At 35.8% G+C, this 72,089-nt stretch overlaps 1 protein-coding gene, 2 long non-coding RNA genes and 1 other non-coding gene across 4 annotated transcripts; 1 reads left to right on the top strand and 3 right to left on the bottom strand.

Annotated features, from left to right (window-relative positions):
* Positions 1-22,132: 22,132 nt before the first annotated feature.
* Positions 22,133-23,893, bottom strand: LOC118655245. The gene is made up of 3 exons (XR_004967235.1): positions 23,884-23,893; positions 22,938-22,979; positions 22,133-22,205 (listed from the first exon to the last, which is right to left on the bottom strand). It is a non-coding gene; the product is annotated as an uncharacterized LOC118655245 (long non-coding RNA).
* Positions 23,894-23,898: 5 nt separating this feature from the next.
* On the bottom strand, positions 23,899-28,438 carry LOC118655190 (beta-casein-like; the record flags this gene model as incomplete). The annotated part of the gene is made up of 6 exons (XM_036306754.1): positions 28,388-28,438; positions 27,559-27,585; positions 27,266-27,292; positions 26,201-26,224; positions 25,721-25,765; positions 23,899-24,411 (listed from the first exon to the last, which is right to left on the bottom strand). Coding segments are annotated over exons 1-6 (687 nt in total), but the record flags the coding sequence as incomplete, so codon positions are not given.
* A 10,488-nt stretch (positions 28,439-38,926) lies between these two features.
* On the top strand, positions 38,927-46,081 carry LOC118652810. Its single transcript, XR_004966710.1, has 6 exons — positions 38,927-38,971; positions 41,151-41,215; positions 41,849-41,875; positions 41,954-41,980; positions 42,995-43,107; positions 45,660-46,081. It is a non-coding gene; the product is annotated as an uncharacterized LOC118652810 (long non-coding RNA).
* A 3,518-nt stretch (positions 46,082-49,599) lies between these two features.
* LOC118662183 lies at positions 49,600-49,733 on the bottom strand. Its single transcript, XR_004969612.1, has one exon. It is a non-coding gene; the product is annotated as a small nucleolar RNA SNORA48 (small nucleolar RNA).
* Positions 49,734-72,089: the final 22,356 nt, after the last annotated feature.

Genomic DNA, 72,089 nt, shown 5'->3' on the forward strand with positions numbered 1-72,089 from the left:
TTCTAGTAGTATATGTTCCCAAACAATTCCTATAATATCTTGACTCTACATGCCAATTCTATACCTACCTGGTAAATAAAGTTTTCCCAGCAATTATTCCTATTCCCTTACAATAATTTAAATATATTTGCTTTAATGACTGTGGTATGTTTAATAAAATTGGAAGAGTTATTTAATTCAGAAAGGAGATTTTTAAGTTGTGTTTAATTGTTTTAAATTTACTGAACTCAAAAAGATAGAGACATTGATATGATTTTCCACTTATTTATGCATTTATTGCTTTATTCTTGTATGTGCCCTAACCAAGGATAGAACCGTCAACTTTGGCATATTAGGACAACACTCTAACCAACTGAGCTACCCAGTCAGAGCCTGAAAATTGATCTGTTAATATAACCTGTTAACTAGCCTTGTATTAAAAAAATATTAATCGCCATTATTACATTTTCTTGAACTCATTAAGCTTATGTGATCATTATAATTTTTACCAAATCTTTATAAGCACTTTTACTATTTTCCCATAAGTTTTTAAAATAAAGTCAGCACTACATAAATACTTTTATTTCAAATACTATATTTTAAAAATTATTTTCTTCATATGTATATGTATATATACCAAATATGTATATATACCAAGCTTAAAATAAAGCAAAAAAAGGACATATCAAACTTATATCTTAAATTCTTACCTTTCTTCAAAGTGGAGAACAAGAAGTGAAGAAAGAGCTTAGTGAATGATGGTCTGTCTGCTTTTGTGGCTACTTATATACTGTATTTAATGGTATGCTAATTTTATTGTTTGAAAAAAATCAATAGTGAGTTTCAATTCCAAGAAATTGAGATGATTAGAATATAATTTCTGCCTAATATCTGTCCCCAGAAATGCCCAGGAGCATTTTAACAAGGGAGCAATTCACATCTGATAAAGGAAATCAGTCCAGGAAATGCAATTATCTAATAACTAAAGACAATCCTTAGAGGACAGTGACCTCTGGCTCAGAGGCCAAGTAATGAGACATAGGTTTCTAGCACTTGGTGGTTCGTCAAGATCTCAGCTGTGGGGAAACGTTATATGAGAACGAGTGGAACGCAGGGCTTCACAAAGGCCACAATTTCATGCTAATCGGAGCAGTTGTTAGTGCTTTATGCCACTTTGGGGGAAAAATGACAAGATAAGTCCATGATGGTAGCTTCGTTGTGTAAGTCAAATTACTCGCTCCAGTGACACTTAATCTGGGGATAAAACATCATTTCTTAAAACCATTACCTTGTACATAAGAGGAATAAGCCTCCCTCTGTAAAGAAACAGCCAAGAAAAGGAATCGGGTAGGCTGGTATAAACAAAAAGAGGAGAAGATGAATAAACATGATATATACTTTGAAATATAGGGTAGAAAAATTGAAATTAAATGATCTTATTTTCCCAACGGATGTGAATGATTGAGTTTTCAACTGAAAGTGAGACAAGTGGTAATGAGTTTGTGATATTTAAAAGAGGGAACATTTTTGGTTACTGTGAAAATAAAAATGAATGAAGATTTCCTCAGCAGTAATGCCTAATGAGAGTAGAAATCAGCTTGTTTTCTTTACCCAAGTTGATTTATGCCAAGAAGGTTGCATTACAATATCAAAAGATCAAGGGAATGTTGGGGTAAGGACAGGGAATTGAATGTGTTTGTACTAAAATTTCTAATCATGAAGTGGAAAGAGGAGATGGAAGTAGTTCAGTAATAAACCAGAACTCTCATATGGGCTTGAAGATAGAAAAGAAAAAAAAAGGAAAAAGCAAGTCCTAATAAAAGTGAGCAATGTTAAGAAATACAGATTACAGTTTTTGACCAGCTGGGAATTTCAGCATCAGAAAGAACAGACTTTCTGGCCCCGGCTGGTATGTCTCAATGGTTAGAGCTTTGGCCCACACACTGAAATATCCCAAGTTCAATTCCTGGTCAAGGTTCATACCTACGTTGTGGGTTCGATCCCAGTGCCTACTTGGTGTGCGTGCAGCAGGAAACTACGCAATGTGTCTCTCTCACATTCATGTTTCTTTGTTTCTCTTTTTCTCTTCTTTCCTTCCACTCAAAAAAAAGACCAAAAAAAAAAGAAAGCCAAAAAGAGACTTTCAGAACGATGACTAGATCCAAAGATATTCAAATATGCAGTATTGAAGATAGGCTAATATGAAGGTTGTTGAAGGTCAATAGTTAAATATATTCCATTTTAATATCTTTGTTTGCCAGAATTTTGCTAGTCCCCAAGAATGCAACAACAATAAAAAAGACAAAATTCTTGTCCCTAAGGACATCAAAACCTTTAGGATAAATTAATATGAAGCTGACTTGTTATGAAATAAAACAAAAATTTTAAAAATACATATTTTGTCTATTTTTATTGATTTCAGAGAGGAAGTGAGAGGGAGAGAGAGGTAGAAACATGAATGATTAAAGAGAATCATTGATTGGCTGCCTCTTGCATGCCCCCTACTGGTGATCAAGCCAGCAATCCGGGCATATGCCCTTGACTGGAATCTAACCTGGGACCCTTCAGTCCGCAGGCTGATGCTCTATCCACTGAGCCAAATCAGCTAGGGTTTTAACAAACATTTTAATAAAGCTATAATAAGGTGCAATACACACAAGGGAAATGCCTAATTTATGTTAGCTGATGAATAGGAGAAACAAAGAGGATCTTCTTGGAGACAGAAGTCATGAGTAGGATCTTGAAGCCAGATGAAGGGCTTGATTTGAGGAGGAGAGAGAATTTTAGGCTAAAAAGAAATAAAGGAATAGGATCTTGGATATCAGAAACAAGTAAAGACAACTAAATCAAATCATGAATCGGGGTCATAAAATACAATGAAGGGAGTCTGGAGATGAGAACAGAGAATGAAAAAGAGGTCAGATAACAACGAGCAAAGCATGCTGTTCTCCTTATAAGCAAGAATTATATTCTGAAAAGGAGACATAGATATTCCTATATTTAATACTTTAAACAATAAAGGATTTTTTAAAAAAAATTATTCTGGAGATGATGCGATTTGCTGATGGGTTTTAGGACAGAGTTACATCTAGATAATACCTACTTGTAAAAAATAATTGATAATGCTACAAATTTATTAAATTGAGACTTCTCAGGTTTGAGCTCATATCTTTTGCAGTGAGTGAATGTTCATCAGCTAATGTTTATGGAAGGACAGAAGATTAGAAAAAGGAGAAATATGTAATACTTTAAACATAAAGAATTTTTTAAAAAAAGAATAAAGAATCTGGAGACCAGGGAGGAAAAGGGTCTTTCCCAAAGTCCGCAATAATGTCTGAAGCAGGCTTCAAAAGTACTTAATATGTGCCTATTTACAAAAGCAGTCTTCAAGTTTTTGTTCAATTAAGTTCATAAACATAATTGGTTGATTGTGTTTTACACTGCTCAATTTTACACTGTTCTCTTTTTCTGTTCACTGTGTTTAGAAGGTAATACATTCAGGACTTAAGCACAGGTATACGCCCTTTTAAAGCAAGTAAATAAAGTATTTGCATACTTAATAATTTTCCTTTGTAATATAACTAGCGTTTATATCATGCTTGATATTTGAGGGAGGGGAACACTGCTAATTGTCACTATATTGCTTAGAAAACCTAAGTCAATGTCTATTGTCTGTTTCAACTATTCAGCTAATATTTATTCTTGGACCATGTTCATACTGAGCAAAGCAGAAGGCATGAAAAGAAATGATGAAACAATCCTTGTCATAAGTCCTATTGGAAAGAGCCATGTCTGCTCTCAGTTGCCATTGTCACTGGCAAAAATTTGCATGATTTCTAAGAAAAGAAATACAAAAGCATTCATTCCCTACCTATTCAACATTTCCTTTTCATTTTCTCAGCAAAATGATTTACATATTGTACAATATATGCAGCATTTCTTCATGACACCTTTTCACCAATTTTGAATTACATTAATCAGTACTTATTGAGTCTGTTGGGCCAGAATGTATGTAAAACCTGGATCAAGAAAATCACTAACAATACTCCAGAGAAAAATGCTTGTCTAAGAAAAAATTGAAAATCCAGAAGTTTAACATCAGTGTCACTGTCTAGGTAAGCTTCAGAACATAATGACAAGTAGGTAGCAAAGTGCCATGTAGGCAACCCAAGATTTCCCAATACATAACTTGAGTTGCCATTTTGTAAGGTAAAATAAGAATTTTATCCATTGAAATTTTATATGACAACCCTCATTGAGAAGCAAGAAATAATCAAAGCAAGATGCTCTAAGACTACTTGTCATAAACAGAATGTGCTAATCCAAAGCTCTTTCCATACTGGGTGACAGATCTGAAATGCTCAGGCATGAGGTTTGGGTGAAGCGTAAAGGTGAAGCCATATACCAGTAAATAACAATCTCAAGAAAGAAAGCAGATAGGAAACCAGGATAAAGAGTATATTACAGGGACCAAAAATGATTTAAAAAAAATGAGAACTGTAAGATACACTAAATATTATCCATATGGTGTTTTGAAAATTTTTTTAGAGATGGGGAAACTGAAGATGTGAGAATTTGCATTATTTGCTCAGGACACTACAACTGTTTAGAGATAAGGCTGGTACTAAAATCCTCTGTTTCCTGAGTAATATTTGAGATACTGTTTAATAACTGCCAAAACATTTCAGGGGGGGAAGAAAGTAAAATGAAAAAATATTGTGAATTTGCATAATGATCCAGGTTTTTGTACAGTATAACATATAATTGTTACCTCTGACAAATTATTAGATAAAAATAGATATTTCTGCATTATGTATATAGAGTATTTCAATTATTCCAATGAGATTGTTCAAATATAATAAAAACATCTTATATTTAAAACACAGCTATTAAAATTTATCAATAAAGTTAGTCAAGAATCAAAGAATAAGAAACCTATATCGTTCCCATTAGCATGTCAAGTTTTCTTTTGTATTAAATGTTTATTTAAAATTTTTATTAAATATATTGGTTATAACATTATGTAGGTTTCAAATACACAACTCTATACATCATCTTGTATATTGTATTGTGTGTCCACCTCAACATCAAGTCTCCTTCTGACACAATTTATCCCCCATTTACCTTCTACCTACCCCACCCTGGTAATTTTTCTGGTAATCACAATACTGCTATCTGTGTTTATGTGTGTGTGGCTTTTTTGCTTAATCCCTTCATCTTTTTCACCTAGCCCCCCAACACCCTCAACAAGACACCTGACAGTCTTTTCTCTGTATCTATGAGTCCATTTCTATTTTGTTTGCTTATTTATTTATTGGATTCCATATATATTTTTATTTGTAATTAAATTGCTCTTGCTATTTCTCCTGCTTGGGATTTTGATCTTCCATGCTCATCCCCATACTCAATTTATATGTTCTTAAATGTCATTCTAACAGAGAAGATATTCTGGACTCTCATATTTAAAATGTCATCTGTGCCCTTGCCTGTTACTTTTTTAGAGCACATATCACCACCTGAGATATATGTAGCATTTTTTAATTTCTGGTTTTCTATTCCCAATTATAATGTAAGCTCCAGGAGAGCGGAGGTTTTGTCTCTTTTGTTCTCTGCTATGTCCTCAGCATGCAGAGAAGTGCTTGAGAGCCAGACACTCAATAAATACATCATTCAATAAATATTTGCTGAATGAAAGTCATTGGGGAAACCACTAATAGAGGGTCTTAGATCATTTATGGCTTGTTTTGTTTTTGTTTTTGCTTACCTATTGCTGTGGAGTTAAATTAGGGGTTATCTTCAGGCTTCTATGGGCTTATTGAAAATATGAGGATCCTGGAGAAGGTTGAGAATAGGAACGGTGGCTAATGAACCAGGGAAAAATCAGAGAAATGTTAGAATTGTTCAAAAATATAGAATAGGAAATATGATGAAATAGATTAGAATTGGTTGACCTCATAGAAACTCTCATATAAAGTTGAATCAGTATTAGCCAAACTGGGAAAAGGAATTGGTTAAAGGAAAGATTATGGCATCTTAGTCTATCAGTTTAAAAAATTGGAATAAACACTATACACAAAAGATTATATTTCAAAGTTATTTCTCTATGATCCAAAATGATGGTGGAGTTAGGTACAAGCTACACTCACCTCTTCCCAGCTCCAAACTGAAATTACAACTAGCTTATAGAACAATCATCCTGAATAACCAACTGAAGACTAGCTGAAAAGAAGTCCTATAACCAAGGATTTACAGAAATCACATTGAGATTGATAGGAAGTGTGGAGATGTGAAAAGGGTTGGCTCCTTTCCCACAGACAGTCGCCAAGGTTCTGGAGGGATATCTTAGCTGAGGGTGGGGTTGAGGAAGAGATTCCCACTGGAAAGCCTCAGTCTAAAACCCAAGCCAGGCTCTCTAGCCAGGAGCACCAGAGCCATGAAGAGGCACCCACATAACATCTGCCTGTGAAAGATGCAGGTTTTCTGTCAGCCAGGGAGAGATGGGGGTTTGCAAGAGACACAGGTACCATCTTAAAGGACCAGTGCACACAATTTTATTTGCAGTCACTCATCCAGGGCTACAGTAGAGGGAGGGCAAAGTGGGCTAGTCCCTTGAGGAGAGACTGGGATTTGTGGCTGTGGGTAGAGAGCTTAAGGGACAGCTGCCAGAATCTCTGTGCTGAGCCATTCTCCCATACCACAAATGCCAACTTTCTTGGGTTGACCTGTTCACGCCTGGGATTGAAGCAATGATACCTTCTTTACTTTGACCGTACAGAAACCTCCAGCCCCTCAACCTTTCCACATATGTTTATTTTCTCTGCTCACTTCCAATTTTATTTCAGTTTTTAAAAATCGAGGATGTCAAGTTTATCACTTAGTACATACTCGCAATAACTCAAATGACTTCTGTGAAACTGTGGCTTTAAATAGCCCTACTTGTTTAAATCTGAATCCTAGAAATACCTTAAATTTACTCACACTGTTGTCCTACCAAGGACTTTCAAATCTATAAGGAAAAAAAGGTTTCATTTAGGTTTCCTATACATAGACTACAACGCTACTCACAAAATATTTTTCTTGTTTTTGGCTACACACCTCTAATTCTTTTCCTTCAACAAACTATTCAAAAATAGCACTAATTTTTGAAGCATATAACTCATCACACTCATTAGTCAATTACAGAAAAAAAATCACCTACTTTGTAGAGAAAATTGTGTCTATTTGGCATAACTGCCTTCAAATTGCCACCTCACTCTTCTGTAAATTGACTAATGTCTGATCAGATCTCTAACTTTCTCCCTCCAGTCATAAAGTTTTAGATGAAACATAATTTCTTAAGATGTTTTATCACTGTGATTTGGTTTTCATTTCCTGAATCATCCTGAGTGAATTTATTTAATTAGGATTCTCTTTCCAATGAACATTTTGACGATGCATAAATACTATATTTGCCTGGCTGGTGTTGCTCAGTGGTTGACACTCGACCCAGGAACCATGAGATCACTGTTCGACTCCTGGTCTAGGACACATGCCCAGGTTGCAGGCTTGATCCCCAGTGGGGGGCATGCAGAAGGTAGCTGAATAATGATTCTCATCATTGATGTTTCTATCTCTTTCTCCCTCTTCCTTTCTCTCTCTGAAATCAATAAAAACATTTTTTAAAAATTGTACTTTATACTTAAATATATTTTTATTGATGTCAGAGAGACAGGGAGAGGAAGAGAGAGATAGAAACATCCCAGGCATGTGCCCTTTACTGGAATAGAACCCAAGACCCTTCAGTCCACAGGCCAATGCTCTATCAACTGAGCCAAACCACTAGGGCTAATGTTTATATTTAAACCATTTCTATCTGAGATACAATTTATATATTTTCTGCTTTAATCCAGGGCCCACTTTATTATATCTATTCTAGATAAGAAGATTGTAGTTCATGGAGGTTAAGCACTCTGCAAGGTCATTGCCACATTTGTTCATTATACTTCCTTCCTGAATTTTCACCTTCTTGGCTTCCACAATTCAAAATTGCCTGGAAATCATCATCTCTTCTGCTGTTCTTTCCATTCTAGGAAATCTTCATGGACTTCTCAAATTTTCTTTCACATTTCCTTGTTGTTATCAAAGGGTTCTGGCCTTTGCCCACTTCTCTTTTGATTCTACAGCAATATAACACAAACTGGTTTTTAGTTAAATAAACTGCATGTGTTTTGTCATAGACTGTAGAACATACGTTCATTGCAGGAGAAGTAAAGGAGGGAGAGGAGAAAGAGAAGAAAAGTGTAGAAAAGTGGGGGGCGGGTGAGAAAAAAGAGGAAGGAAAAAAAGAGGATAAGAATAAGAAAAGGGAAATTCAGCACAAATATCATCATAAATACTCATTCAGAGATTGCATCTTTATGCCACCAACTTTATGCCACACTTGTGCTATAGCAGCCACTCTTTATTGTTTTTTCCCTTGTATTAAAGTCACTGACATTTTCAAACATTATGGTGCTTGGTTGTAGTTTATATGATACCTGTTTTATTTAATTATAAAATAACAGGACAAGTTCTGGTCCATCAATATTCTAAAATGGCCTACTGTTCATGGAGGATGAATCCATAAGTAACACACAAGGCTAGTCCTATGTGTAAAGTCCACTGTTCTTGTTCCCTTCTTTCACACATAATCCCCACACTTCCTTTCACCTTGAAGCAGAAAATGGTGTGTGGAACAATGCCCACATATAAGGGCCCCTGCCTAAAATATGGGTGAGTTAGGTTAACTGTAGGTTATTACCTAGATTTTTTTTAGTATTTTTCCTCATGTCATAGTTTGGTAGTGTCTTTGGATCGCCAGTTTATACTTTCTTCAGTAGGTTGTGAATATCATAGGTCCATTAATATAGTACCTAGTACAGAAATTTCTGTAGAAATGAATGAAGGGGAAAAGAATGTGAGGCAAATAAGCAAGAGAGAGGGAGGAAAAAAGAGAAAGGAAAGAAGAAAATCATTTGACAGTCCCCAAACAAATAAAGCAAGATGTATTTTTTTTAAAATCATACTTATTTTTATACTTACTGAGCCTTGTATGACTTTTATCCATTGAGAATATACTAGACAATGGATTTGTTTTGAACTGAGAATTGGCTAAATATCTACAAGGAGTAGAAATCAATAAAATAAAGATTACAAATTATTTAAATTGAATTGGACTTTATTTGCTTTAATAAAACATTAATAATGTTTTGTTTGCCACCTAGAAAATAACAATATCTAATGCTGTTGTTTGAATATAGCATAGAAGATTCACCTAACAAATATTATCTTAAAAATTGAAACCTTAAATTCTATTTATAGGGTCAGGTCTACAGAAACATAATGCACTTATGAGTTGATTATGTGGTTTCTCAAAATTTATTGTAAACAAGGAATCACCTAGAGATATTGATAACATTAGATTGCTGCTGCACCTCTTGGATTCTGATTCAACATGCCTGGAAAGAAGGCCTATAAATTCCCTTTTGCAACAAGTTCTCCAGTGAATGCTGACTGTGATGGTCACATGAGCCACATTTTGAGTAACAATGGACTTGGACACCAAATATACCTAAAGCTTAAAACTGACTTTCTGTGTATTCAGTTCTGAGTATATTACTTTATGCAACCAGTTGCAAAGAGCTAAATTTTTATACAAATTTACCTGGGGACTTCATGAAAATTATTTTTTCCTCCTATCTAGGAAGAATCATGCTAAAACATCACTTACAGTAGGAACGTGAGCCCCTAGAGACTCAAAGAAAGTAAATTCAATACCAAAACATATGGATCCAGTTACTATGTGAGACATAGAGGACTGACCTCTATGGTCATTGGAATTTAATACTAAGATTTGTTTTATTATCTTATACTCAATAGGTTACTGCATTTTGAATATACTTTAGGACTTAAAATATTCCAAAGTCAGTAGAATAGAGGTACATTGTAATAATTTGTAGGAGACACATTTGAAATAAATGGTGACTCCAATTTGATTATTATAAGAGTTGCCACCATATATTAAAAAACCAGTAAAATTTTGATAAAATAGTATCATTTTGGACATGGAGTTTTTCCATCTTAGACATGCATTTGTTCAAATAGAGCAGGTGGTGTTCCACAAAAACACTTTTACCATTTCAATTCATTTCCACGCTTACTTTACTGTAGCACACATTTCTCTGAGGCTTGTTCATGTATAACTAGACAAACACTGGGATTAACACATGATGGGCACAATTATTTCCTGGCCACTCTGCTTCATAATCTCCTATTGTAAACTTTAAGTCTATTTTTAGTATCTTTGGGGACAGATTTGGGCCATTATTTTTAGTTCAATATTTATCATCTTATAGTTGACATGATTTAGAAAAACAAATGGAGGATTTCAGGGTATATAAATACACCAGTCTTCTAGAAAGGCACACCATCTCTTAGGACTTCACAGTATCAGTTTCTTGAACTCTTGCGACTCATCTTGGGTAAAAGGTAATATATTTATGAAAAATGTAATATGATGTCTTATTCTGATTTTTGTTTGGCAGAGTAAATTGTAAACTATTTTTAAAATATACATTATTTATTGGTAATTTCCCACAAATAAATGATTGAAAGAAGTAATGATCCTATGTCAGAGTTGGAAGTTGAGGACAGGATCACAATGACCCTAAATTTACAGCAAGCATTGTATCAAAAGAATAATATAGAATGAAGGGGAGGTATGCTCATGTTCTCCATAGATGGAATATCCTAGATGTCTTTTTATTTCCTTGACTCAATTTATAACAACCACTGTGTTAATATTTAGTTTTACCTTTAACTTAAAGGTTAAGATTATCTTTTATAAGAAAAATGATCTCTTGAGTAGCATAAGTTTAATATTTTTCACATGTGTATATTATTTCAAAGGTTTAATTAACCACCACCAAAGTTACTATATTACTATCACTAATTCATTTTCCATTACATTTTCATTGTTTTTTTTTTATCGTAAAACTAGTTTCTGATTTTCTGCCTAATAGCACTATATATATAATAGACTATTTTGTTTTATTGATTCATTTTATGTAATATATTTTTATTTCATTGTGATTTGGTTGAAATTTATACTATATCAAATTTTTATCATTGTGTTCTTTGGATACTATTTCTTCAAAAATCCTAAATTATCTATCTGGGTATCTATCTATAATTAGTTTCTTTGAATTTTTCTCTAATTCCCTACTTTCAATAAAATTTGAAATATGAACAATACTCAAAGCTGCATTTTTATTTGTATTATCACATGACTAAATGTTTGGTAAGTAGTAAAGGATAAAAAAAAAAAAACTGCATCAAGAAACATAATTTTCTTAGTTTTTCCAATGATACAGTCTTAAGTTTAAACCAATGAGGCAAAATCAGCATATAAGGAACAAGAGAAATACCATCAGTCACAAATTATGCTTCAGATGTCTGGGATTTAGAATTATTAGACAGAATAGTTTCTTCTATTATCAGAAAAAAAATGTTATTTTATTGTTCTATCAAAAGTGAGGGCCAAAAATGATCAGTGGGAAAAAATGTTTACTCACTATTTACCTTATAGTTTGTAATATATTTTTGTTTAGAAGTCTATAACTGAGAAATAAATAATTGGATTTATTTCCCATACAACAGTAACAGAAATGAGTTCACTTGTATATATTGGATTACAGAAAACCTATCAGAGTCCCAGATTAAAGTACTTTTGTTGAATAATATTTTTTGGAGAATAAATCATTTTTACCAATCCAACTTCTCAATTTATCTATAATTATTTTCCCTGAAACTCCTTTAATTTGACTTTTCTTTGTCCATTATCATAAATTTTCTAATACTATGGTAATACCACCTCCACAATTCTCAAGCCAGAAACCTGTCTGATTTTTTCTACCTCTATTATAAAAACTGTTTCTGTTGCTTGAATTCTAACATCTAAACATTTCTTTAAACCTTACCTTAATTATTAGACTATATGTCATTATGTAAGGGCCCTATAATGTCACAACAATCTAAATGATCAGCCTGTTTCCATTTTTGCTCTTCTTACCTGGTGAACTATTCCATTTTTTATGTGTTATCCTCTCTCTCATTTTGTTTCTCCAAATCTCTCTTTGCTTATTCTATATACACAAGCTTTACCTTTTCTTTACTTTAATACTACTACCTTCCCTCTCTTGGTCCGTTTAAGATGCCCATTTTGTCTGTTTTTACGATACTACTAGAACCCTGGTGAATGCAATTCATGCACTTGAGGGGATCCCTCAGCCAGCCTGCACCCTCTCACAGTTGGGAGCCCTTGGGGGATGTCTGACTGATGGCTTAGGCCCGCTCTCCACACTGCCACAGAGGTGGGATAAGATCCCGCCACAGCCACTATGTTCGCCAGCTGTGAGCCTGGCTTCTGGCTGAGCAGCGTTCCCCCTGTGGGAGCAGACTGACCACCAGGGGGCAGCTCCTGCATTGAGCATCTGCCTTCTGGTAGTCAGTGCACATCATAGCAACCAGTTATCCTGCAGTTAAGTCAATTTGCATATTAGCCTTTTATCATATAGGATATTATTTGTATACCACAGTACTTATCTTTACATATCAATGTTCTCTATTAGTCTCTAAGTTCCATGATATCAGGCAACATGTTTTAATTCTCTTTGTAAATCCAATCTGTCTCCCAAAGCTGTGGCTCCTACTTTGATCAATAAGTGATTTGCAAGTGCAGGAATGATCTGTTATGTATGCTTTCACAGGACTCAGACAAATATGAGGATCTTTGTCTTCGCCTTTATCATGGCTCTTATGGTTGCCTTGACTGTAAGTATATCAGAAAATTTTGAAGAATATGTTCTCAGGATTTAGTCAAAGATTGTCTCTTGTTTCTTGTGTTGTGGACCAAAGTTGCATTGCCCGAACCTGGTTTTGTATGGACATTTTCCTTAAATTAGCCTACATCATTACATTAAGGACTTAGAATAAATCTCAAGTACACACAGACAGACACTAAGCCCACACAGAAGTGGAAATGCAAAAATAAATAAATAACAATCCAAGAAGAACAGAGAAAACCATAATCATATCACCAGTCTGTACCTGTACAATCAATATGTAAATGTACATAGTTTTCCAACAACTTCGAACCTACATGGTCTTGAGCTAACCCACATTTTAACTTTTCATTTTCACTCTCCTGGTCACAGTGATTCTTCCTTATCACACAAAAGAAATTTGGTCCTGAGTGAGAAGATATTGAAATGTAATGAATTAATTATAGCCTAAGCCTAGACTTCATTCTGTCACTAACATGAAACAGCCAACTTTGTGATCAGTTACCTAAGGCTTTGCCTCCATCTTGTTTAATCATAACTGTGGAAGCCAAGAGCATTTGACATTCAATCTAGAATTATACAATTGAGATGATCATTCTTTTCTTTTTTTTTTCAAGAGTGCTGATTCTTCATCTCATGAGGTAAGACACATTCATGTACTGAGAAACTTGGTAATTAAACATGGATAACAATTTTAACTTGTTCTTTATTTTAACAGAAACATCGTTATTATAAAAAGAAACACCATGTAAGTATTGCCCAGATAATGTGGTATAGTAAAACACATTCCCTTGTCTGAGTATTTATTCTATTAGAAGAATCAACCCTTATCTCTGAAACATATCTATATAATGAATGCCTGATGTGGACATTGAGTTTATTTATTTATGATATACTGCTAAAGGACCAAAGCTTATGTACTGGTAGCATTTACATAGAACATATAATGCTACCCTGAAGAAGCCAACTGTTTTTGCAGAATGTAAGCATCATTGTTTGGTAAGTAATTGCCTTGGCCTAAAGAATAGTTGAATAGTAACCCTTTGAGTGCCAACCAATATCCTAGGAACTATGACAAAATGCCAAGGCATTTTTGCTGATTTTACAGCAGTTTAGGAAAAAAAATATGAATTTCAAGTAAATGAAGTTACATATTCAAAAACTTAAGGAAACCTTTAATACATTTGTCTTCATCTTTGAAATATATTGTTTGCTGATTATATTATAAAATACTAGTAGAAAAAAATTTTGAACAAAACATATAATGTTAAAATAGAGGGACACCCTTCTCCAATATCTTTCACAAAATCGTCATCTTCACAGCAAGAATTGACATATTTAGCAATATCATTATCACTAATAAAAGCAGACTTTCGAAGCTTTAGGGCTACAAAATCTGAGTAAACTTCATAAAATCGTAGTACCTGTAAAAAATGAGGCAGATAAATGCCAGGGGTCAATTTTGGAACTACAAACATTCGGCATCATAAGTAATCTGCACTTAGGTGCCATCTGCCAATAAAGAGTGAACTACTAGCATCTAATAGTGACACTGCAGGAGGAGCGCGATCGCGCTCCCGGCACTTTTGGCAAAAGACAGGAGGAGCGCGATTGCGCTCCCCGGAATCCTAGGGGTTAAAATATATTAAATATAATATATCCACAATGGAGCATAGAGGCTGCTAATGCACAGGTGATGTGGTAAGTTTTCACCTTTTGATTCTTGTGGAAGGTGATGAAGTCATTAAGTTAAGTTAAATGGATCTGTTAAATAAGATAAGAAAGGTCATTTATTCAGGATTTTTTAATGAAATAGTCTTAATATCTCAAATTATTGTCATGTCATATAAATATGTCTCAGAAATTGTAATGAATATATTAAATAGATTAATTTTAACATGGCACCAAATTAAAAGATAAATGGGAGATAAAAAATATTGAATTTAGCAGGAATGAAATTAGAGAAAGTAGGAGTTTGAAGAAACAGTAAGGTCATTATAAGTCAAGAATGAGACATAGCAATTCCACCTAACCTGGAAACAGCAAATTCCTTCTCTCTGGAAAACTCAAGGATGGACAAAGCAGGAATTTGGAAGTAATACTTTAAGGAATATTTAAATTTCTGAAGTGGTTGGCTCCATGTGTATTATAAAACAATAAAATTGTCAACAAGCAGTATAACTGTAAATGTTGTTCTATTTTTCTCTTAAATATTTTTCTTATAAAAAAGTGTAAAACTATCTAAAATTCTGAAAAATCAAACATCTAGGTGATCTATGTGTTCCTACCAATTTAACAAATTAAGTTTCTAATGGAAATTATTGTGAAATATTTACAGTCATTGTCTCAATTCTCTGCATTTTATCTTTTCAGGGAAGGTATTACCCATATGGGCAGTATCCACCAGCATATCCATATCCATATCCATATCCATATGAAGGAAAGTAATAATCACAGGACAGATGACAGAGGTAAGCCACATCCAGTTACATTTTTTGTTCTCCAGAAACTTCATTGAGTTAAAACAAGAATAAATAAAATAAAGCCATCAAACCAAAAGCAGACCGGTTTGAGCAGTTTAGCTAGGTGTAGCTTTCCTAAAGTGCATTTATTCCTCTAAATGCTTCTAAAAGAAAAGTTCTGTGCTGGTGTGGTTAGAGGTGGGCTTTTAGGATGGGAACCCTGGTGATTGTATCCTGGTTGGGACAACTACCAGTTTCATGACCTTGAACTATTTCTAATCTTTTTTAAACTTCAATTTTCTCATGGAAAAACAGGTATTATAATATGTACCCACTTCATAGAATTGGTGAGACTATTGAAGGACATATTCCATCAATGCCTGTGATTAAAGTTGCATATGATTGTGACTATACCATGCCCAGCATTAAATCTGTGCTTCATATTGTTTAAAGGTGACCTTCCAAAATGTAATCTTTGAAGCAGGCACACAAACTCCATCTGGGCAATTGTTAGAAAGTTAGAGTGTGAAGTCCCACCCAGACCTATTCAATCAGAATCTGAATTTTAATAAGGTCCCTATTTGATTCATAACATAATAAAGTTAGAGAAACTTTGCCTTGAGCCTCTGATGAGCAATTGGGATAGGGACCAGTGTTCTGATAATTCTAACAAGGAGATAAGGACATATTACAAACTTATTTTTTAAAAGTCAATTTTATATGAAATAACATTAAGTATTACAAATTCCATGAAAAATTAAATATTACACTATAAAATGGAGCAGTTCTGCAATTTAAAGTTAAAATAATTCTGACAAATTTCAGTTATTTTTAAATGTACATAGATAATTTATTCATATTGGAGTCCAATATGAATAAATTACCTATGTACATTTAACATAGGGCAAAGAGTTTGAACTTACTCCCTTAGGCATTACAAATCTACACTAATAAAAGACAAACATGCAAATTGACTGTACCTTCACTATGCCTTAAGCCACACCCACCAGCCAATCAGAGCAACTATATGCAAATTAACCCAACCAAGATGGCAGCCGGCAGCCACGGAGCTGGAGCAAGCAGGAGGCTTGGTTGCCCCAATGTTGGAGGAAGCCAAGCTTCCTGATTGCTGCGGCCCGGCTCTGAACTCCACTCAAGCAACAAAGTTTCAATTATAGAAGATAAATAAGCCCCAGATACCTGCTCTCAGCCGACCATGGCCACGGAGCTGGAGTGAGCAGGAGGTGTGGGTTGCCCCTGGAGATGGAGGAAGCAAAGCTTCCCTCCCGCCTGCCCTGGCCGGCTCTGAGCTCCTCTCAAGGCTACAAAGTTTCAATTATAGAAGGAAAATAAATCCCAGAATAAGAAAAAAAGGAGAGGCTGGGAGCTACTGTCGCTGGAGGGATTTGGCCAGCCTGAAAACGGCCCTCAGCCCCTCACCCAGACTGGCCAGGCACCCCAGTGATGACCCCCCACCCTAAAGGGGGTGTAGCCAGCCTGAAAACAGCCATCATCCCTTTACCCAGGCTGGCCTGGCACCCCAGCAGGACCCCTACCCTGATCCAGGACACTCTTCAGGGCAAACCAGCCAGCCCCCACCCATGCACCAGGCCTCTATCATATATAATAAAAGGATAATATGCAATTTGACCCTAACAGCAGAATGATTGGGAATGGCTGGTCACTATGACACACACTGACCACCAGAGGGCAGATGCTCAATGCAGGAGCTGTCCCCTGCTGGTCAGTGCACTCCCACAGGGGGAGCTCTGTTCAGCCACAAGCCAGGCTGATGGCTGCCAGCACAGTGGTGATGGCGGGAGCCTCTCCCGCCTCCTCAGCAGCACTAAGGATGTCCGACTGCAGCTTAGGCCTGCTCCCTACTGGTAAGTGGACATCCCCAGAGGGCTGCCGGGCTGCCAGAGGGATGTCTGACTGCCAGCTTGGGCCCAATCCCCCAGGGAGCAGGCCTAAGCCAGCAGGTGGACATCCACCAAGGGGTCCCAGACTGCAAGAGGGCATAGGTCAAGCTGAGAGACCCCACTGAGTGCACACATTTTTGTGCACTGAGCCTCTAGTAGCTAAATATAATTGATATCCTTTTAATATATATTAAAAATACTATTTGAGAGACAAATATGGATGAAATATGTTCACTATATTTAAGAGACGGGGCAGGCAAACTGAGATAAGCTGGTGATAGACTTAAAAGAAATAGGACAAGGGACTCTAAGAAAAACAATCAATAAATTTCATGATGGATTGAATGCAAAATGAAACCAGAGAAGGGGATAAAAAAGAAATAGATGCAAGTTCTGGGTCCTGAATTAGCACATAAAAGTGCTTAGCAATATGCCTTTCAGAAAAGAAACAATGCTCTCCTATTGTCTCTGTTGTTTGGGGTGAGAAAGTTGTTTTGTTTGTTTCGGGGAATTTTGTTTTGTTCCTCTGTTTTGCTTGATTTATGTAGAGGAGGTTAAAGAAGATAATTTGGCTACATTAATTTTGAAAGTGAATAGCATTCAAATTCAAAAGCCACTTCTTAAAACACTGAAATGCATAAAAGGAAAAATCATAGCTAGGTGCATATAATTAGTTTGGCCAGGAAATTTAAAGACATGGAAATAAGGAATTTTATAGAAGAAGTGAAAGAAATAATTGGAAATAAATACTGTTCCTTGTGATACTATTCTATGAAACAGGGGTGCAGCTGAAATTTGTATTTAGTCATCAAGTATTTGTGGACCACAGTGAGCATGCAGTGAGATAGCACTGGGAATATAAATACCTTTAAGCCAAAGTCTCTGCAGTGGACAGCTTATTGTCTAGTCATGAAGATGGATATAAAGCCAGTCATCATAAGTCAGAATATCATTTGACAAAGCAGGGATGTGACTGGATGTGTTATTGAGGCCTATTGCACAAGCCGCAGTATGGCCAGGAGGGTGAGGGGAGTATTGACAGACCATAAACAAGTTCACAGGGAAACTAGCACAGTAATTTAAGTTGGGAAATAAAAGCTAGAATTAAGGAAGAAGTAGTAGAGATAGCAGTAATTTATTCTAAATTGGAATCTGATGATACTTCAGAATAATTTTAGTAAAGCTTTTTCATCTGAATAATTTTCACCAAGGCATGGATTTGGGTCAAGCAACCTTTGTGACATCAACTAAAAACTTATCCAAACTTGGACAAGGCCTGGGGAGAATACTCAAATCTCATAAATATGCAAGTTTCACAATATTAAACAGAAAAGCGCCCCCCCCCCCCCGCCGCCATAGGGTAGAGAGGTAAGCAAAGATTAAGGGGAAGGTGAGACACCATGGGGAAATGACCAGTAGGAAAAAGTGTCCACTGTTGTCAGCCGACTCTCAGGATAAGCAATGGAGCATGTTCCATTTTGTAGTGCTTGTTCAAGCTTTAGGACCAGTGGAATTTAGGGGCTTAAAGCAGCCTGACTATCACTTGGTTGAGACTAAGCATGGCGTAATATAAGTGCAATTGTGTACAACTGATCAGACACAAATGAATAGATCTGCATATAATTCAAAAACAGGATAGCATAATGGAATTAGCAATGACTTAGTCTGTAGTTTAATAAAGAGCCTTTTCTCTTGTATCTACAGGCTTGGTGAGAAGTCTTCTTTGCTCTCTCCTCATGACGATTCTTCTTACTCAAAAATCCTTTGACACATCTAGCAACATATTATCAGCCTGCTTACAATAAATACATCCAACGTGCTTCAGAAAGCATATTTTATCAAACAATTCAAAAAGTAGAGTATTATTTGTATTCTCTCAGGCATTAGGTTGGAATTTTTTAAAAAAACTCAAACTATAAATAATGTGCCTGTGTACAAATTCCAGCTTTCAAAACAACAACAACAAAAAAAGGGAAAAGTCAATCAACTAATGTTACATGAACAACACATACCTGAGATCAATAGTTGTAACACCGTAGTAATCATATAACACAATGATCAATAGTTGTAACATAGTAGTAATGATATAATGATATTCTGGACTATTTGATTTTTTTCTATTTGCTCTCTGTGTTAAATGTCATAAAATTAAAAAACACTTTCCATGCATAATAAATTGATCTATGAAGCATGTGTCAAATATCCGATTGTATTAATTTCCTAGCACTGCCAAAACAAAATACCACAACTGGTAGCTAAGAAGCAACAGCAGAGCCTTGCTCTTTGTGACAGCTCTAGGAAATAATTTATCTTTGCCTTTTCCTAGTTTCTGGCATTTATTGGCAATCCTGACATTCCCTGGTTTGTAAATGCATCACTGCAATCTCTTCCTCTGTTGACTCAAAGCCGTTTTCTCCCTCTTTGTCTCTTCTTATAAAGACAACAGTCATATTAAACTAAGGACACACAAGCTTATTCCTAGATAACCTTGCCTTAACTAATTAAATCTGCAATTACCAATATTTCCAAATAAGCTCAATTTCTGAGATATGGTTTTTTGTCTTTGTTGTTTATCCTCACCTAAGGATATTTTCCCACTGATTTTTAGAGAGAGTAGAAGGGAGAGAGACACAGAGACAGAAACATCAATATAAGAGAGACACACATCAATTGATCAATTGGTTGCCACACACACCCCGAACATGTCCTGGAATTAAACCTGCAAAGAAGGAATGTGTGCTTGACAGGAATCAAATCCAGGATTCTTCAGCCCACTGGCTAAGGCTCTATTCACTGAGCCAATCCTGCTAAGGATGGGGAATGAGGGGGGACATGAGGGTGCGTTAGAAGAGGTCAATGGGGGAAAAAGAGAACATATGTAGCACTTCCAATAATAATATATTCTTAAAATTAAAAAAGAAAGTGAAAGAAATTCATTGCAGTTTTATTTTCATATATATTTAATTTTTAAGAAATGGTTTGTATTAAAATTGGAAAAAAAATTTTGAGGTATGGGGAGATAGGACTTCAACATATCTTTGGGGAGGGACACAATTGGACATATAGCACCCATATCTATTTTTATTCTCATTTTTTACAGCTATCCTATGCCAACACCCATTAAATTTTTCAGACTGCCAATATTTTTAACTAAAAGCTATACAGTATTATTTTATAATCTTCTGGGACAATGATTATGGAAGAAATCAGGTCATGACATAACTGGAGGGCTATTCAAAGGGCAAGAAAATCATCTAGGCAATCTCATTTTATATATTTTAAATATATTTTTATTAATTTCAGAGAGGAAAGGAGAGGGAGAGAGAGAGAGAAACATTGATGAGAGAGGATCATTGATCAGTTGCCTCCTGCATGCCCCACACTGGGGATCTACCCTGCAACCAGGGCCTATGTCCTGACCAGGAATCGAACCATGACCTCCTGGTTCATACATCGACACTCAACCACTGAACCACGCCAGTCAGGAAGCAATCTCATTTTAATTGTGAAATGTTCTGTACTAAAAGAAAATCTAATCCATGAAGTTTACCTAAAATCACTAGAGTACTAAGCAAAATATTGCCTTTAGTCATATTTGAACGGGAAGCTATTTCACTTTTAGCAGGTAGCTGGAAAAAAAATCTCAGCTATATAGAAGGGAGATTTCAAATAAATGGCTAGTGAGTTGAGAGAGAAACCAAGGGTTTGACAGCCTTAGGATTTCAAATGAAGAGAGAAGTATGATATTTCAAAAAAGAAGGGATGATCAAGCCTACCAAATAGCACTAAGAGGATGGTAATATGAGCACAGTTTAGCAAGATGAAAGTTGTTGTTGACCTTGGAAAACAAGTGGTTTCAGTAAGGATATGATTTGATGGGAACAAGTTGAGGACAGTATGTTTGGTTTGTACTTTTGATCCTAAAGGTTAGGAAAACATTGCGAATGTAGCAAAGAGGGAATAAGTACTAGAGATGAATCTTTGTGTAAACTCAAACGGATGGAGTTGAGTGTGCAGTGCAGGAGTTGGTAGAGAAATAATTCATCACAATGAAACAATTACTCCACTGTCAGTGACAATGAATATCAGAGCTTTCTTGTAAGTTTTTGGTTCTTGGGCATTACTGGCAAAAATCACATAACCCACCTCTTACTGATTGTGGTATTGGCTCTGGCTGCTCTGATAAGTCAAGTAACAACAAGGGACACTAATCATATACTGTGCAGTCCACTAATCACATTCAAACTTCAATAAAACCCTTTGAATTGGCTCCTATAGATGTAGAAAATGAAGCTCCAGAAAAATCAAGTAACTTTCAAGGCACAACTTAGCTGCTATGTTGCAGAGCTGTGAATCTGATTTTACATTTGAATCTTTTTTTTCTAGGGTAACCATAGAATTTGACATCTGATGCTGGGTACTTAGAAGGCGTAAAGCACAGGTGTAATGATTTAACTGGTATTATAGATGTAAATGAAGTCTTTTTAGATCAAACAGCATATGATTACCTTTTCCCTCTACTTTTTGATATCTTTTAATATTCAATTCACAGCATTCCATTTAATTTTAATCTTTCATGGCTATTTTTAATGATAGAAATAATCTAAAGTTAATATTAAAAAACAATTAAGTTTGAAAGATTATAATAAAGACAGGAAAAAATAATATGCATAAAGGATTAATTTATTGAAATGACTGTTTAGGAAATACTAATAATACGTACAATTCCAGAAAATATTTGAATACATATTATTGATAGGGTTATGGTATTTCCAACTCAAAACTGAAACTTTTGATACACTTTTAATTAAAATATGGAAAAGAGAGGTTATGAGTCCAATTCAAATTAAGATAAATGTTACATAATACTAAAATAAAAAAGAAATACATTTTTTCATGTAGAATAATTTACACATTATTACTTTTTTTGATTGCATGATACAAAGATTGAAAAGATGCCACATTTCCAGTTGCAGTCAATTCTATGGAATAGAAAACAAACATACAAAGAATTAGTTATGTTTTATGATATAACCATACATCTCTCTCCATTTATAATTTTGGGATGACTAATTCATTAGAGGAACTTTATTACCAATGTACCATGTTGTGCCCTATCTTGCATATAAGTCTCCTAAGACCAAGTAGCATCTCACTTGAAATTTTTTTAGTGAACTATCTACTTTAACATAATAAGTAAAAAATTGGTATCTTAAGAATCTCAAAGTTATATTCTCTCCTCTTTTTAAACCTCAGACTGAGACTAAATAAGTTTATTTTGACCCACGAGTTAAAAGATAATATGTAAATTTTAAATATGATTTAAAAAATCATTAAATTTTAAGAAGCCTAAGATAGAAATGAGAATTCAAGTTCATCTTTTTAAAAGCTCATGAATATTTACATAAATGTAGAAGAAGCTGTTTTCAGTTTTCTCTAAAATTATGATAATCGAGCATAAGGACATAGGCACCTAAAAACAAACCATTCAAATCTGTCATAACACAACTATCATTAATGAAATAAAACATACACAACTCCAGGAGATTACATAATAGTCAACTATGTTGATGTCCCTGACACACTGATAATTAATAAATAATTTTTTATATTTATGGAGTCTGTCACTACCTTGGTCTTATTCACAACAATGTAATGTAAGAATGTATTAACTATAAGAATAATCAATCTAATCTCCATTTCCCCAAGCTTACCAAAAGTGAGACTCAAACATTAACATTGAAATCCTCTTAAACCTTAAAAGAGAGAGAGAGAGAGATAAATATACAATTGAATTTTTGGCAGTAATACTTCTAAAAATTCAGTGGTTGTGGGAGTGGATGAAAAATGAAAGAGGGTAAGGGGGAATAAATGGTGATGGAAAATTAAATTAAATTAGACACAAAAATTAACCAATAAATAAAAATTTGGCGAGTAATAAAATAAGCATATCAATTGTTTGCCCTCACATGTACAAATGTCACAAACAGGATGTGCATTAAAGCATGTAGAGAATAGATGTACACAAGAATATAATTAAACTCATTTCAACATTCAGATTCCCAAATTGAATTCTGAATTTAGTATGTTTTAATCCTCTATATCTATGTTCTCTAGACATCAAATAAATCAGAGTCTTTGAAATAATTTCTTCTAAATACTCAGTATCTTCTACATAGAAAATCAGAAGATTTATTTCTAAACCTTTGTGAGCAGACCTAGTCATTGGAATTTGGGGGAAAACAAGTTTTCTAGGTTATTTTATTTCATAACTAGTGTTGAGAATCCCTGATGTCAACTACATGCATTAGGGGTCTATTTAATATTCATTTATTCTTTGACTAGTGGCCCTGCACATGAATCCATGCACGACTAGCTCTTTGACGTTTGCCTCAGCTGGCCACCCCACCCACCGCCAATTGTAGTTCTCCGCTGCACATAGCTTGCTGCCCCACCCTCCTGTAGCTCTCTGCCCTCCTGTAGCTCTCTGCCACACATAGCTCACTGCCCTGCCCTCCTGCTGTTCAGTTGTTACATGACGACATCCCAGACCAATTTGCATATTATCCTATTATAAGTATAGATTCTGGATCTCCCACTTCTTCTACAATCATATACACATCATGAATGAGAAAACAGAGTTCATAAAGTAGGACTTACTTGTTGTAAGTTGTAAACTGGGGCAATAGGTTGAGTCACAGGGTAGATTGCCTGGGTAGGGTCAACCAGAAGCTCTGGGTTCAACACAAGGGCTTGGGCAGGCATAGCTCTCTGGGGGTAGGTCAGCACTTGCTGGGAAAGAGGCAGGACTTTGGACTGAGGAAGGGAGACCAGGGGCTGAGTGGGAAGCATGGGAGTCTGAAGAAGAGGCTGGGGGATCTGGGGCATCCAGGGCTGGAGCAGAGGCAAAGGAAGCTGTGCTTTGAGATCAGTGAGGTTTGGGATCTGGCGCTGAAGAAATGGCACTACTGGAGATTTAGGCAATTGCATCACATTGCGCTTAGGAATGATGGTCTCCTTAGTATTGGGGACTTCCATCACTTCAGGCTGAAGGAGAGGCAGCACCATAGCAGGCTGGGCAAGAGGCAGGATGTTTTGTGGAAGGACAGGGTAAGGCATGGGCTCAGCATAAGGATAGAAAAGAGGCTGTGGCTGGACAAGAGTGTGGATTTTGTCCTGGCGTTCATCCTGGAAAAAAGGAAAAAGAATCTTTGTGTCCATGATTCAGCTATAATTGTCATTCATGATGAATTAACCTCCTCTCTATTGAGGAATCCTGAGTGAAAGAGAGAAGGAAAATCATTTACCTATGCTGGTTAAAAAATTATTTGGGGACATGTGAAAATGAGTTAAATACTCATTGAATTATTTATCATTAATCCACTTCCTTCATAGGTGGACCCAGATCAAACTGAAATCAAATGTTTGGGAATTTCAAGCTTGTTTCTCCTTTCTGAGTTCCCTTTAATACTGTGGATGGCTGCAGAGTTTGGTACTTAGAAGGCATGAACTTCTCAACATAGTGTAAAAGTAAACCAAATTGTTTCATGTAATGAAAGTTAATTTTAAAAAGACTTAGAGGAATGTTTCCAAGATTTACTTCTATGTGTTTTAATGAAAAGTAAATCTTAACTTGTGGTTTAATTGAAGGAGTTACTCAATACCAGCTAACTTCTAGTACTAGTTTATTTAGTAGATAGTCATTATTGTAAGCCTTTAAAGAGGCATCATTTTGTAACTTCATTTTTATTTAGAAAAATATTTCTGGTATTACTAAACCCAAGTCATTGACAAAACATGAAGCTGAAATGTTACAAGTAGATATGTTACCACACATGTATTTCAATTAAATAATTATTTGTTATCCAAGAAGACCTATATTTTTAAGCAAGCTCTGCTACTTATAACTGTGTGATATTGTCGCACAATTGTGTACTCAGTTGTTCTGCATATCACTTCTCTCCTCTGTGTAATGCAGTCTTTTATGAATGTATTCATCAATGTTAATATAAAATACACAATTTTATATAAACCCTTGTGTATTTAATGTGTGCCAGCTCATCAACCCTAAGGGATTATTAATATTCTCAGTTTATAGTTGAAGAAATGGAAGTACAAAGAAACTTGGGGTCAAGTTTAAATAGCTAATCAATTATCAGATTCAGATTTATGACATATTTTCTTACCATTTCTTTTGTCACCTATGTATCTTGAGAATAAGGAAACCTGTTTCTAACTTGAAAATGTATCTACTAGTGTTCATTATGGTAAACATAAATTGAGCAAATCAATGATTATTCTAAAGTATTTAGTCTATATTCTCCAAGTGGATTATGAGATTAAAAATGCACTTATATCTTTAAAATATATTGATAATGTTATATTCCCCATGCTGGTAGTATTTTATTATAATTCTTTAGACTGAATATGCCCATCTCTTGTATGGATTATATTTTATAACAATTTTTTTTAAATATACTCATTATGAACAAATTACCTCTCTTTGTTGCTGTTTCTCATTTTCAAACTGTTCAGGTTTCTGCTAAAAAAAAAATAACATGAATAGAAACAGAATAATCTGTAAAAATTAAATGTAGAATATTTTGAAAATATGTACATTTAATTATGTCTCCCCACTTATGTGTGATATACAACTGAAATTCATACAAACACACACACAATAGTAAGGTAGTTACCAGAGAAGCAGGTTGGAGGGTAGTAAAGGATAATGGGCCGAGATATATGGTGATTGAAAATTACTGGACTTTGGGTGGTGGGCACACAATGCTATAAACAGGTCATGTATCATAGGAACATATATTTGAAGTCTATATGATATTATTAACCAAATAAATAAATAAATACAGAAAGAAAGAGAGAGAGAGAGAGAGAGAGAGAGAGAGAGAGAGAGAGAGAGAAAGAAAGAGAGAGAGAGAGAGAGAAAGAAAGAAAGAAAGAAAGAAAGAAATGGCTCTACCTTATAGATGTGGGTAATGGATTCCTTCAGAAAAATAAAAATAAAAGTAGGTTAAGTTTTCATGGAAAATTTTTATTTGCCAATATGAATCAGAATATGAAGGCATTTAATAGGCTAATGTTGACACCTTACTGAATAATATAATGAAAAGCACAGCATAATTACTGAAACTTATATGTTACACTGTTCTGCACAAGTCTGCTCTATAAACAAGACAAATGAATGCAGTCAAGAAAGAAAAGTTAGTGAATATAGTACAACAAGAAGCATTTAATAGACACTAATTTTCCCTCACTATGCTCCCTTCCTATGACAACAAATGATCTCTAAGACGCCATCTGATTCTAAAGAATAAAATTCATTAATAAGAAATCATAACAACTATTAATACATTCTGTTCATATTCTTAGTTCCTTGGTTATGTTTAGGTTTCAAATAAGTTATAAAAAGTAAAATACTTTCCCTAAGGATCTGATAACCTTTATGAAGAGATAAAATAACCCAAGTACCACTTAGCAGGTGACAGACTTCCAAAAGTGGTGCAAGTGTAAATATCTACCTGACCTTCCCAGACAGACTGAAGAATAAAACTAAGTCTCACTGCTCTGATTTACTAAAGTGACTCCTGTAATGACAAAATATGTCCATTTGCATGTCTGCCCACCCCTTATATTGCAATTCTTTCCTATGGGCATCTGCTTTTCAATTTGTACCACAGCTCCTAGTCGATATCTAAGCCGCAGAAGGTGCTCAATGAATACCAAAACAGTGAATGGGGTCAGTGTGGAGAGAGCTCCAGTCATATAAAAGGAGTGTAGCATTCACTTAAAGAAGGGGGTGGGGCAAGTGACAAGGTTCAAGTAGCAGCTAGCATAAAAAGTAGCATAGAGAATAGGGAATTCTGTAGACATTTATTTTGTCCTTAAACATATAATGGAAATTTACATCAGAATTTAGGTCTGAACTAGCTGCATTGACTTATGTGCCCTAAAGTAACACAATATAAAGAGTTTCTAGCATTTTACTGTCCAAATGGAAAATTCCCTCAAATGAACATTGTCTTACCTCACTGCTAGAAATGCTTTCTACAGTCTGTAAAGAAAAAATGCAAAATCAACAACTGGATCATCAAAGACTGTTACTTTCTTTGAATTTTTTTTTGTATTGATTTGAGAGTGAGCGGAACATTGATGTGGGAGAGAAACATGTGTAAGTTGCCTCCCATCCACCATGACCAGGGATTGAACCCGGAACCTTGTGCTGCATGGGATGAGCCTCCAACCACTTCAAGCAAAACAGCCAGGGTAGAATGTTACTATGTATGGTTGGAAAAATTTTCTCTGAATAAAATATCTTACCTCACTGGATACACTGACTTCTTTCTTCTGTAAAGAGAAAAAACAACACCACCATTTAGTTTTTATAGCTGACTCATTTTTCCTTCTTTATGCAGAGTTATCTCCTTCAAAAACTTAAGAAATAAAAAATGTTATATATCCTTTGAGATCCTTGAAAAATATTTGTGTTTTATGTCTTGAATATTTGATAACTATAATGGTATAATTTTATTTTACCTATTTCATTTTCCTATTTGTCTTAGGAAGGGAACAGAGTGAAAGAGAAAATTAGGGTCTATTAAATGTTGCTCGTTGTATTATGTTCACTAAAATAAATGAAGAAAAATTTTTGATGGGTAACAGAAAGGGAGTTATTTGAATTTGCATCAAACAATTTTCATTATGCTTATGATTATGAATATTGCCTTTGCTCCACCCCCTGGATTTCTTTGAGTAGACATGGGTAGGATTTGGCCCAATGCCCCAGAGTAAGAGGTACATCAGTTTCATCACTGATAGGTTTATCTAGGTTGCACATGCATGCAATTATATTTGTGCAATATTACTCTTTTTTTCTGTTTTTTTCTGTGTGTTTCTTCTCCTTTTGCCTGATGTTTGTTTTTTTCTTTAGCAACTGGTTGCCCAGTGGTGTAGAAAGCATTTAAACCAGATTTATGGTCCTACAGGACTCTGTTGAAATAATCAGTGAATATAAATTATTTTCTTGAAAGTAAACAAAAAAATCTGTTGAAATTCAGCTTTCTATGTGCATTTAAAATGTTGCTGATGCTGTTCTCTACACGTGGGATAATATTTCACTACATGTTCATCATTTAGCGTTTTTTATTACCTCTGATGCAAGTGCAAGGGCCACGAGGCAGGCAAGGATGAGGACCTTCATGGCTCTCAATTCCTGTGAAATGAAAAATGAGGAAATGGTAGTATAGTTGTCAATCTAACCACTTATTTAGGTAGGAATATTTTTTTTAAAAGAAACCAAAACAATGTAAAAGTAAAATATCTGTGTTTTAGAAAAAATTACTAATGGAAGTTTTATCGTACACCAAAGACAAAATCTACAATGGCAACGTGGTCTTACATATCAATTTTATAATTCAATACCAGCCATTCAGGTTTATTCAGCTATCAGCTGTAACCTACTTCACTCCTTTAAGTCTCGTTTAGAGTACAGTGTTGTTATTTTTTTAAAAGATAGAAGGAAGCTTTAAATGTTTATATAAAGCTTTATTAATTGCTTCATTTATTCAAAATAAGTAATATTTATTTCACATCCTTAATTGCCCGATGCTGGTTAAGGTCTTGGTTTAAAGTAATGAACAAAATATTAAGGTCTCAGCCCTGGTGAGTCCTCATATCTGTTGGGAACAGAGTAAAGAAAATGTATACATAGAAAATGTAGTCATAGAAAATGTATACATAGAAGATCATCTTTTGTTTTTACCTTTCCTAAATTAAACAGTTTTCATGGATGTTTTGTTTAATCATACGTCCTTATTTCTAGCAAGACTGAAGTCTTTGCTTGAGCATTTCATTATTTGCTCCACTTATCCAGATGTTTTCCTGGGCTGAATAGTTTGTTTTTTTCTCCTTGTGTACCCACTACACGGTCTTCATCCTCACACACCTAATGGTGTCTCTTCGCCTTGGTGACATATAACTTTAGAGATCATACACAGTGTCTTCTCTTTTACTCTTACCTCTTGATGGTTTACCAAAGGATCGGATTCAATTGCCCCGTCCCTACTGCAGACCACTCCTTCTTGTAGCATAACATACACTATTTGTTAACATTTTTGACCGAAATGTACTAAACGTTTGATCTTGTTCCATCTCTATAATTTCTTGTAAAACATAATTTTTGTGCTACCAATACACCCTGGGTGATATATAATTATTTTTATTAAATTCATTGGGGTAATACTTGTTAAGAATATTATTTATGTTTTAAGTGTACAATTCTAAAATATATCATCTGCATATTGCATTGTTTATTTACCAGCCAATGTCAAATCTCCTTCAAACACCATATAATATTTTGTATTCCCTCTACCCTTTATTTCTCTCCCATACCTCTTTCCCTGTGGTAACTACCATACTATTGTCTGTGTTTATGAATTTTTGTTTGTCCTGTTTGTTTTCTTTGGTGCTTTCAGTTTTATATCCCACATATGAGTGAAATGACATGGTTCTTGAATTTTTCTATGTGACTGATGTTACTTAGAATAATATTCTCAGGATCTATCCATATTCTCACAAATAGCAATATTAATTTTACTTTGCTGAAGACCTACGTAAGTTCCCAAATAAATTTTTATTTTCAAGTTTCAAAAAATATTATAGATGATTATGGTTAGGAAAGACCGTATTACATTTTTCAAATTTTATAATTAATATTTTATACACAATTTTTAAGGCAGAATTTCATTATTGACTAATATATTCTAAGGTGCTCTTTCTTCCAAGTCTCTTTCTTTTGTTTTTGTTTTCAAGTAATTTCTATGTCTTCCAGAATTTTCTTACAAAGTAAAATTTTATTTTTTTAACTGAATTCTATATTTCATGTGTCTATTTTAATATTTTTAAATATTGTAAATTGAATAATAAAATGGGATGTTGCATGTTGTAAACAAGTTTGATGAATACACACCTGAAAAATTATTCATAAGCATTCAAGTAGTGCATGTTCCCAAAGAGCTCCCATAATATCTTGACAAAATGCCACCTCTATACCTACCTAGTGAATAAAGCTTTCCCTATAATTATTCCTATTTCTTTATAATAATTTAAATATATTTGTTTTTATGACTGCAGTAATGCTTAATAAAATTTGCAACATTTAATTCAGAAAACATATCTTTTAAAGTTTTTTTCCCAATTTTTTATTGATTGAATTGAGAGAAAGAGAGGTAGAAACATCAATTTGTTGTTTCATTAACTTATGCATTCATTGATTGATTATTGTATGTGCCCTGACCAAGGATTGAACCCTCAACATTGGAGTATCGTGACCACACTCTAACCAACTGAGCCACCCAGCCAAGGTCAGCAAAAAGATATTTTAATATAGCCTCTTAACTAGCCTTGCACTAAAATAATATTAATCACCATTACTGCATTTTCTTAAACTCATAAAGCTTATGTGGTCATTATAATTTTTACCAAATCTTTATAGGCACTTTTAGCTTTTAAGATAAATTTTGAAAATAATGTCAGTACTATTTAAATACTTTTATTTCAAATACTATATTTTAAAAATTATTTTCTTCATATATTTTAAATAAAACAAAAAAAAGGGTGTACAACAAATTGACATCATATATTCTTACCTTTTCTCCAAAGTGGAGGTCAAGAAGTGAAGAAAGTGGTAAGTGAATGATGGTCTGCCTATTTTCGTGGCTATTTATAGTGCATTTAATGGCATGTGGTTTGAAAAAAAAAATCAATAGTAAGTTTCAATTCCAAGAAATTGACATGATTAGAAAATAATTTCTGCCTAATATCTGTCCCCAGAAATGCCCAGTAGCAATTTAACAAGGGAGCAATTCACATCTGATAAAGGAAATCAGTCCAGGAAATGTAATTATCTAATAACTAAAGACAATCCTTAGGGGACAGTGACCTTCTGGCTCAGGGCCCAAGTTATTGAGGACACAATTTGGTCTTTAGCACTTGCTGAGTCCTGAAGGTCTCAACTCAGTAGGCGCGTGCGGGAATGTTATATAAGAACCAGAAATACTCAGAAGCTTTGCAACAGCCACATTATCATGATTCCGGGAGCAGTTGTTAGTGCTTTATGCCACAATGGAGAAAAATGACAAGATAACAAATCCATGGTGGTAGCTTCAGCATGTAATTCAAATTGCTCAGCTCCCAGGGCCACTTGTTTTGTAAACAATAAATAATTTACGTAAAACCAATATCTTGTATACAAGAGGAATAAGCCTCTCTCTGTAACGGAACATCCAAGAAAAAGAATTTGAATGGCTTGTTGTATAGGCAAAAATTGTTGGTAAATGTCCTATAAAATGTAATAGAGACTTATTTGCCTGACAAATAGTAGCCACCACTCTTCAATCAAGCATAAGAACTATAATAGCTTTTTATTTTTTTTTTTACTTAATATCAACCGTATGCTAGGCATTGTTTCATTAACATATTTATCTTGTATGATGCTAACAAAAACATCATGAGATAGCTTTCCCATCCATATTTTGGATGAAGAAATTAAAACACCAAAAGGTTAGGTAACTTGTAAAATCCATACTATTTGTTAATTTCTTTTTTCTTTTTTTTAATATTACTTTGTGTTTTTTTAATTTAATTTTATTGTTTAAAGTATTACAAATAGTAGTACATGTCTCCTTTTTCCCCCCATTGATCTTCCCCTGGCCTCCCCTACTCCCCGGCACATGCCCTCACTCCACCCCCACCCCCCAGTGTCTTGTATCCATTGGTTATGCTTATACGCATGCATATAAGTCCTTTGGTACTATTTGTTAATTTCAAAAATAACATTTAAAATCAGATCTGTATGAGTACTGGTGTTTATATTTGATTATATGCAAAGTCCATGTCTTAACCCCCTGAAATTTTTAAATAAGATTTAGCTATCAATTTTAGCATTTGGGTTTATATGTGCATTATTTGTTATGACTGGATTGGAAGAGTGAACATTTTTGCTGAGTGTGTGCATGGGGAGCAGGTCTTTAAGGAGTTATTATAGTTGGAACTTAAAGAATGAGTAAAATTATTTTAAATATATTTTTATTGAGCTCTGGAGGAAGGGAGAAAAAGAAAGAAACATCAATGATGAGAGAGAATCACTGATTGGCTACCTTCTGCATGTCCCCTACTGGAGATCAGGCCCACAACCTGGGCATATGTCCTGACCAGAAATCAAACCACCTGTTTTATAGGTTGATGCTCAAGCCCTGAGCCACACCAGTTGGGCCAATGAGTACAGCTTTAAGACATCATTACATAGCAATAAGATATTTTTTTTATATTTTTAATCTTCACCTGAGGATATTTTTCCATTGATTTTTAGAGAAAGTGGAAGAGAGAGGGAAAGACAGAGAGAAATATCCATGTGACAGAAACACATTGATTGGTTGCCTCCTGTATGAGCCCTGACCAGGGCTCAGGCTGGGGAGGTACAGAGCCTGACAAGAATTGAACTCGGGACCCTTTGGTTCACAGGCTGATGCTCTATCCACTGAGCCAAACCAGCTAAGGCAATAAACTATTTTTGCTGAAGAAAATATAGGTGGTTGAACAGTAATAAACCACATTTGATGGGTTCTGTATTTTAGGAAACAGAGGATATAGAGCGTAAATTATTGTTACAGGGTATTGATAGAGTCAAATCATGAATGCTTTTGAACTTTAGATATGCATTGTGACATAATTCACTAGAAGTAAGAAATATATTAAAATTTTGAAAGAAATAAGGATTGCAAAATTTCTTGGAATATAGTCCTTTATGACAATATTTCAAGCAACCTAGTAAGAGGGATTATTATAGCATGTTATTATAGTAGTTGAGGATAAACATTATGATGGCCTCAACTATGGAAATGGTGCTAGTATCTTAGTCAATGGGAAGCAAACTTCTCATTAAAATATGAGAAATATGAGAAATGAATGAACACAATACTGGTATGCCAGGGTAATTGAAAAGTTATCCATGTTATAACCCGAGATAGAAACCAACCTGAAATTAGAAAGAGGGTACTCAGTTAAGTCTTTTTTATATATATATTTTTTATTGATTTTTCACAGAGAGGAAGGAAGAGGGGTAGTTAGAAACATCAATGAGAGAGAAACATCATTCAGCTGCCTCCTGCACACCCCCCACTGTGGATGTGCCCGCAACCAAGGTACATGCCCTTGACCGGAATCGAACCTGGGACCCTTCAGTCCGCAGGCCGACGCTCTATCCACTGAGCCAAACCGATCAGAGTCAGTTAAGTCTTATACATGGTAAGATTGAAGGTGTCTAAGATGTGTTGTGAATTAAATATGATGCTCAAAGAAGTCATATGTACAACTGTAGAAATGATTTTTTCTGGCAAAGGAATAAATAAACGTCTCTACAGAAAAAGTGGCAAAGGAAAAGAGAACTTGTCAAAGAATAGAAGTCAATATTATTATTATTCAGTGGCTGGTACAGCAAAGGGAATTGGGAAAAAAATACAGAGTATAAAGCAGAAGAGAGTAGGGGGTCATGGGAGTCATTGGAAGAAATAGCTAGAAAACAAACAAGTGAAGGCAAGAGTGAAAGTGCTACACAGATGTGGAATAAGCTGGAACAGAGAAGAAATTTTTGGACACATGGAGTCACTATACTGTAACCATTGAGATACACTCCACGTGGTTAGGAAATAAGCAATGTGTGAGGAATGAAATGCAACACTACTCTGCCAGGACTTTAGAAGAAGAACTAATGACACCTATGGAATCTTATCTAATACTGTAGGAACAACCAGAATTACACAAAGGTAATTTTAGGATAGAGATTTTTAGCTTAAAAGAAAGAGGCCATTGGTGAGAAATGCCTGAAACACATCAAAAGGCTGAGGAATAAATTGATGGAGCAAGTTGCAGTAGGATCAGAGTCACAACCAAAAGAATTAGACCTATACAGAATGTACCAGTGTTTTTGTTTTGTTTTGTTTTGTTTTGTTTTGTTTTGTTTTGTTTTGTTTTGTTTTGTTTTGTTTTGTTGGAGAATGGAGTAAAGGAGGAGAGGATGAGTAAATACAATACATACTTTGAAATACAGGGTAGAAAATTTAAAATTAAATGGTACTACTTTTCCATGTAAGGTACAAGATGGAGTTTTCCACTGACAGTGGAAAATGGATATGAGTTTGTGATATTTAAAAGAGGGATCATTTTTGGTTAATGTGAAAATAAAAATGAATGAAAATTTCCATGGCAGTACTACCTACATGAAAATAAAGGTCAGCTTATTTTCTTTACCCAAGTTGACTTATGCCAAGGTGGTTGCTGTCTAATATCAATAAATCAAGAGAACTGTTGGAATAGGAACAGGAAATTGAATGTTATTTTGCTAAAGTGACAAACAATGAAGTATTGATGGACCTACTAATGAAGAATGACAATAATTGAGTTATAAACTAGAATCCTCATAAGAGCTTGAATAACTACAGATGAAAGAAAGAAAAAAAGAAAGAAAGAAAGAAAGAAAGAAAGAAAGAAAGAAAGAAAGAAAGAAAGAAAAGAAAGAAAGGAAAGGAAGGAAGGAAGGAAGGAAGGAAGGAAGGAAGGAAGGAAGGAAGGAAGGAAGGAAGGAAGGAAGGAAGAAGAGAGAGAGAAAGAAAGAAGAGAGAGAGAAAGGAGAGATAATAAAGGAGAGAAATATTGAAAGGAAGGAAGGAAGGAAGGAAGGAAGGAAGGAAGGAAGGAAGGAAGGAAGGAAGGAAGGAAGGAAAGAAGGAAGGAGAAAGAAAGAAAGAAAGAAAGAAAGAAAGAAAGAAAGAGAGAGAGAGAGAGAGAGAGAGAGAGAGAGAGAGAGAGAGAAAGAAAGAAAGAAAGAAAGAAAGAAAGAAAGAAAGAAAGAAAGAAAGAAAGAAAGAAAGAAAGAAAGAAAAAGAAGGAAAGAAAGACAGACCAGGCCTAATGAGAGCGAGCAATGTCAAGAAGTACAGATTAGAGTTTTTTACTAAATGGAATTTCAGCATCAGAAAGAAGAGACTTTCTGGATGATGTCATAATCCAAAGGGTAGCCATACATGCAGTATATGGAAGATAGGTAAACACAAATATTGAAGGTTTATAGTGAAATACATTCTCCATTATATGTCTATGTTTGCCAGGATTTTGCTAGTTGGCAAGAATGCAACAATAAAAAAAGACAAAAACCCTGTCCTCAAGAACATTAAAGCCTTTAGGATAAGCTAATGTGAAGCTTACTTGTTATGAAATGTAACAAACATTTTAATATAAGCTGTAATAAGTTGCAATAAGCACAAGGAAATGCCTAGTTTATTTTAGCAGATGGAAATGACAGGCAAAGAGGATCTTCATTAACACATGAGTCCTGTGTAGGATCTTGAAGCCAGATGAAAGGTTTGACCTCAGGAGAAGAGAGAATTTAGGCTGAAAAGAAAAAAAAGAATAGAGTCTTGGATTTAGAAACCAGTAACTACAGCTAAATCAAGTAGTGAATTGGAGTCATCAAATATAATGAAGGAAGTAGATGGAGATGTTAACAGAGAAAGAGGAAGTGGTCCAATAATGATGAACAAAGCATGCTGTGCTCCATAGGAACATGAATTTTATTCTGTAGATAATGGGGATTTGCTGATGAATTTTAGGACAGATAGTAACATCTAGAAAATAACTACTAAAAATGTATAGTAAAAAAATAATTGAAAATGATACAAACTTTTAAAAATGAGGCTTCTCAGGTTTGAGCTCATATCTTTGGAGTGAGTGAATTTTTATCAGAAAATGTTCATGGAAGGACAGAAAATTAGTAAGCATAAAGGAATCTGAAGCCCAGAGAGGAACAGGGTCTTACCCAAAGTCCACAAAAATGTCTGAAGCAGGCCTACAAAGTATTTAGTATGGGCCTCTTTACAAAAGCAATCTTCAAATTTTTCTGGTTCTCTAGTGACTGATGTTCACAAATGTAATTGATTGATTGTGTTTGACGCTGCTCAATTTTACAATTTTCTTTTTTTTTCTGTTCACTGCTTGTAATAGATACATTCAGGACTTAAGCACCGGTAAATACCCCTTTAAAGCAAGTAAATAACGTATTTGCATAATTAATCATTTTCCTTTATAATATCACTTGCATTTATATAATGCTAGATGTTTGAGGGAGGGGAACACTTCTAATTGTTCCTTATGTTTTACATTGCTAAGTGAATGTCTATAGTCCATTTCAACTATTCAACTAATATTTACTCTTGAACCATGCTCATATTGAGCAAGGCACAAGCTATGAAAACAAATAATGAAATAATCCCAATTCATAGGGATTTCTAATCCCAATTAGAAAGTCTATGATTACTCTCAGTTGCCATTGCCATGAATATAACACAAACTGCTTTTCTAGTTAAATAAATAAATAAACATCATGGATTTTGTCATAGACTATATAGCATATTTCATTGTAGGAAAACTAAAAAGAGGGAGAGGAGAAAGAAGAGGAGGGGAAGAGGAGAAGGAGGAAGAAAAAAAGAGAGGAAGAGAAGGAGAAGGGGAATCTAGCATAAATATCATCATAAATACCCATTTAGAGATTGCATCTTTATGCCACCAATTAAATGCCACACTAGTGACATAGCAGTCACTCTTTATTGCTTCTTCCCTTGTATGAAAGACTCTGACATTTTCAAACTGTATGGTGTTTAGTTGTAGCTTATATGATACCAGTTTTACTTAATTTTAAAAAAACAGAACAAGTTCTGGTCCATCAATATTCTAAAATGATCTATTGTTCAGGGAGGATGAGTTCATAAGTAACACACAAGGCTAGTCCTATGTGTAAAGTCCACTGTTCTTGTTTCCTTCTATCACACATAATCCCCAATGTTCCTATTGTGTTGAAACAGAAAATGAGGTGTGAAACAATGCCCATATTTTGGTTTACCTACCTAAAGTATTTGTGAGTTAATTGTAGGTTTTAATTTTGTGTATTAGCATCTGTCAAATTTTATCTCCTGGCATTTCCCCATGATGTTTATTTATTTAACTACTGTTGCAATTTGGATCCAATAGTGCCTTTGGATCACTATTTTACATTTTCTTCAGAAGTAGTGAATACCATAGATCTACTAGAATAGCGTCTAGTAACATGGCCCAAGAAAAATGACTGCAGAAATAAATGAAGGAAGAAAGGAGGTGATATAAGTAAGAGAAAGTGAAAAAAAAAAAGAAAAAGGAAGGGAGAAAATCATTTGACATTCCTTAAATAAATAAAGCAGGATATATTTTTAAAATCATATTGATTTTTATACTCTTGAACCTTGTATAACTTTTAGCCATTGAGAATACACTAGACCTTGAATTTGTTTTGCATTGAAAATGGACTATCTACAAGGTGTTGATATCAATTAAAAAGAATACTTATTATTTTTAATTGAATTGGGCTTTATTTGCCTTAATAAATCATTAATAATATTTTGTTTACCACCAAGAAAATAACAATATCTAATGTTGTTGTTTAAATATAGCATAGAAGATTCACCTAACAAATATTTCCTCAAACCACCTGACAAAAAGTGAAACCTTAAATTCTATTTATAAGGTCCATTTTACACATGCATAATGAGTCGATTATGTGGTTTCTTAAAATTTATGTTAAACAAAGAGTCGCCTGGAGAAATGGATAACAAGAGATTGCTACTGTACCTCCAGGATTCTGATTCAACATGCCTGGAAAGAGGGCCTATGGATTTGCATTTCCTTCACATCAAGCTCCCAGGTGATGCTAACTGTGGTGGTCACATTAACCACATTTTGAGTAACGATGGGCTAGGACACCAAATATACCTAACACTTAAAAATGCCTTTTTGTGTACTTAATTCTGAGTACATTTCATTATTCAACCAGGGGCAAAGACCTGAATTTATATACACATTTGCCTGGGGACTTAGTGAAAACTATTTTTTCCTCCTATCTAGTGGAATTACATTAAAACATGGTTCCCAGTTAGGGTCATGAGCCTCTAAGGACTAAAAAGAAGAAATTCAATACTCAAATATAAGCATCCAGTTACTATGTGAGACATAGAGAACTGAGCTTCTGTGGTCATTGGACTGTAATACTAAGAATTGTTTTATGTATTATCTAATACTCGCTGGATTAGTGCATTTTGGCACACCTTTAAATATACCTTAAGATTTAAAATATTTCAAAGTCTATAAAAAGGGTACATTGTAATAACTTGTAGGAGATACATTTGAAATAAATGATGACTCCAATTTTATTATAAGAGTTGCTACCATATATTAGAAAACCAGTAAAATTTTGATAAAGTAGTATCATTTTGGACATGGAGTTTTTCCATCTTTGACATGTGTTTGTTCAAATAGGACAGTTGGTGTTCTGCAGAAATACTTTTATCATTTCAATTCATTTCCATGCTTACTTTACTGTATCATGCATATCTCTGAGGCTTATTCATGCATACCTAGACAAATATTGAGATTAACACATGATGGGCACAATTATTTCCTGTTTACTCTGCTACACAATCTTCTATTGTAAAATGAAAGACTATTCTTAGTATCTGTGGGGACAGATTTGGGCATCACTTTTAGTTCTATAATATGACCTCATAAGGGTATATAAATACATCAGTTCTCTGGAAAGGCACATTGTCTTTCAGGGCTTCGCAATTTCAGCTTCTTGAACTCTCATCTTGGGCAAAAGGTAATATATTCATGGAAAATCTAATATGATGTCTTGTTATGATTTTGGTTTATTAGAGTAAGTTGCAAACCATTTGTAAAGTGTACACTATTTATTGGTAATTGGTAATTGTTTCACATAATGAAACAATTTATAGAGGTGAAAATTCTATGTCAGGATTTGAAGTTGAGGACAGAATCACAATGCCCCTAAATTTACAGCAAGCATTGTACCAAACAAAGGATTGTACCAAAGAAATGTGGTACAAGAGGGAGATGTACTCATGTTCTTCATAGATGGGATATCCTAAATGTCTTTTTATTTTCTTAACTCAATATATAATAAGTACTTTGTTAATGTTTAGTATTACCTTTAACTTAATGGTCAAGGTCATCTATTATAAGAAAACGACCTCTTGAATAGCATAAGCTTTATTTTTGCACATGTGTGTATTATTTCAAATTTTACCATAGTTACTATATCACCATCAATAATTCATTTCCATTACATTTTCATTGTTCTTTTTATCATAAAAATAGGTTCTGATTTTCTGCATAATTAGCACTGAATAATGATTTTTTTGTTTTATTAATTCATTTTATGCAATATATTATTAATTCATTAGTGATTTGGTTGAAAAAGCTTTTATGCTGTGTCAAACATTTATCACTGTGTTCTTTAGAAAACAGTCGATAGTTACCCATCTGGGGTATCTATCTCTATATAGAAGACCAGTTTCTTTGAATTTCCCTTAATCCTCTACTTTCAACAAAGTTTGAGGTATGAACAACACTAAAAACTGCATCCTTGTTGGTATCATCACATGACTAAATGTTTGGTAAGTAGTAGATGATTTAAAAAACTTCATCAAGAAATACATAATTTATTGTTTTTCCGATGACACAGTCCTGAGTTTAAAACAATGAGACAGCCGAAACCTGTTTGGCTCAGTGGATAGAGCATCAGCTTGTGGACTGAAGGGTCCCAGGTTCGATTCTGGTCAAGGGCATGTACCTGGGTTGCGGGCACATCCCCAGTAGGAGATGTGCAGGAGGCAGCTGATCGATGTTTCTCTCTCATTGATGTTTCTAACTCTCTATCTCTCTCCCTTCCTTTCTGTAAAAAATCAATAAAATATATTTAAAAAACAAAAAATCAATAAGACAAAATTAGCAAATACAGAACAAGGGAAATACCATCAATCACAATTTGTGCTTCACATGTTATAGATTTAGAGTTATTAGGCAGAAGAATTGTTTCTTCTATAATCAGAAAAAAAATATTACTCTATTATTCTATCAAAACTGAGGGCCAAAATTGATCAGAGAGAAAAACTTTTACTTACTATTTACCTTAAAGTTTGCAATATGTTTTTATTTAGAAATCTATAACTGGAAAATAAATAACCTGATTTATTTCCTATACAACAGCAACAGAACTGAGTTCACTTGTATATACTGAATTACAAAATCATATATAAAATTCCCAGATTAGGGTAATTTCATTGAATAACACTATTTGGAAATTAAATAACTTTTACCAACCCATTTTCTCAATGTATTTATAATTATTTTCCCTGAAACCTCTTTAATTTGACTTTTCTCTATCTATTATCATTAAATTTTTATTACTAGGGTTACACCACCTCTAGTATTCTCAAGCATGAGACCTAACTGATTTTACCTACCTCTATTATAAAACCTGTCTTTGTTGCTTGAATTCTACCTTCTAAACAGTTATTTAAACCCTATCTTACTTGTTACCCCATATGTCAAAATGTAAGGCCCCTATAATGTCACAATAATCTAAATATTCAGCCAGTCTACATTTTTGTTCTTACCTGGTGAACTATTTCCTATATGCTATCCTTTCTCTCATTTTTTTTTCCAAACTTCTCTCTGCATATTCTATATAACCTAACACAAGCTTTACCTTTGCTTTATTTTTCATACCACCCTCCTTCTCTCAGTCTGTTTAAGATGTCCATTTTGCCAGCTTATATTATTTCTATACTACAGCACTTACCTTTACTTATCAATGTCCCCTACTAGTGTCTAAGTTCCAGATGTCAGGTGATGTGCTTTAATTCTCTCTGTATTTCTAGTCTATTTCCCAAAGCTGTGGATTCTACTTTCATTAACAAGTGATTTGCAAGTGCAGGAATGAGTGTGTTACTGATCCACCCCATATGCTTTCACAGGACTCGGCCAAAATATGAAGATCTTTGTCTTCACCTTTATCTTGGCTCTCATGGTTGCCATGATTGTAAGTATATTAGAACATTTTGAAGAATATGTTGTCAGGAGTTATTCAGAGATTGTTCCTTATTTCTTGTGTTGTGGGCCACAGTTACATCGCCCAAACATGGTTTTGTATGGACATTTTCCTTGAATTAACCTACATCAATACATTAAGGACTTAGAATAAATCTCGAGAACACACAGACAGACACTAAGCACACGCAGAAGTGCAAGTGCAAACAAAATAAAAATCCAAGAACAGAGAACACCATAATCAATTACCAGTCTGTACCTGTACAATCAATATGTAAATGTACATAGTTTTTCAGCAACTTAGAACATACGTGGTCTTGAGCTAACCCACATTTTAACTTTTCATTTTCACTCTCCTGGTCACAGTGAGAGATTTTCTTCCTTATTACACAAAAGCAATTTGGATCCAAGTGAGTTGATATTGGAATGTAGCAAATTAATTATAGCCTAAGCCTAGTCTTCATTCTATCACTAACATGAAACAGCTAACTTTGTGCATCAGTTACCTAAGGCTTTGCCTCCATCTTGTTTAATGATAATTGTGGCAGCCAAGTGCATTCTGACACTCAATCTAGAATTATACAATTGAGATGTTCATTCTTTTCCCTCTTTTTTTTTTTTTAAGAGTGCTGATTCTTCTTCATCTGAAGAGGTAAGACATTATCACATATTTAGAAACTTGATAGGTAAATATGGATTAACAATTTTAATTTGTCCTTTATTTTAACAGAAACGTTACCGTAGAAACAGATTCGATGTAAGTATTGCCCAAATAATGTGGTATAATAAAATTCATTCTCTTGTCTAAGTAATTATTCTATTAGAAGAATCAATCCTTATCTCTGAAACATCCGTCTAGTAAATAGCCAATGGAGACATTGAGTTTATTTATTTTGATATACTGGAAAAGGACGTAAAGGTTATACACTGGTAGCATTTAGGTAAAAACTCATAATGCTATCCTGAAAAAGCCAATTTATTTTTTACAGAATGCAAGTATCTTTGTTTGTTAACTCATTGCCTAAAGACTAGTTGAAATTCTATAGCTATTTAGTATAATGTATGCGTAATGGAACATAGAGGCTGCTAATGACACAGATAATGTGGTAAGTTTTCACCTTTTGATTCTTGTGGAGGATGATGAAGTCACTAGGTTAAGTTAAATTTGATCTTATTAAATAAGTTAGAAAATTTCATTTATTTGGCATTCTGTAATGAAGTGTATTCTTTTTTTTAATGAAATGTATTCTTGAAACCTCATATTATTTTCACATCCCATATCAATATGATAAGGTCTCAAAATTCTTACTAATATATTAAATAGATGAATTTTAACATGGCACCAAATCAAAATATAAAGAAGGAGCAATGAAGGATATTGAATTTAACGGAAGTGAATATTAAAGAAAGTAGGAGTTTGAAGAGATAGTAAGGTCATTATAAGTAGAGATTGAGACATAACAATTCCACCTAACCTGGAATTAGCAAATTCCTTCTCCCTGGAAAATTCAAGGATGGACAAATTAAGGAACTCGGTAATATTTTAAGGAATATTAAAACTTCTTTGAGGGGATGGCTATAATCAGTGGCTCTACCTGTATTATAAAACAACAAAATTATTAACAAAGAGTATAATTATAGATGTTTTTCTAAATTTTCCTCTTCTTTTAAACTTGTGTTCCTACCAATTTTAACAAACTAAATTTTTAATGGAAATTATTGTGAAATATCTATACTGGCATTGTCTCAATTTTTGCAATTTTATTTTCAGGGAGGGTATTATCCATACCCACAGTATCCAGAGTATCCACCCAATTATCCATATCCATATCCATATCCATATCCCTATGCAAGAAAGTAATAATCACAGGACAGATGACAGAGGTAAGCTGCATCCAGTTACATTTTTTGTTCTCCAGAAATTTAAGTTGTAAGAGTTAAAACAAGAATAAATAAAATGAAGCCATCAAACCAAAAGCAGGTGAGTGTAAGCAATATAGCTAGGTGTAGCTCTTCTAAAGTGCATTTATTCATCTAAATATTTCTAAAATTAAAATTCTATGCTGGTGTGATTAGAGGCAGGCTTTTTTATGGGAACCCTTTATGTGTATCCTCATTTGACAACTACTAGGTTCATGACCTTGAACAATTGCTAATCTTATTTAAACTTCAATTTTCTCATGGACAAACAGGTATTATAATAATATGTACCCAACTCATAGAATTGGTGAGACTGTCGAAAGACACATTCCATCAATGCCCATGATTAAGTTGTATATTATTGTGACTATACCACGTCCTTCTACTAGTAAAATGTAACCTTTGAAGCAGGCACACAAACTCCATTTTCGAGCTTGTTAGAAACTTAAGAGTCTGAAGCCCCACCCAGACCTATTCAATTGGAAATTGTGTTTTAATAAGGTCCCTATTTAATTCATAACACAATAAAGTTTGAGAAACTCTGCCTTGGGGCTCTGATGGGCAAATAAGATAGGGACCTGTGGTCTGAGAATTTTAATAAGAAGATGAGGAAATATTACCAACTTATTTTTTAAAAAGTCAATTGTATATCTAATAACATTAAGCATTACAAATTCCATGAAATATTAAATATTACACTGCAGAATAAAGCATTTCTGCAATTCAGAGTTAAAATAATTACAACAGATATTAGTTATTGTTAAATGCACAGTGATAATTTATTCAAATTGAATTCCAATTATTGACACAGCTAAGAGTTTGAACTTATTCCATAGACATTACTAATGGCTGAATATAATTGATCAAGGAATGATATATTAAAAATACTACTTGAGAGAGACAACTATAGATGAAATGTGTTTGCTGTATTTAAGAGAAGGGGCAGGCAAACTGAGATAGGCTGGTGATAGAAAAACTAAAAAAAAAAAAAAAAAAAGAGAGAGAGAGAAAGAAGCCTAAGGAAAAAAACCCCAGTAGATTCCATGATGGAGTGAATGCAAAGTGAAACCAGAGAAGGGGATAAAAAAAGAAATGAATGCAAGTTCTCAGTCCTGAATTAGCATATAAAAGTGCTTAGCAAATATGCCTTCCAGGAAAGAAATAATGCTCTGCTATTGTCTCTGTTGCCTGGGGTGAGAAAGTTGTTTTGTTTTGTTTGTTTCAAGGAACTTTGTTTTGTGCCTTTGTTTTGCTTGGTTTCTGTAGGCAAGGTTAAAGAAGATCATTTGGTTATTTTAATTTTGAAAGTGAATATCACTGAAATTCAAAGCCACGTGGTTAACATGAAGAGTGAACTTTATGTGAGAAGTGACAAATGGGAAAAAGGACAATATAAATTTATTCAATAAATTTTTCATTATTTGTTCAATGTTTTGTGAGACCCTGAAATACATACACGAAAAAGGCATAGGTTGGTGTAAAATTAGTTTGGCCAGGATTTTAAAGACATGGAAATAAGGATTTCTTTGGAAGACTTGAAAGAAAAAATTGGAAATAAATGTGGTTCCTTGTGATACTATTTTAGGAAACAGAGATGCAGCTGAAATTTGTATTCATTTAGTCATCAGCTATTTGTGGACCGCATGGTGACCATGCAGTGAGATAGCAGTGGAACACAAATACCTTTAAGTCAGAGTCTCTGCAGTAGACAGCTTATTGTCTAGTCATGAAGATGGATATAAAGCCAGCCATCATCAGCCAGAATGTCATTTGGACAAAGCAGTGATATGACTGGATATGTTATTGAGGCCTATTGCACAAGCCGCAGTATGGCCAGTAGGGTGAGGGGAATATTGACAGACCATAAACAAGTTCACTGGGAAACTAGCACAGTAATTTAAGATGGGAAATAAGAGCTAGAACTAAGAAAGACGTAGTAGAGATAGTAGTAATTTATTCTAAATTGGAATCTGATGACATAACCACTTTAGAATAATTTTAATAAAGCTTTGTATGTGACTAATTTTAACCAAGGCATTGTTTTGGGTTAAGGAACATTTGTCTTTTCAGGTAAAAACTTATCAAAATTTAGACAAGGCCTAGGGAGAATGCTCAGATCTCAGAAATAATGCAAGTGTCAAAATATTGAACAGAAAAGGGCTTTTTTTCTTTGTACAGGTTAGGGATAGATAAGTAAAGATTATAACCTTTATGGGGAAGGTGAGCCAGCATGGGGAAATGACCACTAGGGAAAAGTATCCGTGCTGGTCAGCCTGTTCTCAGGGAAGCTCATAAAAGGGGCAGGTTCCACCTTTGAGGACAGCAGAATTCAGGGACCAGAGTAGCCTGGCTGTCATTTGGTGGAGACCAAGTAGGGGATAACAAAAGGGCAACTGACAACACTTGATCAAACATAAAGCATTAGATATGGATATAATTCAAAATCAGAAAAGCATAATGATATTTGCAATGACTTTGTAGTTTAATGACAAGAATGTTTTCTCTTTTGTCTACAGGCTTGGTGAGAAGTCTTCTTTGCTCTCTCCTTATGATGATTTTTCTTACTCAAAAACCCTTTGACACATCTAGCAACATATTAACCTGCTTACAATAAATACATCCAAAGTGCTTCAGAAAGCATATTTTATCAAACAATTTAAAAAGTAGAGAGTATTTGTATTCTCTCAGGCATTAGATTGAAATTTAAAAACAAACTGGCCAATAAATAATTTTTCTGTGTACAAATTCCAGCTTAAAAAAATAGTATTACATGAACAACAATTTCTGGAAATCAATGATCAATAGTTGTAACATAGTAGTAATGACATTCTCTGGACTATTTGATTGTTTTCTGTTTCACTCTGTATGTTGAAGTTTCATAAAATTAAAAAAAAAAAAAAAAACTTTCCTTGAGCAATAAATTGATCTATGAAGCATGTGTCGGATATCCCATTGTATTTATTTCCTAGCCCTGCCAAAACAAAGTGCTATATTAGTAACTGGTGACTAAGAAATAACAGCAGAGCCTTGCTCTTTGCGACAGCTCTAGAGTACAATTCATCTTTGCCTATTCCTAGTTCCTGACATTTATTGACAATCCTGACATTTCTTGGTTTGTAAATACATCACAGCAATCCCTGTCTCTGTTGTCACAAAGCCGTCTTCTCCCTCTCTGTATCTTCTTATAAAGACAACAGTCATATGAAACTAAGGACACACACCTTGTCGCTGGATAACCTTGTCTTAACTAATTACATCCGCAATTCCCCCATATTTCCAAGTCAGTTCAATTTCTGAGGTCTGGGGAATTCAAATTTCAACGTATCTTTGAGGAGGGACACAATTGAATGCATGGCACCCCAAATGTTTTTGATTCTCATTAACAGTTTTTGCAACTATTATATGCCAACACACATTATTTTTCAGTCTCTCAATATTTTTAAATAAAAAACATACAATGTTGATTTATAATCTTCTGGGACAATGATTATGGAAGAAAGCAGGTCATAATAGAGCCGAATAGCGATTCAAACGGCTATGAAGTCATCTAGACAATCTCATTGTAATTATGAAATATTCTGTACTAAAAGGAAGTCTAGTATCTATGCAGTTTACATAAAATCACTAGAGTACTAAGCAAAATATTGTCTTTAATCATATTTGAAAGGAAAGCTAATTCACTTTTAGCAGGTGGCTGGGAAGAAAATCTCAGCTATGCAATGGTTGTAAATATTGGCAGGTAAAATCTACACATTACAGTGTATTACAACTTTTATGAGATTGAAAGTTTTAGCAACAGAAGTCCTGAAAACAGGGCTTCCCGTCCTGAAAAAAAAAATCAGTCAAAACTAAAGGCCAATCTTCATTCCAAAGAGGGCTCCAAGAGCAGAGAGAACTTTGGAGCAGCAGACATTGGAAGGGAACAGCGCAGAGTCCCAAGACTCGGATGCTGAGGCAAGAGTGTGAGAGTGAAGAAAAGTTAGTAGAGTGCCCAGTTACATGTCCTGTGTGCTCTCTCCGGAACTGCCTTTTGACCCTCCAGTTTACACACTTTGGCATGTAAAGGCAGCTGAAATTTAACAAATACAAAATGGAACTCTGTGTTATGCCTTCTTCCAGTCTCGATTAACTTTGCCCTGCATTTCTCACAATAATCATTTACGGTTTTTTTTCTCCTCTGCCCTCAATAGACTCTGCCTCCAGTATTAATATATAGATATAGTTGATAAAAATATTTATATTTGACTAGAGGTCTGACGCACGAAATTCGTGCAAGAGTAGGCCTTCCTTCCCCCAGCTGCTGGCACCAGCTTCCTTCTGGCACCTGAGACCCGGGCTTCCCTCTGGCTGCCAGCAGGCACCTGGGACCTGGACTTCCCCTGCAGCCCCATCATCCGGAAGGTCGTCTGGAAGGACATTTGGTCTAGTTAGCATATTACACTTTTATTATTATAGATTAGCACCTTGTGTCACTATTTGTGACCACAGTGAGTATTACATTTATCTTTCTATGTTTGGCTTATTTCAATTAGCATAGTATTCTCATGGCTATCCATGTTGTTCTGAATAGCAGATTTCCTTCTGTTTGCAGGTGAATATTTTATTTTATGTATGAGTCACATTTTCTTGATCCTTTCATCTAGTAATGTGCATTTAAGTTGTTGCTACATCTTGATTAGTGTGAATAATGCTGCAGTAAACATGGGCATGCAGGTATCACTTTGAGAACCTGATTTTAATTCCTTTGGGTAAATACACAGAAATTAGATCATTGCATCAGTTGGCAGTTCTATTTTTATTTTTTGAGAAACCTCCATAATGTTCTCCATCATGGCTGTACCAATTTGCTTTCTCGTAGTGCACCAGGGTTCACTTCTCTGCACAGCCTCATCAACATTTATCTTTTGTTTGCTTTTTTGGATTTCTTGTCTTTTTTTATTAGTATTTCTTTTTCCCTTTTTTTTGTTTTTTGTTTTTTGTTTTTTTTAGTAGTAACCATCCTAGAGGGAATCTTACTGTGAGCGCTGCATCCATTCGCAACTAGGGTTCAAGGTCTGGAAATGGGGCTTCTCACAATCGGATACACTACACAGGAAAGATGAATTTAGAAGGCATGGGGGAGCCAATTGGAGGCTTCACTCTAGTGGAGAAGCTCCCTGACTTTTTAGTTCCCTTTGCTTTTATTTTATTTTTTTTATCTTAAATAGATTGTGATTAATGAACATATATTTAACTAAGAACACTGGTAATATACACTGAGTGGCCAGATTATTATTACTAGATGACGTTTGTAGGCAAATTAGCCGTACACTGCATCGTATGGGATATGGAAGCTGAAGGCCTGTTCGAACCTTTGCTGTCTGCAGTTACCAAGATAAAATGTCTCTAATTTGCACAGGAACACGATGTGGTCCGATGAATCACGTTTTCAGTTGCATCATACAGATGGCAGAGTGAGAATTTGGCAGAAACAGCATGAAAGCATGCACCCCACATGCATGGGTACAACTCTTCAAGCTGGTGGGGGCAGTGTTATGGTTTGGGGCATGTTTTCCTGGTGTGATTTGGTCCCTTTAATTCATGTGCAACAACATCTGAATAGCAAACATACCTAAGTTTCAATACTGATCAGGTTCATCCTATCATGTGGATGGCGTATCCCAATGGAGATGGCTTCTTCCAACAAGACAATGTGCCATGCCATGGTGCTCATATTGTGCAGGAGTGGTTTCAAGAACATGAGGGATACTTTACATTGCTTAGGTTACCCTCACAAACACCAGATCTCAATCCAATTGAGCATTTGTGGGACGAAGTTAAAAGAGCCATCAGGCAGCTGGTTCCACAGCCTTCAAATCTCACAGAACTGGACAGTGCTATTCATCAGTCACGGTGTCAGATTCCTCGCATCACCTTTCAACATCTCGTGGGGTCAATGCCAAGTAGAATCGCCACAGTATTGAAGGCAAAAGGTGGCCCAATGAAGTACTGATGGGGTGGTCATAATAATCTGGCCACTCAATGTATTGTGGTGGAGGTATGGGGAGGGTAGATTATTCCACAAGAAGTTCTAAGGTCTACTTTTGCCACTGTTGCTATGAAACATACTGTCAGTAAATCTATAACTGTATTATTGGTTTTTCAATAAGAAAACATACAGTTTATGTAACAAACACTTACATAGTACTTACTACAGTATGTGCCAGTCACTGGATAACTATATAATAGCTTTTCCAAAATTCATTCACCTACATGAGGACACAGTGACTAGTGAGAGAGAAACTGATTTCTGCTACTACAACCCTGCTCTTCTAAGTGGAGTGGACTATCATGGGAAGGTCCCTTTGTATTCATGGGTGCTCCAAGGGCTTGCACCACCAACACCCCTAACTTCATACAATTTAGAGAAGATATCTTCACATTTAATTGAAAGCCATCTCAGTATGATTAATTTTTTTATGTGCCCCAGGCATGAAACAACTCTGGCCACCAACACACACAGGCATCAAACTAGGATGAAATGCTTTGCCCTTGACCAATATAAGAGCAACACCACCAATCAGGTGTCTCCTTGCCCACTGCCAGGGGTTCCCTTTGCTTTTATTTACTAGAACACACATATGCCCTTTAGCAAAGCAAACAGGAATATCAATGGTAAAGTTTGGTAAACAGTAAAAGGATTATCAGGTTAGGGCCATGGTCGGCAAACTGTGGCTCGCAAGCCACATGCTGCTCTTTGGCCCCTTGAGTGTGGCTCTTCCTAAGCCTTAGGAGTACCATAATTAAGTTAATAACAATGTACCTACCTATATAGTTTAAGTTTAAAAAATTTGACTTTCAAAAGAAATTTTAATCATTGTACTATTGATTTTTGGCTCTGTTAACTAATGAGTTTGCTGACCACTGGGTTAAGGGATTGCCTTCAGCCATTCAACCAACAGCAATATTATGCTGATTTTCAGCCCTGTTGAATATCAAAATCCATTAGCCTTCAAAGGACTTCTTGCATAATTATGCTCACTACTTGTTGGTCTTAGCCTCTAAGTATCTTACAACAGTATCTTACAACAGTATCTTACAACAGTATCTTACAACAGTATCTTACAACAGTAATTTTCAAGTTTCCCTCTCCCTTCCTTGGTGTTTTTTGTTGTCATATATTTTTAATTTTTCATACATTGAAACCCATACATACATTATTATTTTTTATTTTAAACTATATCCATTTAAAATGTTATGAGATAAATAATTATGATGCTTCCTATTTGCCCACATATTTGCTACTTTCAATGTGCTGCCCTTGTATATATAGAGATTTCTAAGTGGTATCTACTTCTGACTAAAGGACTTCCTTTAATATTTATGTAAGGCACCTTTTCTGGTCATCAATTTGTTCTGCTTTGTGAGTCTGAAAAAGTTATTTTGCGTTCATTCTAGAGTATATTTTCATTTGTTATAAAATGTGTATGCAAGATATTTTCCTTTTACTAGTTAAAATAGTTTTGTCACTATATTCTAGCTTGCATATTTTACAAATCAAAATATTTTTCATATCTTTGCTTCTCTGTCTTTTATATATTTGCCCCTCTGTACATGACATGTCTTTTTACCCACTGTAGTTTTTTTTTTTATTTTCTTGTATGACTGCAAACAATTTGATTATAATGTTTCATTTCTTTTTTCATGTTTTTGCACTTATCATTTGTTGAGCTTCTAAATCAATGGCTTACAATTTTCTTAAAACTTGAAAACTTTTTAGACATTTATTTACTCAAGTATTTGTCCTACCTTCTCCTCAGGTTCAGTACAATTTCATATGTATTAAAACTAAAACCCACGTTACTCCACTGAAGCTCTGCTCCTTAGTTTTGTTTGTGTAGATTTTTTTTCAGTTTCTTTTTCCATGTTAAAATTGGATATATTTATTGGTGTATTTTCAAGTTTCCTAATCTTTTCTTTTTTAGTAATCTTCACAATCCATTTATCATTTTTTTCTAAACATGCTATTAATTACATTTTGTGTACTTATCTCAGTCACTGTATTTTTCAAACATATTCATCCTCTCCTTTAATAAAATATATAAAATATAGTTATAGTAAGGATTTTAATATTCTTATTTGCCTATTCTATCATTTCTGTCACTTCTGAGTCTGTTTATATCCATTCATAATTCTCTGTATTGTAAGTTCTGTTTTCCTTCTTTGTTTCATGGCTGATAATTTTGATTAGATAGCATACATTTTGATTTCACTCTTTTTACGGTGGTAGGTCTTTTTAAAAAAATTTTTGATGTATTATTGACTTATTTTCCGCTTAAAACAAAGTTACTTGTAAGCAATTTTGCACATTAGAGGCATGCAATCCAGGTCAGACTACCCTTTTATTTAAAGTGAAATTTAACCAACTGGTAATGCATTCTCACAAACCATGTAGATGACAAGCTTTTTCCACTCTGGCCGCAGTAACATGGCTCATTCTCAACCCTGTTTGAGATTCAGGGATCATACAACTTGTTCCTTTTTAATGTTTGGTCCTTATCTCATTGTGTCTGCTCACATTATTTGTAAGCCAAAAACTCAGAGGAAAATTAAGGAAAACCCTCTGTAGATTACCAGAATCCTTTGTCTATTAATGAATCATTTCTTTTTCTCTTATTAATATCTTTTAAAATTCTTTTTTTTATTGATTAAGGTATTACATATGGGTCCTTATCCCCCATTGCCCCCCCCCCACTCCCCTCTTGTTCATGCCCTCACCTCCCTGGTGTCTATGTTCATTGGTTATAGTTATATGCATGCACACAAGTCCTTTGGTTGATCTCTCCCCCTTTAATTAACTGCTTCTACTTAAGCTTCAGTAAATACCTTTAAGCCTGGACACTGAGCAATAATTTAAATGGAATCTTCAGTTAAAAATACAACAAAAACCATCTACACTAATAAAAGAGAAACATGGTAATTGGCGTACTACCGCTACCCTTTTCATTGGCTAATCAGGGCGATATGCAAATTAACTGTTTCTGGCCTTTGCTTACAATGTTGCCATCCTGCTGGCTGAAGGCCTGGAGGCCTAAGAGCTGGAGCCAAGTCTCAAGGTAAAGCTGGCCCAGAATAAAAAAAAAAAAAAAAAGGAAAAAAGGAGCGTTTGGGAGCTTCAGTCACTCCCAGCCTGAAAACAGCCCTCAGCCCCTCACCCAGACTGGCCAGGCACCCCAGTGGGGACCCCCACCCTGATCCAGGACACCCTTCAGGGCAAACCAGCCTGCCCCACCCGTGCACCAGGCCTCTATTCAATGGAGTAAAAGGGTAATATGCCTCCCAGCACTGGGATCAGCGTGACAGGGGGCAGCGCCCAAACCCCCTGATCTCCCTGCGGCTCTGTGTGTGACAGGGGGCGGGGCCCCAACCCCCTGAGCAGCCCTGCACTGTGCCTGATAGGGGGGAGCTCCCCAACCCCCGCCCCACGGGCCCTGCTCTGTGTGTGATGGGGGCAGCGCCCCAACCCCCTGATTGGCCCTGCTCTGTGCATGACAGGGGGTGGCGCCACAACCTCCCCATCGACCCTGCCTTGAGTGTGACAGGGGGCGGTGCCCCAACCCCCCATGTGGCCCTACCCTGAGCGTGACTGAGGGTGGCATCTCAACCTCCCAATCTGCCCTGCTCTGTGCATGACGAGGCGGCGCCCCAACTCCCCAATCGGCCCTGCTCTGAGCCCGACCAGGGGCTGCACCTAGGGATTGGGCCTGCCCTCTGCCACCCAGGAGCCAGCCTAAGCCAGCAGGTCGTTATCTCCCAAGGGGTCTCAGACTGCGAGAGGGCACAGGCTGGGCTGAGGGCACCCCCCCAACCCCCCGCCGAGTGCACAAATTTTTGTGCACCGGGCCTCTAGTCTACACTAATAAAAGAGAAACATGGTAATTGGCGTACGACCGCTACCCTTCCCATTGGCTAATCAGGGCGATATGCAAATTAACTGTCAGCCAAGATGGCGGCCAGCAGCCAGGCAGCTTGAAACTAACATGAAGCTTGCTTGCTTCAGTGACGGAGGACTCCAACGTTCCCTGCCTGCCTTGCCGGCCTCTGAGCTGCAACTCTAAGCAACTATGTTGCAAATATAGAAGATAAACAAAACCCCAGAAACCTGCTTTACTCAGCCGGGCTTCAGCCAGCCGGACCACAACATTATATCAAATACAGACGGTAAACAAAGGCCAGAAACCTGTTTTCAGCAGCCGAGGCCTCAGAGCTAAAGCTGGCCCAGAATTTAAAAAAAAAAGAAAAAAAGGAGCGGTTGGGAGCTTCAGTCACCCGTCAGCCTGAAAACGGCCCTCAGCCCCTCAGCCAGGCTGGCCAGGCACCCAAGCGGGACCCCCACCCTGATCCAGGACACCCTTCAGGGCAAACCAGCCAGCCCCACCCGTGCACCAGGCCTCTATTCTATGTAGTCAAAGGGTAATATGCCTCCCAGCACCAGGATCAGCATGACAGGGGGCAGCGACCAAACCCCCTGATCTCCCTGCAGCTCTGTGTGTGACAGCGTGCAGCGCCCCAACCCCCTGATTGGCCCTGCTCTGTGGGTGATAGAGGGCGGCGCCCCAAACCCTCACCCCCACACACACGGGCCCTGCTCTGTGTGTGACGGGGTAGAGCCATAACCTCCCCATCGGCCCTGCCCTGAGTGTGACAGTGGTGGCACCCCAACCCCCTGATCCACCCTGCTCTGTGTGTGACGAGGGGCGGTGCCCCAACCCCCCTGATGGGCCCTGCTCTGTGAGTGACAGGGGGGAGCTCCCCACCCCCTAAACGGCCCTGCTCTGTGCGTGACAGGGGGTGGTGCCACAACTTCCCTATCGACCCTGCCTTGAGTGTGACAGGGGGCGGTGCCCCAACCCCACAATCGGCCATACCCTGATCGTGCCTAGGGGTGGCATCGCAACCTCCAGATCTGCCCTGCTCTGTACATGACAGGGGAAGGCGCCCCAACTCCCCAATTGGCCCTTCTCTGAGCCCGACCAGGGGCTTCACCTAGGAATTGGGCCTGCCCTCTGCCACCCGGGAGCAGGCCTAAGCCAGCAGGTCGTTATCTCCCAAGGGGTCGCAGACTGCGAGAGGGCACAGGCTTGGCTGAGGGACCCCGCCCCCCCCCATGCACAAATTTTTGTGCACCGGGCCTCTAGTCCTATCTAATAAAAGAGAAACAACCTATCTAATAAAAGAGAAACATGGTAATTGGCGTACGACCACTACCCTTCCCATTGGCTAATCAGGGCAATATGCAAATTAACTGTCAGCCAAGATGGTGGCCAGCAGCCAGGCAGCTTGAAACTAACATGAGGCTTGCTTGCTTCAGTGACTGAGGACTCCAATGTTCCCCACCTGACGCTGCAGGCCTCTGAGCTGCAAGCAACTATGTAACAAACATAGATGCTAAACAAAACCCCAGAAACCTGCCAGGCTTCAACCAGCCTGATTGCAACTTGTAAGCAAAGGCCAGAAACCTACTTTCAGCAGCGGAGGCCTAAGTGCTGGAGCCAAGCCTCAAAGCTAAAGCTGGCCCAGAATAAAAAAAAGGAAAAAGAAAAAAAGGAGCAGTTAGAAGCTTCAGTCACCCCCAGCCTGAAAACAGCCCTCAGCTCCTCAACCAGACTGGCCAGGCACCCCAGTGGGGATTCCCACCCTGAAGGGTGTGTGACCAGCTGCAAACAGCCATCATCTCCTCACCCAGGCTGGCCAGGAACCCCAGTGGGGACCCCAACCCTGATCCAGGACACCCTTCAGGGCAAACCAGCCAGCACCCACCCATGCACCAGGCCTCTACCCTATATAGTAAAAGGGTAATATGCCTCCCAGCACTGGGATCAGCGGAGCCACGAGGCCTCCTGGCAACGGGATCAGCGTGACGGGGGCAGCGCCCAAACCCCCTGATCGCCCTGGGGCTCTGTGTGTGACAGGGTGCAGTGCCCCAACCCCCTGCCCCCCCACGGGGTAGAGCCATAACCTCCCCATCGGCCCTGCCCTGAGTGTGAGAGTGGCGGCACCCCACCCCCTGATCAGCCCTGCTCTGTGGGTGATAGAGGGCGGTGCCCCAACCCCCTGATTGGCCCTGCTCTGTGCGTGACAGGGTACAGAGCCCCAATGCCCCTGGTGGGCCCTGCTCTGTGAGTGACAGGGGGTGGCGCCGCAACCTCCCCATCGACCCTGCCTTGAGTGTGACAGGGAAGGTGCCCCAACCCCCCAATCGGCCCTACCCTGATCGTGACTGAGGGTGGCATCACAACCTCCCAATCTCCCTGCTCTGTGCATGATGGGGCGGTGCCCCAACTCCCCAATCGGCCCTGCTCTGAGCCCGACCAGGGGCTGCACCTAGGGATTGGGCCTGCCCTCTGCCACCCGGGAGCAGGCCTAAGCCAGAAGGTCGTTATCTCCCAAGGGGTCCCACACTGCGAGAGGGCACAGGCCAAATTTCTGTGCTCCCGGCCTCTAGTATTTAAATAATCTAGTTAAATTTTATGTTAAGCATAGTTTGGCTTATAGAATATTTAAAATTTTGCCACATGAATGTTGATTCATAAATCAGTTATCTGTGTAATTAGCATGTATATGGTTTTTGTAAATACTTATAAAATAAACTATAGAAAATATCCTCTGTGTATGAGGGCATATGCAGTCAGAAATAGAGAGACTGAGCAGAAATCTGCACAAGCACAGATGGCCACATTGGCAACTCTTATGTTTTCCTTTCATTGATTGGTTGGGTAGCAAGTTCAGAATCATCATTTCTGCTTCAGGAAGGACATATATTTTCAGGACTTTTATTTATGATTTGAGCTACTTTATGACAAATTTTCTCGTAGCAATTCCTCTGGAAAAACTCATGAATATTCTTTTCTTTATACTTTTCCACTTATATTGTCCCTCCCCTTTTGAGACTTCAGCTGAGAGTACATTTGCTCTACAATAGATTTAGAAACAGGATGGAGACCCAAGTCAACTCTGAGCCATAATGAATTGCTCCTTATATTATCCCCACCTTCCCCCCACTCCTAATATTTTCATTGCAATATTAAAGTTTTCTGCCCTATAATGCTTCATTTCCCTTAATTTATCTCTTACTTTTTCTGTATATCTCATTGTTTTTGTCAGTTTTATAGAGGTACACTTGACACACATTACTGTATAAGTTTACGATGTATGGCACAATGGTTTGACTTACATATGTTATGAAATGATTACAGCAATGCGTTTAGTTAGCATCCATTCTCACATATAGATTTAATTATTTAAAAAGTAAAAATGTTTGTTTCTCTAGGGAGAAATTCTGGGAGAATCTATTCTCAGTCTATATCTCCTAATTTAAATTGTTGGTCCACACCTTATGTATGAGTAAAATCTATACTAATAAAAGGGTAATATGCTACTTAGACCAGACATCTTCTGTACAAAGCCACAGTTGCGAGGCCGAGGCAGAGGCAGTTAGGGGCGATCAGGCTAGCAGGGAAGAGAAGTTAGGGGGATCAGGCTGGCAGGGGAGAGCAGTTAGGGGCATCAGACTGGCAGGGGAGATAGTTAGGAGGATCAAGCTGGCAGGGGAGAGCAGTTAGGGCAATCAGGCCAGCAGGGGAGCAGTTGAGGGCATCAGGCAGGCAGGCAGAGGTGGTTAGGGGTGATCAGGCAGGCAGGGGAGCAGTTAGGGACATCATGCAAGCAGAGTGGTTAGGGGCAATCAGGCAGGCAGGCAGGTGTGTGGTTAGGAGCCAGAGGTCCCAGATTGCGAGAGAGGTCCCAGATTGGAAAGGGTGCAGGCCGGGCTGAGAGACACCCCCTGTGCATGAATTTTGTGCACCGGGCCTCTAGTATAAGCATAAAAGGCCACCATGACAAAATATACAATGGCAAATCCAATACTAATAGCTTATATCTACTGAGTGCTTTAAATTTGTCAACCACAGTTCTCCACCCTTTCTTATATTGCCTAGTTTCATCCTTACATAAATCTGTGCAGTGAACATTATCAATCAGTGCATAGATGGTACAAGCAATGCACAGAAAGTTTAAATAAAATGTCATGATTCCAACCCAGATGTCCAGGCCTTCCTCTGAAACACTCCACTATTGAGGCTACACTACACATAAATGTGAGTTGGAAATTGATTTGTCAGGGTGACTTTTACTTTTTAATGGCATTAGTCCCACAACTTCATCCTTGTCTTTAGTTTGATTTTCCTGATAATGGAGATGGATCAGGCAACTTTCCTAAACAACCTTATGTGAGAAAAATAATAACATGATTTATATAAATAAGATCTGGGTTGCAGTTATATTTTCTGAATAGGAATATTCACTTTTCTGTTATTCATTTATTTTATACTAGTGGCCCGGTGCACATTATAATAAAAGTGTCAACCAAATTCACGATAGACAATGACAGATGAAAACACACGCATGCAATTGGCGCCAGCGAGAGCTTTCTATGTATAGATAAACTTGCTTAATTAGACCTGCTTTCTGATTTTTCCAGCCCAGTGAAGCACCCCAACTTTTCTTTATGGTAATTGTCAGCAACATAGCAGTAAATATCAACACAAAGATTATTATTGTAGACCACGCAGGGAAAACAAAGGGTAAAATATTTAATTGCAGCAGTGTTTGATTATATACTGTGCAGTGAGAAAACCTGAAGTCATTTTCAAGGTCCACCAGTTCTTACTCCTTTTCAGTCAGGTCAAGTTTCTAAACTTTCTAAATCTCCATTTTCTGGCTAATGAAAAGAAAAAAGGATTCTACCGAGTCTCCTATCTACTTACTCCAGGACTTCTGGATCAAATGAGATGAGGCATGGGAAAATGCTTTACAGAGATTTGGTCAAAGTGTGAAATGTTTGCACCTGGCTATAAAGCAAGTAGTGTTCCTGGGCTGAAGAAACTGCAAAGAGGCTAGTCACTAGGGAGAGGAAGCCGGGTGTTGCTACATGACGTCATTACCCAGCGCCCACAGACTCCGTTTCTGGGCTGGGCTGTGGGTCACATTTTGCGCCATGGGGTCTTGGCAGCTTTGGCTGCGATTTGGTGGGGTGTCACTCCAGGGTGGTGGTGGGACCTGTGCTCCACTTGGGGGAAGCTGAGTGTTGCTTTGTGGGCATCAGGTCCACGGTGCCATTTTTTTTTATTGATTTTTTTTTTTTTTACAGAGAGGAAGGGAGAAGGATAGTCAGAAACATCGATGAGAGAGACACATCAATCATCTGCCTCCTGCACACTTCCCACTGGGTGGGAACCAAGGTACATGCCCTTGACCGGAATCAAACCCGGGACCCTTCAGTCCGCAAGCCGACACTCTATCCACTGAGCCAAACTGGTTAGGGTGCCATTTTTTTTAAATGGCCAGAGCACATAATAGCAGCTCCTTCAATGAGCATTGCTCCCTGATGGTCAGTGCACTTCATAGCAACCAGTCAGACAATCAGAGGGACACCTAGCATATTAGCCTTTTATATATATATAGATTTTACAATTGTTTATCATGAGTCCCACTAAATGAGAGACTTGAAAACTGCAAATTAGATACTGACTCAAATGTCCTTAGCTTTATGTTTAGAAAGATAAACAAATTTATAAAGATATTCCCTCAGTGCTGAATTAGAGTTATGAGTATGATACAGAGGTAGTATGAAAGGTCGTTTGATACATCAGATTAAGGCCTGAACTATAGGAAACTCAGAAATAGACAAAGCAAGAAATGTCAGAAGGTCATGATCCAAGACTGGATTAAATTCCATGGGTAGAGTTGAACTTGCTAATTGAGACATACAACAGAAATAAGTGATTAGGCCCACCTAGAGACAAGTGCAAGGGGGTTTGTAGGGATATTATCAGAAAGTAAGTTCCTTGAAATTAGGAACATTAATCTTAATATTTTTTCTTGGTGCCACAATTCTGTAGCACATACAATGATTGGTACTTTAAAAAAGTTTTTTTAAATTGGTTTTAGAGAAAGGAAGAGAGAGAGAGAGATCAGTTTCCTCCTGCATGTGCCCTGACCGGGGTTCAAACCCAAAACCTGGGTATGTGCCCTGACCAGGGTGATCAGTACATATTTGACAAAGTATTTAACAAGTTACTATTTTATCATAACTTTATCAGGACTCAAAATCAAATTCTATTCATTATCTTTATTCTTGTTCTGGTGGTTGCCATGTTTATAAGTACATGAGAAATTCTCATTAGTTACATTAACAGTATCCAATATATGTGTGTTCTAAATTATGTTTCTATTTACCTATATATTGTTTATTAAACTATAATTTCATGCAGATATTTTTTTAAATTAGCTTACAAAATTTCCTTGGGGTAATAAAATACACTTTCACACACACACACTGAGATGTACTTGGCTCAAAATTGTAAAAGATTACTTACTAAAGAAATAAAGTGACAGAGTGCTGTTAAATGAAAAATCACTGGACTGAAAGTCAGTGTTTCCTGATATGAGTCCGATTGTGTTCTTAGAATCATCACAAGACGTCCTTGGACCTCTTTTCTGCTTCTGGCAACATGAGAGGAACTTCCACCTTGATATTCCTTGTATCTAGCTACTAGGAAAGTTAGACATAATTAATGGCAATACTCCAAATACTAACATATGCTTTACTCTAAGTTTAAAATTATAAATGAATTTAAAACCATATGGTATTATAAAACAATAGTTTGCCACCTCATATGGCATGGAAACAACTTTATTTTAATCTATGTTCACTGCTAGTTTTACATTACATCTTTAAATAGAAATGGGTAGGTTAGTGTAAAAATTACCCAATGATCTGCATCAATTCTCTAATTATAATAGTGGCACAGGATCAGTTGTAATTTTATTTTTAACCATGTTATAAAATTAAGATAGTCTCTCTCTCTTTCTCTCTCTTTCCTGTAAAGCTAATGATTCATCTAGAAAGGTGAGACATATTTATCTACCTGAACTATTCATACTCTATTTTTCAAATATTCCTACTTTGTTTCAACAGTATATTATTATAGTGGAACCCATTACCTTGTAAGCCTTCTCTGAGTAAAATAGAATATGTAATCTTATATTGCCTAAAGATATCTTTCTCTTAGCATTTATTTTATCTTCAAAATCAACATGCATTAAAATTCCAACTTTGAGTTCCATTTACCCTCATTTATCTATCAATTTCATCTGGAAAATAAATGGGTTAATATGAAGAAACTCTGAGCTTCTTATATTATTAAGTATGGTATATGCTTAATTTAGGATTCTAATGACATTTGTGATACTATATTCTAACATGTAGTTTTAGATAGTAATTATTTAAATTAATAAATAATATAGTATAACGCAAGAAATTATTTCTAAGTTTCATTTCTTGTAAATTTTTCCCAATGACATGTGACTTAGATATCTTATAACACTTTTGTATTAAATAGAAATATACAATGTCTTCAAAAATTTCTTTTTACTAATTGATAAAATAGATGAATAATACTACACTAAACAATTTTTCCAGTAATAGTATAATTAAAGCATCAGAGGGTTTCAAGAAATTAATTCTAAAAGATGTAGAGGTTAGTGCTCTCAACTTCTTTAGTCATCAGGAAAATGCAATTTAAAAGCAACATGAGACACTACTATATACATGCTAGAATGGCCAAAGTCAAGATGACTAAAAATTAAGTGTTGATTAGGAAATAGAACAATAGGAAATCTCATCTATTGTCAGCAGGAATGCCAAATGATCCCAAACACTACCCTAGAAAATTGTTTAGCAGTTTATGAAAATATTAACTGTGCATCTATCATATGACCCACCAATACCATTCCTGTCTTATCCAAGAGAAATAAAAACATATGTTTTATGATTTTTAAAATCCTTGTACAAATAATACAGCATGTTAATTCATGATAATCCCAAACTAGAAATAGCCAAGGTGTCCTTCAATAGAAGATGGATAAAAAAATGTGGAGATTTTTACAATACATTATTCAACCATAATTGCAACAATGCAGATAAATCTCAAAAACATTTTGCTTTGTGAAAAAAGCCGTGCACCATAGAGTATATGCTCTACGAGCACATGCAAATAATTTTCTAAAACAGGAAAATCTAATTATTGATTGATTCAGATGAGTGATTGTTTCTTAGAGGAGTTATCAATGGGAAAGGGCAGGAAGAAACTTTCTGGAGTGATGAAAATGTTACATACCTTGACCCTGGTAACTGATCGGCTTACACATTTAAAATATGTGGATTTCACCACACATAAATAATACCTTAATTGTTTTGAAAGCCCTTCAATGAAAATAAAAAGTATTTGCAATTCAATTGAAACTTTGTTCTTCCTACTCAACTTCATTCCCAACCATAGCTCCTCAGAGGTAGTCATGATTCTGAAATTAGTGTGTATGCCTTTGAGTTATTACATAGTACTTGTACTCCACATGCATGTAGCTATTACAAGGGACAATAGCTCTTTAGCTTAAGAGTACTTTTTCTGTATATTAAAGTAACATGATTTTAAAATTAGGAATAACTGTGAATGTTTTGATTTTGTATAAGATTTCATTCACATATTTTTAAAGCATATAAAGAATATGTATTGAATTAAATTTTCTTTATAGGAAGAAAAATAGACATATTTCTCATAAATCATTCTCCATATTAATTTAATGCTTTTCTACTACAGATCACTTCCCCTCAGACTCAGTAATTAATGAAAGTTTATAAATTATTTCCAATTAATCAAAATTTACTAATTGATTATTAATATTCTTAATGGTAATTGACATTTCTTGAATTATTTCTAGGTCTTATGAACCTATGTTCACATTTTGTTTCCATTCTTAGAGTACTGTTGACTTTTTATTTGGTTGCTTAGGACCAATCTCTCAATTCCCTCAACTGTGCACAACTCCCCCATATGTTATTTTCTTTCTGCACTACCTGCTTCTTAAATATAAGGACATTTCTGTATATAAGTAAGTGTCTTGATTAACTATAATCATTGGAAGGTATTAAATACGTATATTACAAAAGGCATTTTCACACACCATTGAAATAATACAGGACTTCCTATATTATAGGACTTTTTTTCTCTCTGTTTATTTGTATTCTACTCTAGGCCTTTTATATCTAACTGATGGTAAAAGATTCATTTTCTTTCTATTCTCATTTTAGCTGTACATCAATAGCATCAAGAAAGACAGAAACTGTAATGACAGTAAACACTGAAAAGGGCTTTATCTTTAGTCTGTCCTTTAATATTTTCATCAATCCCATTAGGGCATTAAATATTATTATATACTGTTTGTGCCAAACTTAGATTTGTAATTCCCACTTAAAACTTAACTTAAAAAAAAAATAAATTTCTAAGGTGTTTTCCCCAAAACCAGCTCTTTTCTCAATCTTTTCCATCTCAGTAAATGGTAACTATATTATTGCAGGTGATTATGCAAAAAATCTGGAGTAATTAATGACCTTTATCTTTTTCTCCCACTTCATTTATAATCTATTTAATTATATATTTTTTAACTTTCAAAGTATATCTGTAATATGACAATTTATCATTCTCCCCACAGATGCTTCCAAATTGAGCATATTTTTTCTCTCAACCCCTTCAGTTTGCTTTTTAACAGATAACCTAAAGTTATATTTTTACAATAACAATCAGCATAATTGTTTTCTTGAAGTCCTTTCAATACCCAATAACACCCTGCATCAGTGATCGCATTTGCCTCTCTGAACTCAGTTTCATCAAACTCACTATTTTCCAAACACACTATTCTAGTCAATATTTCTCAGACTTGTCAAGCACACTCATATACCAGGACCTTTGCAGATAAGTTCATTGAACTATCTTAAAGTTTTACTTTCTTATTTCCCACAAGTTTTTACTCTTTTGCTCAGGGAGGCATTTTCTGCCCATCTTATCAAACATTGAATGCCCCATTCCTACCAATATGTCCTATTCTCTTTCTGCAATTCAAATGTCTCCATAGCATATTTTATTACAAACCAAAAATTTATTATTTATCATACTCTCAGTCAGTAATAATGTAAATGCTATGAAAGCAGAGATTCCTCTTTTGTTCATGGCTTTTTTCCAGATGCTCAATAATAATTCCTGGCACATATTGGGTACTCAAGAATTATTCACTGAATGAAGTAAAGAATCATAACAACATTTTAAACTTCAGCATCTGTCCAAATATTTTATTCATAGCATATATAAAAAAATTTGGGAGATCTTTTCATAGATGGTTCAAATTTTAACTAGATATTCATAAATACGCAAAAAATCGGCCGAGAGATGGCTCATATCTTGAAAAACTCATTAGTCGGGACACCCGTAAGTCAAAGCCCCACTGTACATGGACATTTACAAAGCAAAAATGTGATGGAAGGCATTTCCAGTCAGGGGAGCGTGGGACATTTCATAGTGTGGTGGAATGACTTATGAATGAGGCATAAGACATCTAGAAAGAAAAATCAGAAATATCTCCTGGTAAGATTTTTGAATGACTTTGCATTCTATGTTAAATATATTTAAAATTACCCTGGACAGTTTAAGAAATCCTAGAAATGTTTTGATTCAATAAAATCTATTTTAGGAAGAAAATATTTGTGAAGAAGCTATGAAAATGCACTTTAGAGATAACAGATAAAGACACTGAAAAATCTATTAGGAAGCTCCTAACCAATTACCTATCAATGGAAGATAAACTGATGCAGAGGCAATGGATTAAAGAGGTTAGGAGGAAGCCTCAACTGTGAAGTCGTCCAAGGAGTTTGGTGGCGAGTGAAAGAAGAAAATGGGTGATGTGGCTAGTTAGTAGGTGGCACGGAATGATGAGATAGTATCTGTAGGATGAAGGAGAACTTAGGATATTGTAGGCTTAGCAAAGGAGCAAGTATAAATGAAACAAGTAACAGAAAAAAGAGACAAACTCTTGATAAATTCTCAGAGGATGAGAAAGAAGCAAATTGACTCATCTCATAGAGAAGTAACTCAGAAGAGTTATTGGAGAGTCACAGAAACAAACAAGCATGATTGTCTGGTTTCCGTGCCCCTAAACATGAAAAGCATCAGTAAAAGCTGAAATTATTGCTTCTAAAGGTAAGTAATCCTGATTATTAAAGGAAATTAAAGTGTTTTCTAAATATAGACAAAGTGCAGGCCAATCTAAGTGGCAGATATGAAGTGATGAAAATCCAGATTTCTTCCCTTTTGGAGGAAAAAGTTATTTAAATAAACAGTTCCATTAAAACAACAAGATGGTTGCTAGGCAGCAGCAAAGGAGACAAAAATTAGAAACAGATTAAAAAATAGCAGTTCCATGACACATAATCCCATGGGAGAAATAGCTTTAAACTCTTAAGTACCTTGTGCATTATAATTGATCTTCTTTAGTGTTAAGAATGTAGTCACATGTGTGGTAAATTTTGCTACCAAAATCATTAGGAATTTTAACATCTTGATACTTAAACATTAATGCTTCAGCTAAACAGAGAACTTGTTTTTTTTCAAAATGGTTCATTTTCCAATACTTGCATGCACCTAGAAATTAGCATTTTTTTCAGAAGTCTCAAATTGGCAGCATTTTGGCAAAAACCATCTGTGCTTGAGTTCTGTCAGCAGAAACAACCTTTTAAAATAGTTTTAGCCCTAACCAGGTTGGCGCAATGGATAGAGCGTCGGCCTGCGGACTCAAGGGTCCCAGGTTCAATTCCGGTCAAGGGCATATACCTGGGTTGCAGGCACATCCCCAGTGGGGGGTGTGCAGGAGGCAGCTGGTCGATGTTTCTCTCTCATCGATGTTTCTAACTCTCTCTCCCTCTCCCTTCCTCTCTGAAAAAAATCAATAAAATATATTTAAAAAAATAAATAAAAAATAAAATAAAATGGTTTTAATTAACAATCAATATTCAAACATATTATGAATAAGTAATAAGACAGCTTATCTTAAAATACTGGAAGATGTGACAATGGGGCATGTATGTTACATGTCAAAATTAACTGTAGCTGAATATTAACCTTTCCCTTCAGACCAGACCTGCCTTCTCAGGAAACCCACAGACCCCACAATATCTTATTTTCTTAAACCTGGATCTATGTTAGGCACTAATTTACCTACCTGGTCACTATAGCCATTTTATTTTGTGACTTCTGAAAAGCATAGATACCAATTCACTTTACAGTCTTATAAATTGGATTAAATGTGACTATTATTACTTTACAGTTTCAGAAATTACTGAGAGAAGAAAATATATGCTTGTGAAAGTTAGTGCTCATTAATAAGAAAGCTGGGTTTCCTATTATATCACAGAAACTTGCATATGATAACCATATTTTTAAGTGTTGTCAGATCATAAGTAGTGAATATGATGAGGATATTTTTAATACATTAATGATATTTCAATTAACATATCCAAAATGTCATTTTAGGTATCTATTCAAGATTTTTGGATTAGAAATGACATTAAGTTGCCTCTAGGGAAAATATCAAAACTTATCCTGAACCACACAATGAGTATTTGGTAGAAGCAAGCTATGCAGGTGTGGAATATAGATAATCACTACACATTATAAGAACCTCATTTCCTGTTATGTTCTAAATCAACCTGAGGGAAAGCATTCCTTGGAATACAAGTTACAAACATTGGAAGAAAAAACAATTTCTAATCATCAGGACTTCTTAGAATTAAAATTTATTTTAGGTATTTTAAACCACAAAATTACCATATCATGGAGGAACGAAGTTTAAATAGTGCTGTGATCGATCACCTGTCACAGATCTCCCACTGCCTGGTCTTCTTGTCTTCCACTTAGGAAACAAGGTAATGCTTTTATTTATCCTTTTGTTGTTCTATATGCCTTATAATACTGCTCTAAAATATTTTTAAAAGAAACTAGTGTCTGTATACCATAAGACACTTTGAGAAGTTTTCTTATAACCAACATAAGCTACTGATTTATTTCCTTTTCAGTGCTTCTGATACAATTAATGTATAGACAGTGAAAACTATTATACTTCTCCAACTTATAATGAAGTGCCAAAGTCTTCTTTTAAAGTAAAGGTCATCATAATGAGATATTTGGAAATCCAAGATACTGTATATTTGATGTGTGACTTTCTGGATCACTTTTTTCTCTGTTAATTGGACACATTAACCTAACATAGGTGTTCTGCAGACTAGAGATGATATTTTTACATCCCAGCATAATATCTGATATATCACAGATACTTATTAACTTCAACTATTCTTTTTCTCATTTATCAACATGCTAAAAGCATATCTAACACTCAGTTAACATTTGTTCATGTTCTAATTCTATTTTAGCCATGGAAAATGAAATGTCTAAGTAAAATGAGGTAAACCACTATATGTAATAAGTTTATATCAGGTTTTAAGAGGCAATAATATGTTTATAATTTTATTTTAAAACATTGTCATGAAATGCTTCTAATATGAATAGTTTATATGGCATCCAAATCATAAAAACAAATAAATATATTTGAAATTTTTAGTAGAAATAAGAAATGAATAACAAAATGAGGCAATAAAAATCTTAAAACAGAGAATACACATTTTCAAGGTGTGCAGAGTTACAAATCACCAGCAAATATAATATTGTTTGATTAAAATTAAATCTTGCCTTTAAAATTAATTAATTTAACATTTCTAGATCTAGAGAGTAAAACACTTATATATCAAAAATGCTTTTAAATAACTTTATTTCATTTTCAGTTATTTGTTTAACTACAGGAAAGGTTGAATTAATATGTGGTCAGAAAACCTTGCAGACTTATATAGTGACAGTATTAGAGATTAAGCAGGAAGGAATCTTACACATCAAGTCTCCTTAGTTAAGTCTCTCTTTTGCTAGATATAGGGAATGAGGTGCAGTGATATTCAGTGATTTAGAGACTTCAGCAGCCAGTCCCAGGTGCAGCTGGGACTAGCCCGCCTCTTCATAACCACCAAAGTAGTATTTCCACTAGCTACTTCTCCTTGTGGAGGAGGCAGACTACATGTTTTGGCTCACCTGAAATTTGATTTAAAAATTAGTTCAGCCCTAGCTAGATTGCCTCACTGGTTAGAGCGCTGGGCCTCAACATGAAGGGCTGTGGGTTAAATTTTGGTCAAGAGCATGTATGCACCTCGATTACAGGCTCAATCCCAGGCCCCTGTGGGAGGAGTGCAGGAGGCAACCAGTCAACGTGTCTCTCTCATGTGGACATTTCTCTCTCTCCCCCTCCCTTCCACTCTCTCTAAAAATCAATGGAAAAATAGCCTAAGGTGAGGATTGATGACAACAACAACAAAAAGTTAGTTCAGTATGGTGGGAAGGGCAGTGAGGGAGAGGGTTAGTAAAAGGTAAAGGGGGTCATATATAGGATGAGGGAAGATAACTTGACTTTGGATGGTGGGCACACAGTGCAACATACAAATCATGTATCATAGAAATGTACACTTGAAACCTATATGATCTCATTAAACAACTAGAGGCCTAGTGCACAAAATTAATGCACAGGTAAGGTCCCTAAGCTTGGCTGGCTATCAGGGCCAATCTGTGGGGTGACCAGTGGGGTGATCAGGGAGCCCCAGCTGGCACCTGCCTTGGCCAGCCTGGTGCTGCCCACTCATCGGATCCACCCCCCACTGCTGCCAGGCAACCAGGGGGGTGATTGGGGGGGTCCCCACTGGCACCCATTTTGGCTGGCCTGGGGCTTGCAGGCTAGGGGCAGCTCCTGCATTGAACATCTGCCCCCTGGTGGTCAGTGTGCATCACAGTGACTGGTCGTTCCACCAGTCGTTCCGCCGGTTAGTCAATTTGCATATTAGGCTTTTATTACATAGGATGTCACCTCAATAATTTAATTTAAAAATTAGTTCCTTTTGTAATCTGCATTTCTGACAGCCATTTTCCATAACATTAGAAAAGAGTTGTAAATAATATGGTCTCATAGATTATAGTTATATTTTTCATCACTATATCTTCATGTCTGAAATAGTTCCTGACATGTGATAGCAAATAGTCATTGAATAAGTTAATAAATAAATTAACTACTTATGCATAAGACCAATAATCCTAACTTTCTATGCTGGAAGGAACTTCTACATTTCAGAAACTAAGAATTTACATTATGTTCTTTTCTTTTTATTTTATTTTTTAATTACACTGAGAGAACTTACATATGGTCTATTAATAAAATTCTCCACATAAAAAACTTGTCATATTCATATCCATATACTTATCAATGAATCTGATATTATTAGTCTTCATTTCTCTTTCCCAAGTATCCAAAGCAAAGTTAAATTAATACACAAGTAATGACTACATGTGTAATTTTAAGGATAGTAAAACTAGTACTGATTTGCTATGTATCTGTTTTACAGGACAAAGTCAACATGAAGTTTCTCATTTTTACTTGCCTTTTGGCTGTTGCTCTTGCAAAGCATGTAAGTAGAATGAAACCTTTATGAGTATCTATTCTTATTTAAATACTAGAGGCCCAATGCATGAAATTCTTACATGGGGGCGTCCCTACACCTTCTTGAAATCCAGGACCCCTCAGGGGATGTCCAACTGCCAGTTTAGGCCCAATCCGCAGGGAACCCTGTGGGTTAGGCCTAAATGGGCAGTCAGACATCCCTCTTGCAATCCTGGACTGCAGGCCACTAACTGCTTGCCTGCCTGCCTGATCACCCCTAACCACTCACCTGCCTGCCTGACTACCCCTAAGCAGTCTGCCTGCCTGATGGCCCCTAACTACCTCTGCCCGCCTGATCGCCCCTAACTGCCTCTGCCTTCCTGATCACCCCTAAGCAGTCTGCCTGCCTCCCTGATTGCCCCTAACTGCTCACCTGCCTGCCTGATCACCCCTAACCGCTCACTAGGGGTCTGCTGGCTGGGGTGAGGGGCCATGGTCGTTCTGGTCTCTGGTCGTTCTACCATTTTATTATATAGGATAAGAAGAGTGATTCTTTTATGCAGATGATAGCAAGAATAAGCAGCAAGGAATAGACACTAAGTGTGTAGATCTTTAAAAACTATAAGTGAATGTAGCATTGGCCCTGCCTTATGTAAGATATCACAGTGGACAGACTTCTTATTACAAAATATTTTCTTTGTAGGTTTGAGGAGATTTTAGTTGTAGGTTAAAAGGCTTACACTTCCTTCCATGTCTGTTTGAATTTACTGGGGAACTATTTTCATTCCAACATCTTCTTCCTAAAAGTGTGAAATATATAACCATTTATAACCCATTATAAACCATATATAGCATTATATATGCCATAACTAGGATATCTTTGAAAGAGCAAAAATGACACAGGTAATATGTAGATTCTAAAAGCATCTCTCAAACAAGTGACAAAATTTTACCATTTTTATTCCAATAGATCAGAATCCATGATGTCTAGAAAGGAAACAAGGATGTGTTTAAGAGGAGTAATTTTGAAATTTTTTGCCAAACTAATGCAAAATAATCCTTAACTTCTCAAAGCATCACATTCTTTCAGTGAGAATGTTATAAAAATGTTCGTATCACAAATGATAAGGTTGCACTAGATACTTCATGTGAAGTGCTTTCAGAACATGTACAAATAATCTATAAACCTTTCTCAGGTGTAACTCAGGTTTTATGCATACCCTGCAGCCCTCACCAATAATCCTTCTAAGTGCACCATCTCCTTAGGGGGAATCGGGTCTTTTGTTTCCTCTGTGTTCTATATCTCACACATAAATCCTCAAAAGTTTTTGTTATTTCTTAAATTGAGGGCCATTTCAAGAGTATAGCTAGGGTAAGAATTTTAGTTAGGTAAATAGAAAAAAAAATAATAATGCTTTGGTGATACATCTTACATCTAGCTTGATTGTTTCTTCTGCTTATAATCTGTTAGCCTTAACCACTCTTATCTCTTTCACTCTAAACCAGTAATTATCCTCAATCTTTCCTTTAAGATTAATTAAATCTAGCAATTAGTATAAACTAAATAAAATACAATATGATATTATTGCATTTTAAAATTCTATAGCATATCTACACATATATTTTAAAATGTGACAGGATTAATATTTAAAACAAAGAGCCCAACTACTTCTTAAAAGTAAGAAATATATTAAGTTATCACAAGGATTTATTTGAAGTACAGAATGACTTGCTTATTGATATTATAAAAAGCATTCAACTAAACCTTAAACATTCCCAGAAACAGACTTCTAAAAGTCCCTTGCCACCAAAACAATAACAAAAAAATCAGTGATATGGCTTAGCATTTTAAATAAACCATAACACTGAAACTTGTATTTGTTTTTTATACAGAAGATGGAAACTAGCTCATCCAGTGAGGTAAGATACTTTAATATAAACATAAAATCCTTTCACTAGTAAAAATATAATGTGCCTGAACTATTAAGTCTTTACAATAGTTTTTTTTAGAGTTTTTGTTTATATTTTTATCAAGATGTCTAGAGCTACTCAGTCTGAGAAAATTGATGTGCAGCCATGAAACAATACCTATGGAGTAGTAAAAAACAAAATGTACACATCGAAATTACCAAGCTTAGATTTGTACAGTGTTTTATCTAAAGGTCTCTTGATATCAGCTCAGAAGTTATTATGAGCATGCTATATTTCATGAGTACAGTGACAGGAATCCATTGTATGTTTCTGCGATAAGGACTCATGCTTCTCTGGATCCGTATTAAATGCCAATTTCCAAATGACTTCTTGATCATGGACATAACAGATGCCCAAAGACATTTTCAATGTCACCTAAAGATTTTATTGTTTTCCTGTGATGTATATCATCTCTTTAAATAGTTCAAAAGAAAAAGTAGTAACTAAAAAAAGAGGGAAATTAGACATTGTACAGAGGAAATAGAAAATTCTTTCTTCTCTGCAGATGATATCTGGAAAAGCTTTTTATTCATAACCCAAAGCATGGTGTGGAATGAGTTTATTATCTGGAATATAATAAGTTTATTATATAGAGAAACAGAAATTCTGATTAACTTTATTCTGAAATTTAGTCAAGGACTAAATATGTCATCTACCCAACGGATAATGGTTGTGGGTTAATAAGTTTATTGCTAGTATGAATGCAATTTATGTAAATAAGTTACATTGTTTTTCTTTTTCTAAGGAATCTGTCAACATCTCACAGGAAGTAAGTCCGGACGTCTTAAATTGCATATATTCTAACTTTTTTTTTACTTAATCAAGGTTAGAAAATTATTTTATTTGTTTTGTAGAAATTTAAGCATGAAAGGAATGTGATCATTCATCCCATTAAGGTAATGTTTAATTATTTTAATCTATTAATGTTTGATATCTTTTTTCTATGGACTAACAAAAGTAATCCTAGGGAAGGACTTGTGAGTCATTTGTAAGCCACATTGTTAAAGCAGAATATATTTAAAAGAATTTCTTTTTTTAAATTTTCTTTATTAAGGTATTACATATGTGTCCTTTTACCCTCATTGCCCCCCCCCCCGAACCTCCTTTCATGCCCTCACCCCCCTGGTGTCTGTGTCCATTGGTTATACTTATATGCATGCATGTAAGTCCTTTGGTTAATCTTTCCCCCTTACTCCAACCCTCCCCTGCCTTCCCTCTGAGGTTTGACGGTCTAAAAAAAAAAATAATTTCTCATCAATGATCTACCACTTTTTTCTTCCCCAACATTATACTGTTTTGTTCACAAATTTGTGTTCTCTTGGCTATCACTTTATGCCCAAGGATATTCTACTACATTTCAGTACATGCTATATTCTTCTTAGTTTGTGTGTTTTCTTTTAGGAGAGCATTTATTCCCCATCCTGTGAGGTATATATTGACTTCACATCTATAGTAAAATGTGAAGTAAAAATATTATAGTACTTTGAACCAAATATAGTCCAAGTCAATCAAATTTGAAAATCAAG

The sequence above is a fragment of the Myotis myotis genome, unplaced genomic scaffold (genome assembly GCF_014108235.1).
Source record: "Myotis myotis isolate mMyoMyo1 unplaced genomic scaffold, mMyoMyo1.p scaffold_m19_p_1, whole genome shotgun sequence".
NCBI classification, from domain to species: domain Eukaryota; kingdom Metazoa; phylum Chordata; class Mammalia; order Chiroptera; family Vespertilionidae; genus Myotis; species Myotis myotis.